The 72,089-nt window shown below is 47.8% G+C and overlaps 1 protein-coding gene across 1 annotated transcript; it reads left to right on the top strand.

Moving 5' to 3' along the window:
• Nucleotides 1-30,527: 30,527 nt before the first annotated feature.
• Nucleotides 30,528-66,040, top strand: LOC126528403 (regucalcin-like). Its single transcript, XM_050176296.3, has 6 exons — nt 30,528-30,715; nt 41,136-41,368; nt 55,113-55,307; nt 57,693-57,905; nt 64,100-64,246; nt 65,625-66,040. Exons 2-6 carry the CDS (start codon nt 41,212-41,214, stop codon nt 65,816-65,818), a joined length of 906 nt encoding a protein of 301 aa, XP_050032253.1. The 5' UTR covers nt 30,528-30,715; nt 41,136-41,211; the 3' UTR covers nt 65,819-66,040.
• The last annotated feature ends 6,049 nt before the right edge of the window (nt 66,041-72,089 follow it).

The following is a 72,089-nucleotide window of genomic DNA, read 5'->3' as shown; positions in this document are numbered from 1 at the left end:
TACTGCTTAATGTCGCAGGGGTTGTATAGCAAGCTCGCAATAGTGGAAATAGACGAAGAGAGGAAGTACAGCTTCGGAAGTGATCATAAGTGTATTAGTCTACATTTGGGAGCCCTACTCAAAAGAGAAATGCAGGGAAGTCAAAAAGAGTACGCAAAATTAAATGACGAACAAATAGCGCAAATAGCGGCCGGCATAGAGGAAGCAATAGAGAAACATCCCATGGAAATGTGGGAATATAATCAGTTAGAAGTGCTCATTAGTACAAAAATAAAAGAAGTAAAAGGAGTAAACCGCTGGAGAGGAAAGAGGAAGCCACGAAGTTGGTGGAATAAGGAAATTAGGGAGGCCATCGAACAACGACGGTTGGCATCTCGGGAACACAGAGAAGCAAAGAGGGCGCAGTTATCTGAAGAGGAAATAGGCCAAAAATGGGAATCTTATAAACAAAAGAAACAACAAGTGCAGGTGCTCGTCCAGGCTAAAATAAAGCAGTCCTCTGATCGCTGGCTGGCTGAAGTTCGCGATGCAACTAATAAAGGGAGGTCAAGAAAATTCTGGAACCATTAAGGTGGCTGAGTAAAGCTAATCACAGAAAGCAGGAACAGATTCACGATGCCGAAGGAAATTGTTTACAGGGAGATGACGCTGGGAACTACATCGGTTCAGTTATAGCAGTCATTTAGGAAAGACGATAGGGTAATCGCCCCAAATGAGGGTGCAACACAGGATAGCATAATAGAAAACAGCTTAGAACTGACCAACCTTAACTGGAAAAAGGCGGAAGCAAATGTTCCAAAATGCACGTCCGCGGGGATAGACGAAATTCCAATCAAGTTAATTAATGAACTTGGCCCAAGAAGCAAGGAAACGCTGACAAAAGCATTGGAGGCAGTCATAACAAATAAGCAAATTCCGCACAGCTGGAAACAGAGTAAAACGAATTTGATTTATAAAGTGTGGGGTTCTCACGCCCATGCTCTTGGGACAAAGGAACGACAACACAGTAGTGCAAACAATCACAAGGGCATTTATTGCACCTTTCATAGATCAACGCCTGCTAGCCGAGTTGGTATCTACAAAACATGCCAATGGGCGCGCGACAGATCGCGAAAGTCCGACTCACCGCGACCGGATAGCGAGCGAATATGTTCGCCCCTTGCTGGATCCCAACGCCTGGTCGTTCGCGCGTACGGTGGCTCCTTCGCACGAGGCCTCACGAGACGGTCTCCCAGAAGCATGGATCGGCGCACGTGCGGCACGTCCGCGCTGCTTGCCGTCGCGAACCAAAGAGGGAGCGCCTTGTCTTTCCCGCACCCAAGTAACCCCTCCGTGAGGCGGTGTTAGGCACTGCGCTTCAACCACTCCGACAGCCGCGGGTGCCAGGCCACGCGGCGAAGCCGCACTGCAGGAGACGGGAGCTATGCGGGAAAACAAGATATCAGGGGACGCATGAGAGTCACGCATCCCCACAAAAGGGAAAGGTGAAAAGAAGAACATAAAATCCTTCCGACCAATTACGATAACATCAGTTATATATAGGCTGGCAATGCAGGCGGTGAAATTAAAAATGCAGTCATGAGTAGAAAGTAATAGCATACTCGGAGAACTTCAGAACGGTTTCAGAAGTGGTAGGCGCTTGGATGATAGCCTGTTCGTGCTTACCCAGTGCATAGAAATAGCTAAGGCGGAAAATAGACCTCTGTATTTAGCCTTCTTGGACATAAGCGGTGCATACGACAACGTGAACAGGGAACTCCTGGGGAACATATTAAAAGATGAAGGTATCGGTCATGAGGTAATTGATTTTCTACAAGAAATAGATCGAGAAAATAATGTTGAAATAACATGGGAAGGGATTAAGAGTACGACAACTGTCGAGGTACACCTCGACAGTTGATTAAGGATTAAGGCAATGTTGTCCTCTATCACCGCTGCTGTTCATGCTTTATATGACAAGTATGGAAAGAAGGTTACAACGAAGCAATCTAGGGTATAACCTGTCGTACAGATTAGGCGGAAAGGTTGTTGAGCAACGACTACCGGGTTTAATGAATGCGGACGATATTGTACTGTTAGCAGAGAGCCAGGAAGGTTTGCAAACTCTGGTTAATTACTGTGGAGAAGAAGGAGACAGTTTAGGTTTCAGTTTTAGTGCAGTAAGTCCGGTGGGATGTTTTTCAACGACACAACTGATCAGGAGCTTACAATACAAGGCCATGAAATACCCCGAGTGGCCGAATACAAGTATCTCGGTGTATGGTTAAACAAAGGGCAGATGTACACGGAAAAGCACGAACAGTCTCTCATAGCAAAAGGTCGAAGAGGTGCCGGGATAATGAAGCATAGGGCATTGTGGGGGTACAACAGGTATGAGGTACTGAGATGTATTTGGAAGGGAGTAATGGTGCCGGGGCTTACTTTCAGGAATGCGGTCCTGTGTTTAAGGGCAGAGGTTCAGTCGAGACTAGAAGTAAATCAGAGAGCTGTGGGAAGATTAGCACTAGGTGTCCACGGGAAAACCACAAACGAAGCAGTACAGGGGGATATGGGCTGGGCATCGTTCGAAGCACGGGAAGCTCAGAGTAAAATCCTATACGAAAAACGCCTGAGGAAATTGGACAATAACAGGTGGGCAGCTAAAGTATTTAAATACCTATACAGAGAGAGCGTTGACTCACAATGGCGGAAAAGAACTAGGAAGCTAACCAGTAAGTATGCCAGACATGAGGACGAAGAAAGACAGAGCATTAAACGACAGGTTAATAACGCGGAAGGTAAAAATTGGATAAATTCAATGGAAAAGAAGCATAGTGTTGAACTATATCGAGAGTGGAAACAGCAGATCAGGAAGGAAGCGTTTTATGATAACTCAAAAGGGAGTGCCCTTCTCTTTGAAGCTAGGTCAGGACGTCTTAGAACGCGGACCTATAAAAAGAAATTTAACGAAGAAGAAGACACATGTACTGTGTGTGGTAAATATGTAGAAACAATGGAACACCTCATACTAAAATGTGATGGTATCAATCCCGATGTCGATGCGGCCACAGTCAAGCTTCCTGAGGCCCTAGGGTTCACAGATAATAATAGTCATGTAAATAAATATGCGGTGGAAATTAGCAAAAGGCGATTGGAGGATTGGTGGCTCAAAAGCAGAAAGGTGACATAAGGTTAAAAGGGTAGGAAGACGTATTTAAAGAAAATCGAGAGTTTTAATAACACACAGCCCAGGTAAATAAAAATAAAAGGAGAAAAAAATAAAAAAGCTGAGCATGGTGGCAACTGCCATCACCCCGTTTCAAAGGGGACGCTCCTACCTTCCATCCATCCATCCACATACGAAAGACAATCCTCGCTCTCCAAGCAAACGATGCGCAGTAAAGAAAAACATTATTTATGTGGCCACTCTATGAAGAAACCACATTTAGCTTCAGCTGTAGTTTTGTTGGACTTTTCAGCGTGCAGCCGAAAGTGCTGCCCGCTTTAAAATTAGGGGGGGGGGGGGGGGGCGGAATGACATACTTGGTCCACCCCACTTCTGACCGGGGGGAGGGGGGGTTGGCAAGTGCCCTCCTTGCCTCCCTGGTGGATACGCCTATGGTCATTGCCTCCTTCCTTGTTGTCGTTCCCAAGTTGGAATACACGCGTTTGATATTTCGGCTGTCTTCAGTTGCTGTACACCTGATATAATATTAGGTTCTTTTTTTTACTTGTTGCGAGAACTATTGGCAACTCCAGAATCCGTCAGTTGTGCTGGTAACACTGTCAAAACGAAGAAGGTTAACTGCGATGTCCAGGTTCACGGTGGCTGATTTGCTTAGTAACTAGCCTCTATAGCTAAGTGCTGCGCTCACTTTTCTCGCTTGTAATGTCGAATCCAGGTGTTTCATCGAAGCCGAAAGGGTCCTTGCTGCTGATCACCTTATTTAGATCGGTCTGAAGGATTTCGGCGACGGAATCGCGCAAATAGTTGCGCTGTGCGTGTAAAGATCCGGTCTGCCCAGCGGCCCTAATCAGATTTTCTTTTTTTTCTTTTTGAAAGACAAGGAGCCTTTCAAGCGAGTCGGAGGTTAAAAAAAGAAAATGTCTGTGTGTAGCGCGCCTCTCCGAAAGGTGCAAGCACTTGTTCGCGACGTTTATTTACTGTTACAGGTGCGATACTTTACTGTTTTCGACCTTCATATGCAACTCCATACTGCGACTCGTGTTGCAGTATACCTAGATCTCGCAATATATAAGCAGTAACGTCTGTCGTGCTTTCAGAAGCTAAATACGGATATTCTTCGCTGATCGAATGAGGCTATGAAACTGTAAAGTTACCTGGTCAGTGTGTCTTGGGATAAAAACAAATGACAGTTCTGTTTGTGAGTCGGGGTGCACCTCACGTAAACACAAGAGAGCAGGCGGGTGACTATAAAACTCTGTGTGCCACATATTAGCAGCAAGGCTGCGCACTTCGAGACTCTCGCTATGAATGAACGAGAAGGAGGGAAACCTAGGTGCTCAATTTTTGTTAATCACGACCATATAAAGCCGACAAACAGTGAAGCCAAGGAAAGGAGAGTGGTAATTAATTATCTGCGGATAAAATTAAAATGCAGAAAACAATGAAAAAAAAGCGCGAATGAACGTGGACGAAAAGATAACTTGTTATCTTCGTCCACTCCAAAGCGTACGCAGCCTCGCCGCTGCCAACATGCCGACTGACAAAGAGGCTTCAGCAACGGCGGCCACGATGGGGGCCACCATTCCAACCGTCATCTTGGTTAAGTCCTGCGATCATGGCACGTTTACGGGTACCGACGACCTTGACGTCGAAGATTGGCTCCGGGCCAACATGATCTTCCACTTGAAAGGTACCACAAGGTTCTTGTTTAAGACCCACGAAGAGAAGCTAACAAGTTGGGAGCAATGCAAGGAGAAATTGGTCTCCAATCTACGCTGTGAAGGTGGTTGGACGGCGAAGCTGTAAACAAGACCTAGAACGATTACCCATTGCGACGCAGCTTGAAATTATTCACCTGGCGACATTCAGATGCACTTTACCTAATTGTTAGCCTAAGGCGTTTCAAGTGTCTGCGACTTCGTGCTCCTACAAAGAGTGCACTAGAGACCAGAAGAATGCAATTAAAACAGACGGGTGCAACTCGGAAGGATGACACTGCTACAACGATCCGGACTGAAATTCCTGTATTGATCCTGCCTACGGATAGAAATTTACTTGAGGTTCGTATGGGCCGTGCCTCTGTAACGGCTTTGATTGATAGCGGCGCGCACATCTCTGTCACGAGTGACCTACTTCGTAGACGCCTCAATAAAGCTCTCACCCCTGCTGCGTCCTGTGTTGTGCGAGTCGCCGACGGGCAAACACTGGTCGTCATGTGAATGTGCGCTGCTCGTGTCAGTGTCGCAAGCTGCCAGATTTCTGTTGTTTTCGCTATTCTGCAAGAATGGCCCCACAACATCATTTTTTGTCTCGGTTTTCCATCAGTGCATTCAGCGTTGATTGACTGATCCGTGGGACTTGTTCAGCTCGAGTTTCCCTGCACTTCTGGCCTTCCTGAAGTTTCCAGCAGACTGTGTTGAGCAGAGCATATTCCGCTTGTCCCCAAAGTCATGGCATGCGCGTCCTTCTTTCACTCACCTTACCTGTGTCTGACGGTGACTAGATCGTCTTTCCTCTTTCGGACGTCCCTTAGGACCATCACGTTGCGCTTCCATACACTGTCGTCAATGTTGCGAACAATTCTATGTGCCTTTCACTTCGAAAGTTCGGACCATACAGCCACGTTCTACCGCAAGACATGGCCTTAGGCACGCTGGAATCTTGCCACGACTATAATCTATCGGCCTTGACTACTGAGACAACGTCGTCTCACAGGGACTTTTCGCTTTCTTCACCAGCTACCTTACCCGAGTTCCCAAACATGATTTCTTCTGATCTTCCGCCTCAGCACGCCGACCAGTTACATCGCTGGCTCGCCTCGTTCAGCGACATTTCTGACTTAAATGGTTACTTTTTAGGCCAGACCACCATTGCAAAACACATAATTGACACTGGCGACGCTCATCCGATTCACCAGGGATCATACTGCGTGCCCTTGGATGAGCGACAAGCGATTGAAACGGAAGTCGAAAAGATATTTTCTCCAGGAATCATCGCGCCATCCTCCCGCTCATTGGCGTCACCTGCAGTCCTAGATAAAAGGAAGGACCATTGGGGGCGAGTTCCACCACTGGAAAAGCTGGCGCTGCCGTCGGCGTGACGTAGCATGGGGGATCACGTGTACACTGCGGCTGCGTCGGCTGTTTCGTAAGCGCCGAAGCGAGCTGAAAAGGAAAGTTTAAAGTCCCACCTGCGCTGCGGTTCTGATTAAATGGGGAGGTTTTCGCGCTTCGAGTGTCTGCTTAACAACGCTTGAAAGCCCTATAATAGGTAGTGGCTGCCTTTCAAGCCACAAAACTGCTCAGTGCCGCAGTGCCGGACGTACGGAACGAAGCCCGGCGTCAGCCCTCACACGAACCTGCAGGACGAGAAGCTCCACGAAGCTTCGATTACGAAACTTAGAACCGGCAAGCAGCCATCTGCTACAACTCGGATGTGCTGCAAGTACTCCCGCGAGGAAGATTTCTGCTACGACGTCGGGGCTGCGATTTTCGCGGTGAGTAGCAAAAAGCGCGCACCGAGACTTTCACTCACGCGCGCTGCCCGGCTATGTCATGAAGCGTTGGTCTATGAACTTGTTGGTGCCAGACACAGGCAAGTTACCTGGAATGAAAAGGGAACGGTAAGAAGCACACTAAATAAAAGGCATGGTATATGCTCATCTTTGTGTTAGCACCAAACAATGAATGCATATTGGATTAAGAAAAAAGAAGCACCGGGAAATTGCTCGCTGGGAAGACCGATAAACATACACTGCGACGCAACTTGAGAAATAATTATATTGAAACGTCCAATAATTCAGAAGAAAAAAAAAGATTGAATCGTCGCGACGGAACATCACAAGTCACCGTATGCGTCGAAGACCCTAGTTACAATGAAATCATTTTCGAACAGCTCTGATAGCCCACGCAACGACAGTTTCTTGTGTACTATCAGATGCTCATATGCTGCGGTCTAAAGCTCACGGCACGAAGCGAAACATTGTGCGCGAACATGCATGCAGACGCGCAGTCGGTCGCTACGAACCCTTGCGATCGCTGCGTTGAGGCTTCATTCTTTATACCCAATTTCGTTATATATAGACAGCCCACTATAAGAACATATTTCGCATAGTTCGCTTTCAGCGGTTGCGGATCTTTCACACAAGGAGCCGGTTTGGGGGGCTCTCTTGCGACGACAGCGCGCAACTAGTGGGCGTTCACTGTACGTATTCGGTAAAGGGATAGCGTCTGTAAACCATTCTGTGTTATCTGTTTGCCTAAGATTATTGTTCTTGCAGTAAAAAAATGCCATTGTTTCGAGAGTACGTACAGAAATGTCCAGGAGGGCGTCCGCGTGGTGTTTTTATTGAGTGCCGGAAGCCAAAGTTATGGTTACTACTACGCAAGTGGGGCGCTACCGACAGATGGCGACTCCGTAAGTCCTCGCCCCCAATACCTGGCGCTTCTCTGTGTACTACGTGAACAAGATAACTAAAAAAAGTTTTGCCAGAGCTCTACCACGCATCGATGACATTCGACTGCCTTCAAGGTGCGAACTATATTTCTTCCCTCGATTCGCCCTTTCTTACGGCTGCTGGCAGATTGCTGTAGACGACATGGGCCACGAGAAGACTGCCTTCCTAACACCGGACGGCCTATACCAGTTGAAGGTGATGCATTTCAGCTTGTGTAATGCCCTAGCCACGTTGGAACGCATCACGATGGAGGCACTTTTGCATGGACTCAAGTAGTTCATCTGTCGTTGTTGCTAGAATGACGTCATCGTTTTGGCTCTTACGTTTGCAACATACCTCCAGCGTCTTTCATTAGTTCATTCTGTATTTCGAAATGCCGACCTCCCGCTTAATTCGTCTAATTGTCACTTCGGTCACACCCAAATCGCTATCTTTGGCCATCTTGTTGACTCCTCCGGTGTGCGCCCAGACCGAGGCAAAGTTCGGGCTGTGCAGAATTTCCCCATGCCGACGAGCGCCAAGGATGTACGGATCTTTGTGGGCCTGTGTTCGTGCTTCCGTCGCTTCGTGCACAGTTTTGCAGCAGTCGCCCGACATGTCTTACTGCACTTCTGAAAGCCGATGCTTCATTTTTCTGGGGCCCCGAACAAGCAACCACCTGCTCGAAACTTATCTCTCTGTTGATATTTCCATCTATTTTGGCGCACTTCGACCCGTCAGCTCCTAGTGAAGTCCACATTGACGCCAGTGCTCACGGAATCGGCGCCATGTTGTCCCAGCGTCAGCGAGGGCATGACCGTGTGATTGCATAAGCAAGTCGTTTGCCTTCTGCAGCCGAGCGGAACTATTCCATCACCGAGCGGGAGTGCCTTGCGCTTGTCTGGGCAGTCGCGAAAAGTCGCCCTTACTTGTGCGGCTGGCCATCTACAGTCACTACAGACCACCACGAGCTGTGCTGGTTTTCTCCCTTCTGGACCCCTACAAGAAACCTCGGTCGCTGGGCGCTGCGACTTCAGGAATACCCGTATACCGTGGCTATACAAGTCCGATCGTTCACACCAAGATACCGACTGTCCGTCACGTCATCCCGTCGACCCTCCAGATATATCTGCGATCGAGTACTCCTGCTCTCTCGCTAATCTCGCCACCGAGCATAGGTGATCCATAGGGTGTTCTGCGACCGAGCTGGGCCAGAACCCCTACATACGTGACGTTACGGACAAGCTCGCGTCTGCGACTTCCGAACGTCACTGTTCCGTCACGTCACTGAACGTCACGTCAATGTTTCTCCTCCTGGATGGCACTTTAAATCGGCGTGGTGTGCACCCTAGTGGTCCTGAGTTCCTGTTTGTCGTTCCCTGTGCCATCTACATGACACCATTCTCTCTTAGTTACAAGATGTGCCCACTGCATGGTCAACTTGGGGTCTCTCGCACATACGACCATGTCCAGAGCCGCTTCATTTGGCCCGGCCTATACCGAACCGTCAGCTGCTACGTCGCTTCTTGCGAGTTATGCCAGCGCCAGAAAAAGCCACCTCGACTCCCTGCTTGTCGCCTTCAACCTATCGACGTGCCTTCCCAACTTCCACATTTGGACCTTAATTATTGAATCAACTTCTCAGATACTATATTTATGTGTATAGATGAAAAGTATCAATGAGAAAATTGTAGAGCGACATGAAAAACTCCCGATGCAGCTTTCTGTTGCTCAATACGTGCTACATAACAGTGTTTTTCCGATCGCGAAAGAAGCCCGCAAATGCACGCAAAGCTGCCGCGCGACTGGCCGCTCGAGGCACTTTGCGCGTGTACGCGTGCTGCTATCGCGTTCGGAAAAACACTTTTATGTAGCACGCATTGAGCAACAGAAAGCTGTATCGGGAGTTTTTCACAATAGTGACACTTTTCATCAAACTATATTGTTTGAGCAGTTGATTAATTAATTAAGAATAATGAACTAATTAGACGGAAGGAAAAATATGAGTATCTCCAAGCGACTGCAAATAACCTTACATTGGTTCTGTCCAGCTAAGTGGCATTCGCATAATTTTAAACTCTGGCTCAAGTTAGCTGGGACACCATTTATAACGTATACCGGAGCAGATATTTGCTACAGAATGAGGCATTCGTCTACTGTAGCAAAAGTTTGGGAATGACTCGGCACATCGTAATTGAAGGCCAAGACATTCATCCAACTAGACGCGCAACAGGCCCCCTCCCCTTCCAGGAGTGCTGGGATTCAAAACAAATGATGATGATGATGTATGGGGTTTTATGGCGCAAGGGCCAGGTATGGCCAAAGAGCGCCATGTCTATGGTAATGAGTTTGCGGTGTAATTATGATTACGATGAAGTTGGTGTGACATGGCTGTAAAAGGGCCTTAAAATATACTCTCTAAAGTGCGTAAAATCTGTATAATAAAATTATGGCGATGACGTATGACTTGTACTATGAACATTTAGATGCATTTAAAAAGAATGATACGATAGATAAAATATATCAAATTATAAGAAATACTAGAGCACTACTGCCTCCTTAGAGCCCTTGAAACACAAGGGCCTGGAGGCATGTGCTATGCAAAACAATTATCGCAGTGGCATCCTCTGGAGAAAGGAGGCGCTACGAATGCATGGGATTAATAACATGTAAGATCACATCTCTGAGGAAACCTAGGACTGTGTCTGTATTAAAAAGCGGTTCTGGACCAAGAATCATTGCAGGATGAAGAGGAATGTGCTTTCGGTATGCTAATGAAAAATGTCTCTTTCTCTCAGATTCGGCTTCCCGTCACTCCAGGAGGACGTGGAGTACGGTCAGCCTCTCCCCGCATCTACCACAGGTTGGAGGCTCGCTTCCGGTGAGTAGAAAATTATGGGTGCCAAACGTGTGTCCTATTCTGAGACGGCAGAATAGGACATCTGTTCGGCGCGATTTTGTAGTAGAGGGCCAGAATCCTAACTGTGGTTTTATCAGGTGGAGCTTATTATCCGTTTCCGCGTCCCACATGCGTTGCCAGTGGTCTCGCAATCTCCTTCGCAAGAAAGGTCTCAGATCTGTGACAGGCACCGCAGCGGTAGGGTTAACAGCTTGCGATGCGATTGACGTGGCCATCTCGTCCGCCAGAACGTTACCCTCGATACTCCTATGGCCAGGCACCCAGCATATAATGATATGCTGGTTAGATCTGTACGCTTTACACAAGACGGAATATAGTTCATTAAGTACTGGATTTTTGTGTGTATAGAGTGACATCAGGGCCTTCACGACACTTAGGGAGTCTGTATATATCGCTGACTTTTGGAGTTTTGATTTTGTTATATGCTTCACGGCAGACAGTAATGCGTAGGCCTCGGCCGTAAATATACTTGTTTCCGGGTGTAGTACATCGGATTCTGAGAAGGATGGGCCGGCAACAGCATACGACACCCCGGCATTAGACTTCGAAGCGTCTGTGTAGAAGTGCGCAGGAGTGCTTGTGCTGGAGTTCTAGGAAATGAGTTCGTATTTCGATCTCTGGTGCGTGTTTTGTTATTTCTAAAAAGGATATGTCACATTCTATGACCTGCCACTCCCAAGGCGGTAACAACTTGGTTGGATGCATTAGGCGAAGCTCGATGAGTGGGACATGTATCTCATCACTAAGCTCCCTCACTCTAAGCGAGAAAGGCTTTCTTACAGAGGGACGATTATAGAATAGTGTAGTGCAGGTCACATTGTTAACAGTGTTAAAACATGGATGTTGATGATTGGAGTCTATTTTTAGGAAATATGTAAGGCTTGTGTAAGTTCTCTGTAGATGGAGCGACCATTCATTTGATTCCGCGTATAAGCTTTCAATCGGGCTTGTTCTGAAAGCACCAGTGGCTAAACGGATACTTAGATGGTGGATAGGATCTAGGATCTTTAGTGCGCTCGGAGCGGCAGAGTTATATACGACGGCACCATAGTCCAATCGTGATCGAATTAGGCTCTTATAAACATTCATCAGACACTTCCTGTCGCTATCCCATGTTGAGTGGGATAGAATTTTAAGTAAGTTCATTGTCCTTAGCCATTTTTCTTTAAGATATTTAATGTGCTGTATAAAAATAAGCTTGGAGTCTAGTATAATACCTAAAAATTTGTGTTCTTTGTTTATAGGTATTTGATGTCCACACAGTTGAACACAAGGATCTGGAATCAGGCCTCTCCTTCTAGTAAAAAGAACACAAGAGCTTTTGTGGGGGTTGATCTTAAATCCGTTTTCGTCTGCCCACTTGGAAACCTTGTTCAAGCCCTGCTGTACCTGTCTCTCGCATACTGTGAGGTTGCAGGATTTAAAGCCTATTTGTATATCGTCGACGTATACGGAATAAAAAATGGCCGGTGGCAGTGAAGCACGTAGTGTGTTCATCTTAACAATAAAGAGAGTGCAGCTGAGCACGCCTCCCTGGGGTACACCAGTTTCCTGCGTAAAAGGACGTGACAGTGCATTACCGACTTTTACTCGGAAGGTATGGTTGGACAAATAGCTCTCTATTAGGACGAGCATATTGCCACGGATACCAATTCCCGACAAGTCTCTCAAGATTCCGTAGCGCCACGTAGTGTCGTACGCCTTCTCCATATCGAGGAATACGGATAGGAAATATTGTTTATGTAGAAAGGCGTCGCGAATGTTTCCCTCAATGCGCACAAGGTGATCGGTTGTGGACCGCCCTTGTCTAAAGCCACACTGGAAGGGATCAAGCATATTGTTGAGTTCAAGGAAATGTACAAGTCTGCGGTTAACCATTTTTTCAAAAAGCTTACAAAGACAATTTGTAAGAGCTATCGGGCGGTAACTTGCCGCCAAGGAAGGGTCTTTACGCTGCTTAAGAACAGGGACCACAATCGCTTCTTTCCATGTGGATGGGAGGTATCCCGCAGCCCAAATAGTGTTGAAAAGTGAGAGAAGTGTAAGTTGTGTGTCAGTATGTAAGTTTCTGAGCATGCCATACATGACTCGGTCAGGTCCCGGTGCAGTGCTTTTGCATGTGTTCAATGCAGCTCTCAACTCGGCAATACTGAAAGGCTGGTTATACGGTTCATTCTGTCTGGATTTTCGTAAGATTGGCTTACGTTCTTCTATTTCTTTAAGTTTAAAAAAGGATTGGGAATAGTTGGTTGAGCTCGACACGCGCTCAAAGTGCTCCCCAAGTGAGTCTGCCTGAGCTTGCAGGGTATCGCCTTCTGTGTTTACCAAAGGGAGTGAATATGTTTGCCGCCCTCTTATTCTATTAACCCTGTTCCAGACTTTGGCCTCATCTGTATACGAGTTGATACCTGATAAAAAGTTCTGCCAACTCTCTCTTCTGGCCTGTCGGCGGGTTCACCTGCCTTGGGATTTTGCTTTTTTAGAATTGATAAGATTCTCCGCAGTGGGGGAGGCGCGTAGCAACCCCCACGCTTTGTTTTGTTTCTGTTGTAATCGCACCGCTGGCACGAATTGTTGGGGTCTCGGTGCTGGCGCCCGTTATTGCGAATGGGTCGCAAGCCCCAAGGGTAGCGTTGGCCTGGCGGCCTGGGGCACTGGAAGCATCTGAAGGTCCCGGCAAAGCATGAGAAGACTGGTAACAGAACAACTTGTTTATTCTAACATAGCAAAAGAGCGGCCGGTCAGGTCGACCGAAGTGGAGAGACGGGAGAGCACGTAACTCAACAGTACAAATCGGAGCCTCTCTCCTGGCGTCCGGGGGCAGCTGCTCTTATACCCTCGGCGTCGCGGTCCAAAAGGGAAGGTCACGGGAAGAAGGTCACGGGATGAAGGTCACGGGACGGCGGAGCATGAGCCCACGACGGCGCGCACGGTCGAGCCGAGAGACCTGCTGAACCGAGTGCAGTGACGCATCGCCAACCCTCACTTGGGGAGCTCCGCTCCCCGGCTGCCGCGCTTTGACAAGCGTGGGCACACACACACACACGCACACACGAAGACACGTGGCACTGAAACACGCCTGGACACGCTTGGCGGGTAGGCGTTGCGGCGGCGTTGAACGGGCCAAAATGTCCGCCGCTTTGAACAAAGCCCCGGCGTCCGTTGCATCCGCGCCGGCATTACCGCGCGTTGTAGGCGAAACGTAACAGACCGCCCCGCCGGGGGAAGGAGATCCCGATGGTCAGGGGACTGCATCCGCTGTCCGGAGGGATGTCGCTCGATGATACTCATAACCGAAGTCGGGCGTCCTTTGGCGTTTCTTGAGCGCAGCGCACAGAGAAGGCCTTGTTCTCACGTTCAGGTTCACACAGGACACTGCAAAGTGACTTCGGGAGAGTTGACATTTTTGTTCTCGTTTCCGGCAAGCGTTAGAACTACGCCGAAAGTCAACCGCTCAGTCAGCAAGCACGGCACAACCCTCACTAAGCCCTGCCAGGCTCTTTCCCCTTTTATACTGCTGCCTAGTTCCTTACAGTAGTTTAGCAGCACTCAGAACGCGTCCACAAATCGGAAAATTGCACTAGAAAGCACATCATCACTTTGAAACACTATACAAAAGCAATAGGTTAAAAAAATCCTGCCTCAGGAAGAAAAACATCAGTAACAAGCAATTTTGAGGCTGATTCCCACGTTAGGGGCTTCGACTTAAGCCATCGGCGTTACCGTTGAGACTCCCCTTTTTGTAACGCACCTCAAAGGAATATTGTTGCAAAGCGAGGCTCCAGCGCAGGAGGCGGCCATTTTTGGGAGAGATGGTCTGCAGCCATTGGAGAGGGCAGTGATCCGTCTCAATGATAAACCTCGAGCCAGCTAGGTAACATGACAATTTCTGAACGGCCCACACGATACACGCACACTCTTTCTCGGTGGCGCTATACGCCTGCTCACGACTCGTCAGCTTACGACTAGCATACAGGACGGGGTGTTCTACTTCTCCATTTTCCCGTTGGCACAGTACAACGCCCATGCCTCGCTCACTAGCATCACACTGAACAACGAACCCTTTTGTGTAGTCGGGCGATCGTAGCACAGGCTGGCTTGTTAGGGCGCTCTTTAGGGCGCTAAAAGCTCTTCCCTTTGTCTCATCCCAGACGACTGTTTGCGGCTCTGTCTTTCTTAGAGCATCCGTCAAGGGAGCCGCGATATCAGAGTACCTGGGGATGTACCTCTGATAGTAGCCGGCGACACCTAAGAACGACCGAATATCGGTCTTCGTGCGCGGTTGCGGGAAGTCTCGCACAGCGGCCACTTTTATTTCAGAGGGGCGGCGACGACCCCGACCAATCACGTGTCCGAGGTAGACAACCTCGGCCTGTGCTAACTGGCACTTGGGAGCCTTGACTGTCAAGCCCGCATCGCGCAGGCGGGTTAGCACTGCCCGCAAGTGCGCCATATGTTCAGGCCAGGATGCGGAGAATATCGCTACGTCGTCTAGATACGGTAAAGCGAATTCTTGCTGTCCCCGCAACACTTTATCCATGAGGCTTGAAAAGCAGTATGGCGCGTTCTTCAAACCAAAACTCAAAACTTTAGGACGGAATGTCCCCATTGGTGAAATGAACGCCGCATACCTACTAGCCTCTTCTGTAAGTGGAACCTGCCAATAACCCCTGACAAGATCTAGGGTGGAAATAAACTGAGCGCTACTCACTCTCTCAAGGCGCTCCTCGATGTTAGGGATCGGATAAATTTGATCCTTAGTGATGGAATTAAGCCTGCGGTAGTCGACGCAAGGACGAGGTTCCTTGCCCGGTACCTCAACTAAAATCAAAGGGGAGGTATAATCACTCTCACCCGCTTCAATAACACCGAGCTGTAGCATTTTCTTTACCTCAGCCTCCATAATATCGCTCTGGCGGGGTGACACCCGGTACGCCTTGGATCGTACTGGCTCTGGGGAGGTAAGTTCTATGTCATGAGTAAGGACAGAAGTCCTACCAGGCCTCTCAGAGAACAGACCTTGAAACTCTTGTAAGAGCTGGTGTAGTTCGGTTTTCTGCTCAGGCGACAGCGATGCTTTACTTATTAAGTCACTAATGACTTGATCGGTGTCTTTCCTGTTTGTCACTGAGCCTAGTCCCGGAAGCTCGACCGGAAGCTCTTCTAACTTTCCCGCATCGGGAATTTCCTCTCCAGTATCTGGTGCCTTTAACGCTACAGGCTCAATTTTATCCCGTTCGGGCGTGCTCTGAATACCAGCTTGCTGCGCCTCTGACCCTTTTTCATCGTTCAACAACGTCGGCCCCGCAACTACCGCCTTTGCAGCGAGCTCCCGAACCTTCGATCTGGTTAAGGCCTGAACGCTAGCCTCACCAAACAAAAGCCCCTTCTCGCGCAGGAGGTGATCGGACCTGTTTGAAAATAGGTACGGGTACTGGGGGGGCAGCATAGATGACACTGCGGCCTCCGTCTCAAGTGCTCCGAAAGGTCCTTCAATAAGCACTTTTGCTACCGGCAGACACACGCTATGAGCTTCCACTGCTTGCTTGATCCATGCGCACTCGCCCGTGAACATATCGGGTTCTACGTAAGAGGGGTGAACTACATCCATTGTAGCTGCGGAATCGCGAAGCACTCGGCACTCTTTCCCGTTCACGAGGAGGTCTCGCATGTAAGGCTCGAGAAGCTTCATGTTCTCGTCAGTGCTGCATATAGACAAAAACACGACTTGTGTTTTTGTTTCTGGACACTGCGCCGAAAAGTGTCCCGGCTTCTGGCACGTATAACACACGCGCACTTGCCTCATCTCGAACCGCTTTCCGCGTTCGGCTTCGGCTGCCGCCGTCTCCTCACGTTCGGTCGGACACTGCGCCGAAAAGTGACCCGGCTTCTGGCACGTATAACACACGCGCGCTTGCCTCGTCTCGAACCGCTTTCTCATGGGCGTGAACTTCGGCCTCTCAAACTTAGAGCCAAATTCACCCTTTTGACCGTCCTTAGCTCCACGAGCCCGACGCGTCACAAACTCCTCGGCTAGCTCAGCGGCTCGAGCCACCGTACTAACGTCTGGCCTATCCAAGACCCAGTACCGCACGTTCTCAGGTAACCGACTATAAAACTGTTCTAGCCCGAAACACTGCAGAACTTTCTCGTGGTCACCAAACGCTTTCTCTTCTTTGAGCCACTCCTGCATGTTTGACATAAGCCTGTACGCAAACTCTGTATATGACTCACTTCTGCCTTTCTCATTTTCCCGAAACTTCCGACGGAACGCCTCCGCTGACAGCCGGTACTTTTTTAGCAGACTCGATTTCACTTTGTCGAAATCCTCTGCCTCCTCTCTCTCCAAGCGAGCGACTACGTCGGCCGCCTCGCCGGGTAGCAAAGTGAGCAAGCGCTGTGGCCACGTTTCCCGAGAGAACCCCTGCTTCTCGCACGTTCGCTCAAAGTTAACCAGGAACAAACCAATGTCCTCTCCAAGCTTAAACGGCCGCATCAGGTCAGTCATTTTGAACAATACTCGTTCTCCTGCACCGTGTGCCTGACTTCCATTACGAGCGCGTTCCATCTCTAACTCGAGACGCTTCATTTCCAAAGCGTGTTGACGGTCGCGCTCTTCTTTTTCTTTCTCTTTTTGTTCTTTTAGTTCGCGCTCCTGTTTCTCTTTTTGCTCTTTAAGTTCGCGCTCCTGTTTCTCTTTTTGTTCTTTAAGTTCGCGCTCCTGTCTTTTTGCCGTCTCCCTCTCCTCAATGGTCTCAAGGCATTCCGACAGCTCGTCATCCTCAGCTTCTAACTCAAGAATAGCCCTTAGCAGTTCTGGTTTTCTGAGTTTGTCTGAGACATCCAGACCCAACTCTCTTGCAAGCTCCAGCAATTTCGGTTTGCGCAACGACTTCAAATCCATGGCTGCTCTGAATGCTGCTTTCTCTACTGCCTACTATTGTCTTGCCGCAAACTAACCCGGTAGCAACGACAACCACAATTACCAGCTCTGTTTCTAACACTAACAAAAGCCTGGCAAAACTCAGAAGAAGAAAGTCCCGCACTCACCAAACCTTGCAGCCAAGACTTCAGCGCAGTCGTTCCGCTGCAGGCAACCAGTCGTCACACAGGGCTCGTTGCACTGCTCCCGGATGGTCGTTGTGCTGCTCAGCATACAGTCAACCGCATCTCTTCGCTGCTGGCCTCCGTTGTCGCGATCTCACCGCTGGCAACCAGATGTTGTAATCGCACCGCTGGCACGAGTTGTTGGGGTCTCGGTGCTGGCGCCCGTTATTGCGAATGGGTCGCAAGCCCCAAGGGTAGCGTTGGCCTGGCGGCCTGGGGCACTGGAAGCATCTGAAGGTCCCGGCAAAGCATGAGAAGACTGGTAACAGAACAACTTGTTTATTCTAACATAGCAAAAGAGCGGCCGGTCAGGTCGACCGAAGTGGAGAGACGGGAGAGCACGTAACTCAACAGTACAAATCGGAGCCTCTCTCCTGGCGTCCGGGGGCAGCTGCTCTTATACCCTCGGCGTCGCGGTCCAAAAGGGAAGGTCACGGGAAGAAGGTCACGGGATGAAGGTCACGGGACGGCGGAGCATGAGCCCACGACGGCGCGCACGGTCGAGCCGAGAGACCTGCTGAACCGAGTGCAGTGACGCATCGCCAACCCTCACTTGGGGAGCTCCGCTCCCCGGCTGCCGCGCTTTGACAAGCGTGGGCACACACACACACACGCACACACGAAGACACGTGGCACTGAAACACGCCTGGACACGCTTGGCGGGTAGGCGTTGCGGCGGCGTTGAACGGGCCAAAATGTCCGCCGCTTTGAACAAAGCCCCGGCGTCCGTTGCATCCGCGCCGGCATTACCGCGCGTTGTAGGCGAAACGTAACATTTCTTACGAGCGATCCTACAATCGTCGTTCCACCACGGGACACGCCGTTTGCATGCCAAGCCATTTACTTGCGATATACATTTAGTTGCGGCATCTATTATGAAGGCTGTAAAATATTCCACAGCAGCATCAATTCCTAACGAGGACATGTCATCCCATGAAATACTACTGAGAGTTCGGAATTTCTCCCAGTCAGCTGTATCAATCTTCCACTTAGGAGCCTGTGATGTATATTCGTTCTTTTTAGGTGTTCGTAGCAGTATGGGGATGTGGTCGCTTCCGTAAGGATTGTTTGTAACTTCCCATGCGAGTTCAGGCAGTAGTGACGGGGATATTAGGCTAAGATCTATTGAAGAAAAGGTTTTGTTGGCAAGACAGTAATATGTGGGTTCTTTCTTATTCAGAATGCACGCACCAGAAGAGAAAAGGAATTGTTCAACAAGTCGTCCTCGCGCATCTATACGAGGGTCGCCCCTCGTATCGCCAAGAACAATATAAGGCTCTGGCAATTCCTCTATGAAGGACTGAAATTTATGTTTAGTTAAATTGTAGTGTGGGGGTATGTAGAGCGAGCAAATAGTGATGAGTTTGTTTAGCAGAACAACTCGCACCGCCACTGCCTCAAGGGGCGTTCGTAGCTGTAGGGGTTGACAGGCTATACATTTATGAGTGACAATCGCAACACCACCCGATGATGCGACGGCATCATCGCCATCTTTGCGAAACGTAACATACGTTCGGAGAAAGTCTGTGTGTTTGGATTTTAAGTGTGTTTCCTGTAAACACAGCACTTTTGGATTATGTTTGTGGATGAGTTCTAGCAAATCATCAAGGTTTCTAAGGAGACCTCTGATGTTCCATTGAATGATTTGTGTATCCATATTTAAAGTAAATTGGTGCTGTGTTTACGGAAATGGAAGGAATGCCTTAGATTACAGAGCCCTTTCGAGGCCCTGTAATAGGGGTTTTGCTCTTTCTGAAGCGTTCGAGCGAGTGTCGACGCTCCTTTGGCGCTTGGTGCGCCTTGAGGGTAGGTGTAGTGTCCATTGCCTCTAGTGAGGCGCCGGACACGTGCTCTTGCGAGCGAGAAGTTACCAGCGAGGTTCCCACCTTGGAGGGCAAGACCCCTGCGCCCACCAGCCCGGAGGTCGATGGGGCTCCCTGAGGGATTTGGCTGCGCCGGCTGTTGCCAGCGCTGGAAGGGGCCGGGGAGGTTGGGGCAGCCTCAGCTGCGCCCACCTTCGGGGTCGATGGCCCCGTCTGCTGTGTTGGCGTAGCAGCGTCAGCTGCAGCCGCCGGGGGGGGGGGGGGGCGGATGGCGTCACTGCCGCCTCACTGGGTGTGGGTCGGACAGCCACCGGAGACCGTTGTGGCGCTGCCCCCTGACGCGCCACATCCGCAGAGGTGTGCTTTGGCAGGAAGGATACCCGCCTGCGTGCTTCTTTGAAACTTATGTTTTCTTTTACTTTGATCGTTACAATGTCTTTCTCTTTTTTCCAAGATGGGCACGACCCCGAGTACGCGGTGTGCTCCCCATCACAGTTCACACAGTGGAGAGTGTTTTCACACGATTCAGCGGAGTGCTCATGAGCAATGCATTTTGCACAGGTTCGATGAGCTGTGGCCAAATCGCTGGCATTTAAAACATCTCAGAGGGTTTGGGACATATGGTCTGACCCGGAGCTTCACATATCCTGTCTCAATACTCTCAGGGAGCACACTTGAACCAAAGGTAAGAATTAGATGTTTCGTTTTGATCTCTTTTCCATCGCGCCTTAGCAGAATTCTCTTAACATTGATTACGTTTTGATCGCTCCAGCCTTCTAATAGTTCAACGTCCGTAAGCTCCATCAGGTCATCATCCGAAACTACACCACGGGTGGTGTTCATCGTGCGGTGCGGGGTAACTGTGACTGGGACATCTCCAAATGATAGGTTAGGCAGTTTCTCGTGTTGTTTTTTGTCGCGGAGCTCCAAAAGGAGATCACCGCTAGCCATCTTTGATGCTTTATAACCTGGTCCAAATACCTGAGTTAGGGTTTTTGAAACAACAAAAGGTGAGATTGTTCGTGCTTGTTTTCCTTGTTTTTCAGAATGGATTACATGAAATCGCGGGAAGGTTTCTTTTTTGCGTCCAAAAAATTCAAAGATTTCTTCGGTGCGCCCCCTTTTCAGGGAGTGATCAGATAGTGGAGGGAAAGAACTAGCCATAAGTGGGAGCGTATTTTTCGGCAGTAGCGCCAGTCACCCACCATGGAGCCCAACAAGGGGACGCTGCAGGGCCTGTAAAACAGGGCCTACAAACGCCAGCTGTACGCTACCACTATAACCAAATATGACATAACCCAGGTTGGCTACTCACACAAGGTTAACCCTTGCTGCCAGGAAGATCGGAAGTAATAAAGAAATGAGAAGGAGACAGGAAAGATGAAAAGCCAGAGAAAGACGAAGGCTGGAGGGAGAAAGAGACAGGAAAAGGCAACTACCGATTTCCCCCGGGTGGGTCAGTCCGGGGGTGCCGTCTATGTGAAGCAGAGGCCAAAGGGGTGTGTTGCCTCCGCCGGGGGGCCTTAAAGGTCCAAACACCCAGCATCAGCTCAACCCCCAGGATCCCCCTTTCCCCAGACACGGCTAAGCCGCGCACGGCTACACGCGGGAGGGTCCAACCCTCGTGTGCTCGGGTACGTGGTGTCGCAACAAACCAAACGCCTGCTGAAGCAGACGCCCCTGCGGGGTCAAAACAAATGGAAGCACTTAGAAGTTTAGAGCAAATGCTAAAGGTCTTTAGCGTACAGTTAAAGAAAACGCTAATATTCAAAGCGTCCGACGAAATGCATTGGCGCGCCAGTTACATTGCCAGAACAAGGTTTTCGCAGCACCTGCTGCGCATTGACACGACTAACAGACGCGACAAAATTTTCGAAAGTTATTCGGCAATGACTGTTATTGAACTAGTTGGAACACCGACGGCAGAGGGAAGCGTCAACATACCTAGTGGTCTGATATTTTTTTTTTTGGGGGGGGGGGGCGGGGGACTCAGAAAATTTTTGTAAAAGCATGCGCCTTGGCTAGCTGTCACCTCGAAAGCGTTTTCCTCACTTCTTGCTGGCTCGCATAACTGAAGCTGGACCTCTTCTTCATTAGTGAATTGCATGGGACGTGTCGTTGAGAGAGAGAGAGAGAACGTTTTCAATGTAAGATGTAAAAAAAAGTAGAGAGGTCGGCCGGAAGAGCTTTGTCTCTGGCCTGCTGCCGTACGTAAAACAGCAGAGGAAAAGAAAAGAGAGAGAATGTGTGCAGATGACGATGATAATTCAGCAGAATCGAAAGCTGGGCGAGCCGGCGCCTATTCGTATTCATACTTTGTGTGATACGAACCGACTAGACGACACGAGCTCATCGTCCGGGTACTACAATGCTCGTGTCGTTATAGTCGATGATGCTCAAATGACGATGAACGTACGCTCGTGCCATCTCGTCCTTTGCTTTGTCCGTGCGTTTTGTGCGCAACCCAAAGTATGAACGCGAACGACGCACACGTGCGATGTGCGCATATTTCATGCGCACGGCAATTCCCTAATGCGCACGGGCCGGACATGCGGTTCTTGTCTGGAAGTCAGGCCGCTCTCTGCCAAGAGTGTCAAGAGCGCTGTCGTTGCTCTCAGTCCACTTCAAGCGTTGCTCCACGTCCCCGCAATCTTCCGGCGACTCTGCATTGAACATCTACCCCATTGCCTGGTGTTCCGTCCCTCCGAGCGTGTTAGGGAAGAGAGGCGGGGTAGGCGAGTCCTTGAGCGCGAAGGTGAAATGACATCCCTCGCGTCGGCCACGTCACGTGGAATGCACCGGTTGTCGTCAAGATTCCCGAATCTAAGCAGCATTCTGTCAGACCTTGTGAGAGCGGGAGGGAAGGGGGAAGCAGCTGGGAAACGCCCAGCATTGAGGGCTCTTCTCTCGGCTGCCGCACGACAGTTTGTCAGCTGGGTGTCCGCCCCGAGCGAAACAGTTACAGTATCCACGGCTGCCGATTTCCAGCGCGCATCAGGTGGCGACACACAACGGCGCACCCAGGCGCAGTCTTTCACTTGTAACGCTCACACACGTGCGCGGTCGCTCGTCGATCGGCTGGCATATCGCGGAATGTAAGGATTTCGAAAGAAACTTTCGCAACTCGCAATACTGATGAACCCTGCCTCGGTTGGTCGCTCATCTTTATTGCCAAAGCGAAGTCTTGGCACCCGCACGTCCACGAGGAGAAGAAAAAGTAAAACAACGGCGCTTTCTCTTGCTTCACTTTCCGTGTTCCGCCCATTCCAGTCGCGAATGCATCGTTCGTCGTGCTGTCGTCATCAGCTGTCCGCCAGCCCGAGACTCATTAAACGTCGCAGTGAATCTCCGATTGGGCATACATTGTATTACAATGAGTCACAGTGCTTCCAGCGTTTCGGGATACTCTGCGCGCAGTCGAATCAGATGCTATTTCGGGCCAAGCTTACCGTCTTCGTTTCCCCGTACCATCAGTTCGGTGCAGTGGCGCCGAGGCTGGAATCGTTCGGGCATGCTCGTCCCAGTTCAGCTACGTGCCACAGATCAGTGTCGGTGAACTTTACCGCCTTCTTATGTACGTACGCCTTTAAAGGAGTACCGGAGACGTAGAAGTAATCAGCAGAAAAATTGGTGGCGCCATCTCGTGTCGCAGTCTTCGACCATAGCTCACAAATCTATTATCGTATTGGAGGCTATGTGTGCTCCTCGGTGACTGGTTTTAGGACATCGGCAACAGGCGCAAGAATGCGTGTAAGGAACATTTTAAAAATGTTTCTTCAATGGCAACAACATCAAACGCAAAACTCTGATGCTTCGTGGATGAACAAACAGCTGCTAGGTGTCGCCACCTGCGCCGCTGCTGCCATCCACATCTTTGGACTTCCGGTATTCCGTAAATGAAATGCGTACATGAACACGCCAGAAATGCTACATTATGTAAAATACTAGGGACTAAGATGTATGTGGCCGCACTTGTGACGCCATCTTGCGACTCTTCACTTTAACTGTTCAGTTCAACAACTGAAACCACCCGCCCACCGACGCTGTAGACCACTCCTGTCGTGATCTCTGCAGTAAACACATTGAACAAATCGCCCAGTGTTTGTAAACTCCCAGCCCCTATGTGGTAATTCGAGGTACAGGACAGTAAGAAAGAAAGAGTCAACGAAAGAGTGATTGAAAGAAACAAGAGCGCACACAAATATAATGGTGGTTACCAGTGGCATTGTTCCACAGCTACGCTTAGCTGTTGCTGACAGCAGCACTACGTCATCGGTCTGTTTTCATCTCGTTCAGTAAAGGCCGACCCACACGACGGACCAAGTCTGCGGGCCGATCGGTCACGTGATGCGACGTCACTGCCCGCCGTGGTCCGGTCCGGCGCAGAGCACATCCACACGGCGGACCGCCATAGCAGACGGCCGAGCAGACCAACCAGCTACAGTCTCGGCCAGAGTGCTATCATTGTTTTCATGCCGGCTCGAGTCCCACAAAGCCGGGAACTGCTCAACGAGGGATACAAAATAAAAAAAACCTCCTCGTCACTCCAAGAGGACACGGTGTTTAAAAAGTATATGTGCTGCACGCACGTGTAGGCGGAACGGCGGACATGAAACGACTGGCTTGACTGGCTTTTGCTGAGCCGAAAACTAGATTGGGGGCGCTATTCTGGACATTCCGCCATTTTCTTCGGTGCGTGACGTAGGCGCGACGCAAACAAAATGGCGCTGGTGGCCCCGTTTTGCTTACGTAACGTGACGCCAACTTGACGTTTCGCCTATAAAACTGAAATGAAGGCACTGAATGTAGCGTTATCGGTAAAGCAAAACAGTTTTCCTCCGCAGTAAAAATAAAGCAGCTATCTCAAAGCGTATGATTATTCCGTCGAAAACGCTTCTCGCTTCCGTCGTCTGCTGCGTACAAGCCGTCGTCTGCTTCAATAGCCAGAATGCGTGTCCCCGGAAAATGGAATGAGTCATCGCATGTTGGCGCCAACGCGCTTGTTTTCTTGCTTGAGACAACATACGTGACCTACCAGTGGTGATGCGTGCACGTTCTAGGCCACGTTATCACTATCTCGTGAAACGCAAGTGACTCAGCTCGACTCGGCTGGCTGAGGAACGGTCGAGTATCACCGATAGCGTTGCGCGCGCCTGAGATATCCACTAGCGTGACGCAAGCGCCGGCGCTGCCATCTCTTGTTCATCTCGCTGGTTACTCGCACCGCGGGAGGAAACTTCAAGGCGCCGCCTTGCGTACATTTCTTTTTATAAATTAGAAAGAGGCCGTTGTCATGACTTTTGATTGTGCGAAAAGGCATCAATCTTGATTACAATACAAATGCAGCAGTGAAAAGTGGACAACATTGCCGAAAGCTTACTATGTTCAACCAATATTACTTCGTATAAACGCGTTCTTTTAAAAAATGATGGCCCCAAGCACAAATGCCAACACCACCCGAGAGCGATGCAAATACTATGAGCACGCGTTATGAAGAAAAGATTTTCGTGGCGCCAAACGACGGGGGAAATGTGGCGATACGCATTCCTCTCGGCTGCCATTGCATATGGCTGCTCATTAGCATAATTCGCGCGGCTCGTCGCAGCAAAAGTTATGGCGGAAAATCTCAGCAATGGCGGCCCAGCGCAACGTCACGCATCGTCAAAATGACGTTTACGAAACAGCCCTTCCTGTGACGCTCCTCACGAGATATTCCTTCAGCCAATCAGCAAGCTGGCATGGCGCATATCTTGGATCGCCACCACATATTCGCGCAATTGCACATGCATTGCACTGGTTGTGCATGCTACCGCTCACAATCTTTTTGAAGCGCTAACATCGCAATATAGCTGCGAAGGACCCAAAAAATGTATTAGTCCATAAAATTTACAGCTCCACGTCCCGTTTCGTCATCTTGATGTAAACGCAAAATTGCATTTTGCAATACTTCCGCTTCTCGGCACAAATTTCAAAACACGTGACCTCTCGACAGTCAATCAGAGAGCAAACATGGCGGATAATGGCGGCCGTGCAGCCGCCATGCGTGTCCAGGGGCCGAATCTTATAACGGTTCGGTTGGGGAACCGTTCCTTTGGCCTCACCTGATTGGCCAACATTTTGATTACATCACAGGTCGTCAGAGGCAGCGGGGCGGTATCGCAATTTTTGAATACGTCACGCATCTGTCAATCATCTTCAAAGCGAACCGGTCGTAGGAACCGGCGAAGGGGTAGTCCGCTTTGGGTTCCGAAGCTGTGGCTCGGCTGTTGGCTTGTGACCCTGGCCGCGCGCGCCGGTCGCGCGACCCCGGACACACGCGGGCGTCGCGCGCGCGTGCGTTGGTTGCTTCGGAGGCTATTACTTGCCTTCGTCGTCAGCTTGGCGTTGCTCATTCGGTGTCGACCACGGCTGGAAGTGCGATACGCGTTCGAAGAAGTGACGGATAATGAGTTGCACCGCCTTTGCTGGCTTTCTAAGTAGACCTTTTGCAGGCTACGCTATCAAATGGAGGAGACTCGGGTGCAAGCGTACGAGTGGCCATTCCACGCAGAGGAAGGAATATTGCGCGCTGGAGGTTCATCGCCACCGGCCTGCAGCTCCCAGAGGTCGGTCGGACGTGAAGCATTCATCGGAATGACCTAGATCTTTGCTGCCGACACTGTCCACAAAGTTGCTCTCGCAATTACTGTGTTGGCCGGTTGAAGGGCTTGGTCAGCTTTCCCGTGACCTCAGCTTCAAAGTCAATGCCAAGGAGATATTTGCATGGTGAGATCGAATTCCCAGTGCTATCGCCAGTGTGAATAGCTCGCAGATCGCCGTTCAGCAGTCAGAAGGGTTAAACCTAGGCTGGTTCAGCGCTTCCTTCGTTCGGCTGATAGAACTATACAGTCAGGACGGGAACGTATTGTGGAGCTCTCTTATTTGGCTGCCCTTCTTTCTCTAGTTCGGGAGTGCCATACTTTGTTTCTCAATTTCACGGCACAGCGCGCACCGTCAGCACCACACTCTTCGATTTGACTTCGCGTAGGCAATGCAGGGCCCGTATAACCTAATGTTCGATTTAAGTTCCATTGCTTTTGTCACGCGACGCGCCGTGGCGCAGATCGCACGGATAGCGGCAGCGCGGCGGCGAGCGAGTCATGTCCGAGCCGATGACAACGGGCGAAAAAAGAAGGAAAATTGATATAGTCGGCTAGTAAAGGTGTCCCTAAGAACCAGTTCACGGTTTTGTCACGCTAGCTACTTCAGAAGTGCTGGCAGTGCGTTCCTGTTGCATGCATCGTGCGAGCTCCTGGTAGCAGACGACATAGCGCTGCGCTCTGCCAGCTCATTTACGCTTACGATACCGCCTGTGGGCTGAGAATGAAAAAGAATGACAATAATCAATTACTTCGGCATTGCGTAAACGCCCGGCACCACAAGTTTATACTTCAGAACTTGGCGTATAATATTTAATTTATATTTTACATTTATTTAGCAAGCAGAAACATTCTGCAATTCCTCGATTAGCTCGTCATATAATTACGTACACTTCAGAGGCGGCACCCTCTCATCTATTGGTCGCGTCCTCCCCTTCTTCCACCGCCGGCTTGGGAGTGGCACATCTAGCGACGTAAGCGGCGAAGCGAACGGTTCGTATTCCGAACCGTTATAAGATTCGGCCCTGGCAGAATAGCGCCCCGGATGTGCTGAAGACACTCTGTTGCCGGACAACATTCGTTGGCTACGCCAAAATCGCTGCGGTTTGCATGCGGTCCACCGCCAGAACTGAATCGGGAAAAGCCTCGGCGATTTGTTGGACCGCGAGGGCCGCGGTGTTGCGCGGGCCAACGGCGGTACGCACGAACTGGTGACGTCCTATCACGTGATGCGCGGACCGCGGTCCAAAAGAGCAATTTGGTCCGTCGTGTGGATCGGCCTTAAGGACACGCATGCAGAACGAAAACATTTCATCGCGTCGTGATAAAAGAAAGCGTTACAAAACATATCGCTACATCAGCGCGGCTGCTGCCCTTTCTTGTCTCACTTTATCTTCAGTATTCCGTGAAAGGGATAGGGTAAATATAGCGTTAGTGCATAAAATGGCTTAAACGGTCTAGTAGGAAGCTTCAGCTTCGCACAAATGCCTGTAATCAAAAGCTTTTGCCAGAGTACACTGGAAAACGCAGACGCGACAAGTAGCCGCTGGTTGGGACATCGTGTGACTCTATGCTTAACCAAAGCGCGCTCTCAATTAGCGTTGAACTGAACCGCCATCTTCCGTTTATTTGTCGGCGTCAATTTGCCGGCACCAGGATTTTTTTTTTCTTCCTTTATTATTCTTTTATTTTCATACAAGAGAGTTGAACAACGCAATAAGGTTTGTAGCACGCTACGCTACCGGTTGAAGAGTCGCAGGATGTTTTCATCAGCGGCGTCCATTCCGGATACTTATCCCAGTGTTCTGCTGCGAGTCTGCGGTCAGTTCTGTATAGCTGGTGTTAGGCTACTGTGCACCAGGTAGCGGGATTGAATCCAAGCAACGGCGGCCGCATTTCGATTAGGACGAAATGCGAAAACACTCGCGTACTCCACTATGGCATGCCTCATAATCAGAAAGTGGTTTCGGCACATAATACTCCATAGTTAAATTTTTTAACTTCTACATATCGGTGCGCAACCATGGCGATGACAACAATGCGGAAAAAGCCAGCGAGCCTCACACTGCAACTGTAGCGTCATCGTCGTCGACTGCACTTTGAGATGTGTAGCTTCGCTGAAGCAACTTGTGATGTGAGGAGCTTATCCCACAATTTCCTGTATATGGTTCAGCACGGCTTAAGCAGACATCTAGCGCCGATTTCTACCTGTGAATCTTAAGAGGTATTTAGCCTTCACTATTTTGCTTCTGCAGATGGCAGCTTAACAAGACGTCTTGGTTTATTATATCCAGAAACTAAAAGAGCGCGAGAGAATACTTTCGGCTTTCTCTTCTAATTTCCTAAGTACAATGAACCAATTAGACCAGCAACAGATGCTGTCAAGCTGTCTTTCTAATATAGTGGGCCTCTTTTCATGGTACTCTTCCTTAACTCCAGGAGCTTCGGTTGAGCACCACGGCTGCTGTCCGTATTGCCCGTGTCTCTCTCTACTTTCTTTAGTTTCTACAGTATGGTGGCGGCTCTTCCGTGTCTCTCGTGCCCGCTCGATGAGGTGTAGTTTGCTATTTTCTACGATATTCGTTTCGTGCAGAGTTCCGACGTGCCGCCCAGCACGCACGCACGCACGCACGCACGCACGCGCACACACACACACACACACACGCACGCACACACGCACACACGCACACACGCACACACGCGCGCGCACACACACACACACACACGCACACACGCACACACGCACACACACACACACACACATCTGTACTGAAAAGAAAAAAATATATATTTGAATGTTATCGCGTTCCACTCTTAAAGGCGAAGCTTAAGCGTCCTCCTTTTTTTTTTACTTTGGTGTCTGCAATGATGTTACTTGTGCAAAACGTTTTGTGTTGTGGATTTGAAAGCTGTCTACTTAGGTTGTTACGTGCCCCAATGGAACACACATAAGGTAATGCGCTGCTCATTTCTTACTTTAAAGATATTTTAATACCAATGTGTTTTTTGTCATGTACATTTACCGTAGACTTGTATCTTGTTCGTTTGCGTTTCTGTATGCTTTGATTACTTGCTCTGTGCCCCCCCCCACCCCCTCTTCTTTTCGCCTTCTCCAACGGCGTTGAGATGTGTTGTAAATAAATAAATAAATAAATAAATAAATAAATAAATAAATAAATAAAATTGCGAGTTCGGCCACTTGCCGAACTCGCAATTGCCGAGCCACTTGCCTAGTTTGGCCGGTCTTCTTTTTTTCTTTTATCCACATTAAACCTTGCCGCGCGGAGTATTAATGCCAACATATGTAAATTCATTCTGCTTGCCGTTTACGGACACGTGTGAATGGCACCTCGAATGAGACGCGCGGTGTTGTCGTTCGGATGAATTGGAGGAAGCTTTAGCTCGGGCCCAACTCCGACGCGGCCTATTCAAATACATGTAAAACGCAAAAACGTTTTTCTGAGATGACCCCTGAACCGATTTTAATGAATTTTGTTCCATTTGAGAGAGAAAAGTAAGTGGCTGAGAAAAGTAAGTGCAGTGACTGTCGGAAGCGGAATTTCGATTTAGGGCTTGAGTTTTGTTACAATAATTTTCAAAAATTCGGGTTTCAGTAACATAGAATCTCGAAGTTTACAAATTCATAGCGCTGCATCAAGAACAGATATCGCGGTTATGCGAACGGCATTTATTAGATAATTGAAAGTGGACAAATTCTATATGTCATTTTACATCCTACCTGGATTTGTTACGTTCGTTACAAGGCTTCTGCCAAAGCTGTATTTCAATGTTACTAAATTTTTTTAAAGATTCATATGTAACATATCAATCTTGCCCGCTTTAGGTGTACTATTAGGTTCAATTCACAGAATTTTATTATCATTTTTTCCTGCATAGTTACGGAGTTGTAAACTTGATAGCTTCGTATATCGAAAATTTTTGGTTTCCGTCAATTTTTAATAAAAAAAATTGGCGACCTTAATAAAAAGTTCGGAACCAACAATCACTAGATCTTCAGTGTTTCTTTTAAATGCAACAAACCTCGTCGAATTTGGTGCAGGGGTTGCCGAGAAAAAATGAATTCTCTTTTTACATGTATTTACACAGGAGCACCCGAGTTAAAGCTTCCTCTTAAAGTATGGGCACTAGATCGCACGCCCCACAGCGCTTCGGCGTCGCTGCACGGAACTACAGAGCGCGACACGTCGCGGGCCATAATTAGCCGCGCGAGGCGTTCACTTCGTGCGAGCGAGCGAGCGTCCTTGGCGCTGACTGCGAGCGGCCAACGTCGCGCTGAAGCATCGAAAGAAGCGGAAGAGGGTGCGTGCAATGTAAGAGGAAATGGAGAATAAAAAAAGACATTGAGCGGCAATCAAGTGTCCGCAGACACGCGCACCCACCGGCACATAGAGACGAGAGGCCGAGGCCTCCGCGTGTTTGGGTAAGGGACGGCCGGTCACGTGACTGTACGCCTGCGACGTTCTTTAGTGTGCACAGCGGGATTCCGTGTAGTGGCACGGAGCAGGTTTCCTTTCTTTCTTTTTTTTTAGTTCGTTTCAGGTTTCGCGGGCAAAAGTCTGCTCTGAAAGAGGTGGCAGAGAAACGGTGTCTCCCGTTCCAGGCAAGGTGAGCCAGACGGAGTTATCCTCGTTTTCTGATAGCGACTCCGAGATTAGGTTTTTTGAGCTTCCCGCTGCTTTGTCATCGCTCACATTCTTCATCGAAATAGCATCGTTTGACCCGTAACGTTTGATAAACCAGTTCGTATCTCAACCTGCCTGGTTAGAATGAAAAAAAAAAAAAAAATACGCTACCGGCGCCTTGCCCTTTAGCAGACACCAGCTGCTGCGTAGACGTGGATTTGATTTTCCAGTTGGTCAGCAACTGAAGTCCATCGTTTTATCGAACAATGGGGAGCGAAATATTGCAATCTCCGTGCGAAATCTGTGCGCGAACGTAGCAGCGGTGAACGTTAAATCAGGTTTCAAGCATCTGGAATAGAAAGCAGGTGTATTTGTGGCATTTCGATCTCGTGCATTTCGCCCGGACTTTTTTTTTTTAATTGCATTCTGCTTCTTCGTTGACAACTACCCGCTTAATGGTTGCCGGGCCTTGCGTTACACAGCCTGCGAAGATGGGCGGGAATCAGCGGCTTGGGATAAAAATTGAAAGAGCACGGCCGTCCCAAATCGGTCCTATTGCGAGCCCGCAGAATATGGCCCGTTCCTACACATGACGAAAAAGTGTCGCTCATTTCTAAATGATTTTTATCTCATGCAAGTGCGCAACATTCCTGTTGAAAAGCCCGCATGCCTCACTAGGATATCAACTAGTTACATGTCATGACGTAGGTCCCCGTGTATTCTGGTCCTACAGGATCACTTTAGATTACGGCGTATGAAGCTTCTGCAGCATACAGAGGGTTTTTTTTTTTTTTTTTCTTATGTCGTAGACAGCATTTGAATCTAGGGTAGTCGGCTGTTTCCGGACGCTCAAACGTAGGCGATATGCGCGTTGCCTGGAGACCAAAATGAGTAAAATGCCGACAAAAGGAGGACTAAGTTGCTTGACGAATGAAAGTGGGCACCGTGTTGTGTTTTGCATTCGTATTGGCCACAGGGGTGGCAGCTAAATGCAGTACTGATGACGCTTTGCTCTGAGACTCCCTTTCAGTTGCACAAACTGATCGCGATACTTCTCCGGCAAAAAACGACGTGCCAAAAATATCGTCCTCGTGACTAGCGCAGCGATGTACCGGTTACAACGTTTACGGTCACCAAGGCTTACGCGACAAAAACAGGAAGTGCATGATTAAGGAAGTGCGACGAAGGGTCTGTTATTTATTTCTGTCTGCGAAAAGTTCACCAACCCGTGCGATAGGCTTTTCTTTTTCGTTTATTTTGTCGGATACATGCTCACAACTTGAAACTTTCGGAGTCTTACTTCCCTCGTTCGGACATGTTAAATTATATTGAAATTACAGCATTAAATTTTTATATGTGAGATATATGTGGTGCTGGTGTATGATTTATTTTCTAGAAAAGTGTCAATAAGAACATTTTAAATCATTGTAGGCACTTTTACGTATTCTGCGCGCTTTCTTTGCGGCCTGGAAAAAAATTATGTAGCAGCTATTGCGCAACAGAAAGCAGGATCGGGAGTTTTTCAGGATGGTTTCCAATTTTCTCATTGAGGCCTTTTCTCTGAATATATCATTCGAGAAATTCATTCATTAATAATAACTAATTATGCGATTAGGCGAAATACAATTAATTGTCTGACTTCCTTGCTCCAAGCGACGGCAAACAACGTTATATTGGTTCTGTCCAGCTACGTAGCACTTGCATGTTTTTAAAATTTCGGCACAAGTTACGTACACCCGGTATGCCGTGTTTCGCACCGATTTGCTCATTATTCCGTGTACATTTAAGCCGTTTGCCTCAAAAAATGTGTCGTATATGAACTGTCTATTAACTTTTTTTTTGCATTTCCTTTGACAGTCAATTCTGTTTGACTCGGAAATTTGCTGATACTTGCGTTATATTGGTTCTGTCCAGCTACGTAGCACTTGCATGTTTTTAAAATTTCGGCACAAGTTACGTACACCCGGTATGCCGTGTTTCGCACCGATTTGCTCATTATTCCGTGTACATTTAAGCCGTTTGCCTCAAAAAATGTGTCGTATATGAACTGTCTATTAACTTTTTTTTTGCATTTCCTTTGACAGTCAATTCTGTTTGACTCGGAAATTTGCTGATACTTGCGTTATATTGGTTCTGTCCAGCTACGTAGCACTTGCATGTTTTTTAAAATTTCGGCACAAGTTACGTACACCCGGTATGCCGTGTTTCGCACCGATTTGCTCATTATTCCGTGTACATTTAAGCCGTTTGCCTCAAAAAATGTGTCGTATATGAACTGTCTATTAACTTTTTTTTTTGCATTTCCTTTGACAGTCAATTCTGTTTGACTCGGAAATTTGCTGATACTTGCTGTATGCCTTGTACAGGGGCCCCGAATCTCTTTTTCAAGCGAGAATGTTTCCGCTTTTTGTTCGGGCCTTCCTCCATTCTTATGGAAAATAAATTGAAAAGTTCAATCGAAATTGAAATTTATATCGGTACAATGTTAATTAAATGGTGCTTTCATGTTAGCGTAATGGACGAGGGGATGAGTCCGCATGTTGAGCCTGGGACAACTACAGATAGATGTGAAGCCTCGTTCCATATAGCACAAGTCAGCGCAACGTTTATAAGCAAGCCAGATTGTGCGTCTAACGCTGACACGCACATGAGTGACAGCGTTAGTGTGCGTGAGAGTGTACGCGAGCGGTAAATGGAATAATGCTCATGTACTCGGATTTAACTGTACGTTAAAGAACTATATGCAGGTGGGGGAAGTTCACCCGGAGTCCCCCACTACGGCCTGTCTCACGTAATGCCGGGGTTGCTCCGGTATGCTTGACTCCATAATTTGATTTCATTTAGTTACGAGCTTAACTTCCGCGGCGCCAGGTTTTCTTCCAGCAGCGATATCGTATATGAAACTCCGTGTCCAGCAGTAGCCGCAGCTGCAGTTACAGGGCGTGGCACACTAGGCATGTGCGCCCCCCCCCCCCCCCTCACTCCACGCATCGAAATTTCTGTGTTGGTATGTGGTCTTTCCAGCTCTCCTCCCACCTTCCCCCCCTCCCCGAAGCCCTGAAAATATTTATGCCTACGCCACTGCCCGGCTGTGTCTGAACGCGGCAGTAACTACCGTCTGGATCGCTGAGCCTTGGTAGACGGCATTATCACGAGCGTGTTTTCCTTTTAGAGCGCCAGCTCTTGGCGCACGTTCCCGATTCGAACGCCGGCGCTCCCGGCATGACCGAGTGAACGAGCACAGCGCAAGACGAGAGCGAACGCGGAGCGCAGCGGTAGATGAAAAAAAATGTGGCGAGGGAGAAGAGCCGCGAGGAGGAAAGCGCAGAGGAGGGTGCAGCAGGACCACGAGGCGGAAAGCGGAGGAGGTGATGGCGAAAGCGCGAGAAGAAAAGCGTAGTGCCGCGAACGGGGGAGGGGGGGGGAGGGTTGCGGCGATGGCTACGAGATGGCGCCTGATTAGCGCGCGTCGTCTGGCTTTGTCGGCGACGGCCTCTGTGGATCGCGCCCACGCGTCACCCACGCGCTGGCTCCACGCACTGCCTCTCGCGATTTCCACGTTAGCGAGGTAGTCGCGCCACACTTCGCTCCGTTTGCAACGTGCCGCACGAGACCGATTGTACGCGCCAGCCAATGTATCGCGAAATGAAAACACGTATAGAGCTGCGCTCAAATTTCGCATTAGGGAGTATCGTAATCGTCTTTGAATTTTTATGTTATTTTATTTTTTCGTGAAAGAGAACATTTTTAATATGACCTGTGGTGGATGTCATCATCTTAGTCCGTGAGATGTATCGCTCGAAGATGCGGACGTTACTTGCACGAGAAATCAAAATGTATTTGAATAAATAAAAAAAAATATTGTTAATTTTTTTTAGTTACTTCTTTTACGGCACGTATGGCAATTTACGAAGTGCAGCCGGTGAGTTCTCAAGGCCCATGCGCTAGAAATTAATTTTCAGATTAACACCAGTCTCGAGATAATAATTTTCAAAGAGGGCGACGAAATGCATTAGTGGCACCGTCAATTTCGTGCTTTGATGCATATAACTGCCGTGCTAGGTTAGTCACGGTTCGTTCCAATCGTATAATTTTGTCTTCTACGTCACCTACCCTACCCTCGATGTGCGACAGTCCATCCAGTTTGGCGTACTACCTCGTACGCATAAATGAAATGCATAAAAGCAGAAGCGCATTTTTACCGCAAGTATGGGGACGCATACTTCGAAACTCGTGCCATCCCCAGAATTCGTTCCAAGTCGATATGACCGGTAAACTCGCCGGCTAAAATTCGTAAATTGTAATATGTGGCGTAAAGCAATTAGCGAGAAACTCTCACCAGTGAAAATTTGCTAATTATTCGATTAAGCTTTTTTTTTTTAATTTCTACTGTAAGTAATGCCCGTTACGCCTCTTTGAGTGGTGCTTTTCAAGGATTCGGGCAATTTATATATAAAAAGAAGCTGAACCGTTTTAAAAAAGCGCCCTACACGCTTCCATGCTCCTGACACGCTCCACCCGCGGGCGAAAGGCGAGCGCTATCTGGAGCATCGAAAGTCCCGCCTTGCGATAGGCAGCGTTCCGATAGAAGATAACGCGGCTTGGCTTTTCACTTCGGAAGCTCTCTGCCTAACGCCGGCGCTCAAGTGGCTCGCTCCGAGTGGCATACGCATGGAGATAAATGTTGGAAGAACGTCTTACAGTGATAAGCACACGCTCCGCTTCGGACGCGCAGCTCCTCAAAAAGAAAAGAAAAGAAAGCTTATTTCTCGAGGAGTGCGGATCACATGCACGGAACGCGTGGAACTCGAGCAGCGAGAGTGTTCATATTTACCGCTTTCATACATTAATGAATATATACCCTGTTTCTGAGAGATTTATCATTCGTTCGTCATTTCGCTTCTTTTTAACTTATTTCTGTTATACTACGGAGCGAAAGATAACGCAGGCGGGATGATAAACATACGGAGGACTTGTTTCGTTGTATCGTGCAGCAAGCAACATGGGCTGTCATAGAGTGACGCAGAAATCGTGCACCTACGAAACAAAAACAAAAACCGAACACGACAACTGGATCGACCGCGACACGAAGAGAAAGAAAAATATGTGTTAAGGAATCAAAGTACAATGTGGACAGCTAAGACAGCCCAAGAAACTACATGTATGCGATCAAAATATAAATGAGTGAAGCAACCACGCGTCCAAATGCCTTCGCGGAATCAAGTGTTGAGACGTCAGTCGATAACTGTAGTCAGTGGGTGTGCGTGGAAAATACGAGAAGATAAACATTTCGGTGTTCTTGGTTGTTTGGGGGTTTTAGTGATTATTAATATTTCAGTATTCTTTCATTTTCTTTTTCGTACTATGCGGAGAAATAAAGTAGCCGATCCACTGCTTGCCCCGATGTTTTCACTGCAGCCGATTTATACCACAACATATATCCTGCATGCGGGTAAATATCTCACTTAGGTCTTGTCACCTTGTTTACGCGAACAGACTCTACCTGCACGACAAATTACATAGTGATGCTAGCTAATAAAAGAAAATCACCAATTAACTTTAATTGAACACCTGTGAGAACATGTCTCAATTAAAGAATTGGAGCCGCGAAGTAATTAAGTCATGTCCACCTACCCAGAGTTTCAAGACATACGTTCTCAAACGTGTCGTAAGATCTATTGGCATTGCAACCACCCTCGTCATCAATATATATAACGTGGGTCCGTTTGCCAAGTGCGGCCAATTTTCTTCCACTTCCATAGCCCTTCATTTATTATTTCTACATTTTAATTAAAACAGATAGATCACCTTGTGATTTCTTTAGTATCATTGTCTGTACGTTGGCTTCATATGATTTTGATATGTGACCTTATCAGCAGTTCTAATGGCGAAAGGATCTCCCCCCTTTTTTTTTTTGCATTGGCCACTTCCTGAGCTCCCGCTCGCACGGGGCTCATTGTTTTCCCCCAATCGAGCGATAAGTTGATCGGCCACGGCATTTTGAACATCCAGCCTGCGCCCGGCTTGTTTTTCTTCGAGTAAAAGGTTATCGGTCGCAGTATTTCGAGAAGTCACGCACGCGCAGACACTTGCAACTTCCTGAGTGCATCTGAACTATAGAACTTGCCGCACCCCTGGACAACGACAAACCCCCCTTCGCGAACTTTGCGACTCCTCGTGGCATGCCGGCGCGCTCGTTACTTCGGCAGCAGCTGCGGCGGGCCGAGAGGACGCGCCTATCATTCTCCACATTCGCCACTTTCCAGGCTGGGGAAATTTCGCCGTTACATTAACAGCTCTGTTTCTCTGTGTCAACCTCTCGCTGCCCTGCTGCTGCCAGTGTGAGATTCTTACTTTTTAGCGTGTGTTTTTTTTTTTTTTTTTTACAGTCTTAAGCACAAGCTCGCACGGTTTCGTTCGAGCATGCCTCGTGACAGCGAAAGCGCTTGTCTTGCCACGAGGGGTTGCCCGAGGCAGCTCACGTGTCGTGCATTCAGTGCAAGCATCCGTACCACATGAGGAAGTGCTCGGGTGTTAATTTGACCCCGTTTAGGGCTACATGGAAATGTCAGACGCGCACAACAACCGCTAGACGGAGCGATGGAATCCTTAAGCACATGCTCGCACGGTTTCGTTCGCTTGACAAGGATACAAATGCCCAACTAAGCGAGCAGAGGTGATTGAAAGGAAGTATGACGCTGAGGACGGGACGCAAAGTCGCTAGGTCGTAAATGAACTGGAGTGGCGAAATGGACGCCAAGATCTAGATACATGGACTGCCAAAAACGGGACAGGGAAGACCTCCTAGAATGAGTAAATGAGGTCGTACGGCAAATTAAGGTACCTGAATTAGCCGCTTACACAATCATGGCATTGCGCATGATATCTGGAAAAAGCCCTGTAGTTATTGTACGCTTCTTGCGGCAGTCTTTGACCGAGGCTGTTGGCTTTCCGCGAGCAATGCTCTCGAGTCCTAGTTGAATTCTGTGTTTATCAGAGAAAATTTCACTCAGTCCAGTGAAGAACTGCTCTTGTCAGCTAAACGATGAGCCAGAGAAAAGCACTACACATATGTGTAGTACAATAACGGAAAAATTCTTCTGCGAAAATATGGCCAGCCTATTGTGGCCATAAAAAACCGGGGTGAACTAGAAAGTATTTGAATGCAGTGGTCCGTAATATTAAGAGTCTTCTTCATCAGAATGAGCAGCTTTGGCATAATCCCATCTGGCCTGCATCTGCTTTCTGCGCAGTTTTCCTCGCCTCTCACACACTGCATTTGAACACGCAATCATCTCGGGGAGAGTATAATGAATTTAGCACTCTTTGAGAACCCTTCAACTTTCAGTTGTCATTTTGAATGATGACTGAAACGTGGTACTGTGATGACACGGAAATCATACATCTTGATGATTACAACTATTTTTTTCAGCAGGAAGAACAAGCGAGGTGGCAGAACATGTCTGTGTTTGAGCTTAAGTCGCAACTGTGCGTGTATTTATGAACTGTAAATATTGAATGAAAATCACGAAGTGGTTCCCATAAAATGTAAAAAATTTCTGTATGGTTTGCTACAGACCTCTTGACACCATTTGAACCATGTTCTTTACATTTCTGGACAATCTTTTTTCCTTTGTCAACCCGTAAACCATAGTACTTGGAGGTGGCCTAAACACTGATATGCTCTCGAGCAATTCCAAAAAGAATATGTCCGTTTTGCTCGAATCGCACACGATGTCTGCCGTTATGCCTGCTCCTACGCGCATTACCGTAACTTGTGCGTCCATGATCGATCTATCTTTATTACAAACATGACACATGGCTGTGTAGAGGCTGGCACGATTATAGTAGCTATTAGTGGTCACTCACCTACTTGTTTTGTTGCTGACAGGCATTTGAAATCACCTGAAGAATGAGTGCCAGACATTATCGTTCGACATATTTCTGCATGAAGACTTGTGTCCAGGAGCTGAAAGAGCATCAACAAAGTGAGACGAGGTATTATCCTCCGCAGCACCTAACGAAGCCTATAATTTGTTTATAGATACATTCTGTTCCCTATATCACAAACACTTCCTATACAAAAAAATAAAGCATCATAACGAAAAAGTGCGCGAGAAACAGGGATGGACACCGGAACTGCTAAGCATGGCACGTAGTAAAGAGAAACTTTACTATGTGTTCCTGAAAAATCGAGATCCTGATGCACTGAGAGAACCTAAACGCTATAGGAAGGACCTTAACAAAGCGTTAAAGCGCACTCAGCGTAACTGTAATTTGCATATTTGTTTGACAGCGCAGTAGACTCGAAACGCGCATGCACGGAAGAAGCTTAATTCTATACTGTCTCGTAGAGACATGAATTTCACTGTCGAGGAGGTGACGCTCGCCGACGAAACCTGCTATGGAAAAGCACCAGCTGATCAGTTCGATGAGTACCACACTTCCCTGGTGGACAATAGTCACCAGGGCGATGCTGTGCGCTATTTATCGCTACCACTTGTAAAATCGAGCTACCTCACTCCGACGAAGGAAACTGAAGTACGTAATGCGTTCGACGAGCCAAGAATGAGCGAGTCTGAAGATATCGAAGGCATAAAACCACAACCAGTTCGCTCTGTTCTTGACCTCAGCATTCCGTATCCAACATACATTTATATCCTTCTCTTGGATCGCCTCAAAAAATGCGAGGGTGACTGTTATATATATAGAGAGGGCAGCTATAAAAACACGTTAGTGAACTGCGGACCGGTATACATTTTGCCAATACATTCAAAACCATTGTAAAGAAATGATTGCCAAACGAATGTCTAACTTCTGAAATGACGATTTTGTTATAACCGCATCGTAGTGTGTTTTCAGGTCTGGTTGGCCAGCGGAAACTGCCCTATTATATCAAAGAATTACTGTTTAGCAGAGCCAAACAGAAATAAACTATCATTAGGCACCCTTGTAAACTTTTCCAAGGCATTTGATAGGATTAACAGTAAAACGCTGCCAGAAATATTAAGTTGCTGTGGAATCCTTTGCATTGCCTTAGATTTAATTAATATCCTCCTGGCCAATCGTCATCAACAGATATCTAGGAAAGAAACATTGTTCATCAAAACAGATTTATTATGGTGGAGCACGGGGACGTATTCTGGGCCCCGCGTTGTTCATAACTTATAATAATGACATAGTAAGATATGACAACACTGACAATGACAATGTATGACAATGATATGACAATGTTTTATACGTCAATGATACTAGATGACTCTTTATTAGTACAAATGAAAATCACTTTGCGCAAACAGCCACCGTATATTTAGGAAAACTACCTGGTCACATAAAACCGCTCACTGATTAACTGCTTTAAAACCCAGGCGGTGCTTCCTAGGCCCGAACAGACATTTACCGTGCCTTCTTCGTTGCTGCTCATTAATACGGAAATTATTTTTCTCCTCTTTTGCTAATATCATTCGCGAATTCCGCGAACACATGTCAGGGGCGATAGTTCTTCCGTGGACAGATGGTATGGGATGACCATTGCGCAAACTTCCAAGCTACCCAAAGTCCAAGTCCGCTAAGCACGAGTTTATGGGGATCATATCCCGGCCGCGGCTGCCGTATTTCGATGGGGGCGAAATGCAAGAGCACTCGCGTATCGTGCAACTGATGCACGTCAAAGAAGCCCAGATGGTCACAATGAATTCTGACGCCTAGCGGCGTGGCGCATAATAAGATCGCGGTTTTGGCTCCTAAAACCCAGTTTTAGAAAGAAAAAAAAAAGAGCCAGATAAATTTGTTCAAGCTTACTGAGCAGCCCACAACGACGACTGCGGAAAGTTGGGCACTCTCTCGAAGGAATACTTTATCAGCTTCGATTGATTCAGTCTTCCTCTTCACTGTCCGATATAAGCACCTGCGTCACACTGTGCTGCGATGGCCAATGAAGGCGCGATCTTCCGAAATGATCAGTACCCAAAGCGGTCAGTCCTCAAGACTGGTTAGCCCTGTCGGAAACGGTGTGTCCTTGTACGTCATAACGGGGAGCAATCGCAAAAAAAAAGCATTCAGTGTTTCTTTTTTCGTGACCACAGTCACCACGCAGTTTTAGTGGCCATCGCAGCGTCACGCCAACTTTCGGGCCGTAACAGGTGCGTTAAATGCAATTGTGGCTTCCGTGCGCATCCATGTATGCGCGATGCGCTCGTATTACTGAAACGTCCTCTAAAGTGCTGTGAACATGCTGCGCGGGTCTCACTAGATCTCCACGCTCGTTCACCGTTGCTGCCGCTATCGATACCGCTATCGCGGCTAAAAGCGTGGCGCTGTTCTGCGTAGGCATTTCCCTGCATACAGTCCTCTCACCGTGTGCTGTCTCCCACCTTATCGATTCGCGGTATCTCGCCCCTCAGGTGCGCCGACCCGCTTCTCCGACGAGAGACTCCCAGTAGCAGGTGGACATCGCCCGGACGTGTTCGAGCCTGAGCGATGAAGGTGGAAGTGGCCAGCAAGCGGAAGAACATCCTGGGCGAGGGCCCTCACTGGGACGAGCGGAGCGGGACGCTTCTCTTCGACGATGCCCGCGGTCCCGAAGTGGTCCGCTACGATCCGCAGTCCAGGACCGAGACGGAGATCCTCAAGCTCGGTGGGGGGCTCTTCTTTCGCTTTTTTTTTTTCTTAGATAGCATTTACTTGCGTTCCAGAACTCGGCGACTTCGATAAGGTGGCGTCGTTTGCCTAGGAAAAAAATTACTTCGACAGCAGTTGATGATAGAGTAGCAATTCGATGAATTCAAAACTATGTACAGAGGCCCAGAATATGCGCGCCTGGTGCACTGTATCTTTCTCGAGGACTACAGGAAATTGCCGGTTTAGTGCAGTTACCCGAGAATCGCGTAACTGTAACCCGCAATATTGTCTTACGTATAAACACTTCAGTACTCTTACAGCATGCCTCCACTCAGCGCTCCACGTCGACTCGTGATCATGATAACGATTACGGTTTATTGGCATCCCCTTTGAGCCCGCGCCGTGACAAATAGTCATCGAGCCTGCTTGCGATATTCGGGTATACTGTACGTGCTTTTCATTCTGGCATTCTTTTGCATTAAGCTCTTTAATGTTTTTGTCTCTTTCTCAACACTTTTCCATTTACCGTGTACCGCTACCTATGCCTTGAACGGTCCCGCTCGTATCAGTATTTTTCCTGCTTTTTTTCCACCAATACTCTAAATGTATCTTCCTTATCTCGCCTGCTGACCGGTCGATGCTTGCGCCCACTTCCAAGCGCTTCTCGAAGGTGTACATTACGTACCGGTCTCACTGAGCGAATTCCTTCGCATTCCATTAGGATATGCTAGGTGGTCTTCGGATTTTCGCTGCAGCATACGCGTATAGCTCAACTTGTTGCGAATATTTGCTCCGGTATGTTTTTGTCCTTAGGCAACCAGCTCGAGCCTCATATAGGAAGACTTTTCCCTTCGTGTTATCATGCAGATTTACCCTTCTACTTTCATCTCATTCTTGTAAATCTCCATGGTCCTTTTTGTTTCCATTCTTTGCATCCAGTTCACTGTCTCTGTCCCTCTCACTTTCTTTGACTCCTAGTTTTCTACTTACGCTTTCAATTACCTCGTACGTGGTTGCCAAGTTTCTTGACCTCTTCCTCTATTCTGCGTCCACGCATTTCAGGTACAGATACATGTGCACTTTAACCGCGCATTTATTTTCGTCCTGTTCCTGAGTCTTTCTTCATAACTAATCTTGCTCTGCGCTTCTTTGACTTCAAACGAGGCCCAACCCACGTCATCTTGCACATTCTCATTTGTGGTTTTGCCGTGGGCTCCCAAAGCCAGCTGGCCTACCGATCTTTGGTTAACTTCGAGCCCCGACGAGATATACGATATTAAGCACGGAATCGCATTTGCGAACTTTGTAGCCCTGGCACCATTACTCCTTTCCAGATTCCACGCACCACCTCGTATTTATTGCGGCCCCAAGGTTATCTCTGTTTCAGTTGTGCTGCATTCCGCTGCCCCTTTAATTTCAGATTATCTTGGCGGTACCCAAGTCGGTACTAATTGATGGCAATGCTACCACTCGACAAAAGCGGCCACTGCTCTACACAGGCGCTCCACAACAATAGTTGAGAAGCGCAGTGCCTTCTTTATCAGAGGAGCGGCGCTGTGATTAACTCAGTGGAGTGGGGAAGGAGTTTCGAGTCGAGGATTGTCGAGAATGCAGGGGATAAACTCACGCAGCAGGCAATGAAACAAACCAGCCGCGGGGCCGCTGTGGCTATAGTGTTCGGTTGCCGAGGAGGAGGCAATGGGCTCGATTGCCCGCCATGACAGTCGCATGCAAATGCAAGAAAAAAAATGTATGTTAATTTAGGGTCTCCCTTAAAGTACCTAAAAGTGGTGGGAATTAGTCCTCCACCACAGAATCTCTCATAGCTTTGGAGTTATAGTTTCCTTGGGAAACTAAGCCTCACGAATCAGCCAATCAACAATGAAATGTAAGCTACCGCGATGTGTCACAGACACGTACACCTGAACAGCAGATACTCGACAAACAAAAAGGTGTACGTAGCTACATTTCATGCTCTACTGACCTATACATTGCACAGAAATGAGGCTTGAACAGGTGAAGGCGCGATGCGTGGTATTGCTGACAAAAAGGAATCGGCGCGTCCGCCTCCCATGCCCATACCGGCCAATAAGAGCAAGTTTCACGCACCCGTCAGACATTGCCACGAAGGAAAGTTACCATTACCGAAGGAATTCCTCTTTGCCGAGGAAGAAGAGCTCCTCCTATAGTCCCACTCGGCGAGGAAAAGAGCAGCAAAATAATGACCGTACAGGGTTTCACAACACGGGAAGTGCTATTGTTGGTACGCGAACGCACGTGGCTGAGATGCGGGCAAGCGGTTCTGACCTTGGTGCGAAGCCTCCGTTTCACAAATAGCAGGCAATGCTACGAAGGCTAGAGACACTTCCATAACGGTTCGCATCTGCGACCTAAAAGCAGTACGTCGCATATGGAAGGAATAGGTTAGGTACGCGCCGTGTAATTCGAGGTAAAATCATGTCTCGCGCTTCCATGTCATAAAACGCGAGGTGTTTATTGCATGAAAGTCGCCGGAGACCTAAACCTATGCCACCGTAAGAGCGGAGTAACATGCTTTCGCGGTCACCAGCCTAATCGCATCACTTGTGCCGCGACCAAAACATAGCACGTGACCGACAAGAAGCAGAAATTTGCGCAAGGAGTACATGTTTTGACGAGAACTTGTGTCCACAAGTAGCAGCTGGATTACGTATAATAGTTATCTCGTAGAAAACGTTGCAGATCAACAAGTACAGCGCCTCGAAGCGCGCGTTGCGTCCAAGCAACCTGTCTCGGTTGCGAAAAGGAGCTACATCGCTGATCTGTCGAGTGAATCCCTAAACTCGGAGCCAGCAGGCATGCGTCTAAATCAGTGTCTCGGATAGAGCGTAATGTTAATGCAATGTCGGAAGCAACGACGTGACTAAAACATATATGCGCGATAACAATTCGATTCAGCTTATTTTCAGTACGCATACTTATGTCCAACCGTTTTTCTTCGGGCGAGGATATCCGTTCACAGAAAAAACAGTTGCTTGCACTCCGGTCTTTCTCACTGGCAACACAGCACCGCAACGAACTTGGGTTACGCCATTCATGCGCGACTAGCACGGATGTCGTCGCTCGAACAGTGGCTGCTGTTGCCATTGCTACGCGGTCCTTTGAAACACTACACTGGACGTTGTCAGCATGTTCTCAAAATAACATAGAAGTCGCATTTCACGTACTGAAGAACACAAGACAGGGTGACGCAGCACGAAAACACAGCCAGAACGTGAGCCGAGATCACGAGCCAGTGAGCAGCTTCGAGGTATACCTAAGCCTTTTTCCGGACTTGAAAACGTGGCTCTTGCAATCATCGTTGTCAGCAAAGTGATCACAGCTAATGTACTTGAAGCTGAGATACAGTGAGCTTCAGGCATGCCTATAACACTTTCTGGAAGGAGTGAGTGAGTGAATAAACTTTATTGTAGGTCCGGCGAGGACGCGAACTCGTCGCGCACCCGGCTAGTCCCACGTCGGGACCGGCAGGTCTAGCCCACCGGCCCGGTCGCGGGCACGCCGGACGGCCAGGATTTGCTTTTCTAGAGCGGGGCTACGCAAAAGCGAGTCCCACTCCTCCTTGATGAACTTGGGGTATGTCGACCCGCACTCCCAGAGCATGTGAGGTAGAGTGGAGGTCTGGCCGCAGGACGGGCAGGCGTCGTCGCGATACACGTCGGGGTAAGCCTCGTGGAGAGCGGACAGACACGGATATGTGCTGGTCTGTAGGAGCCTAAGTGAAACGGCTTGCGCCCTATTCAACTTGGGGTGAGGGGGTGGAAGACCCTTCTGGACATGTAGAAATATTTAATAATCTCATTGTGAGTAGCGGGAGCGTCCCTGTGACCGTAGAGAGGAGGGGAGTCAGTGCTCCTTATAGAGGAAGCGCGGTCGGTGAGGTCACGCGCAGGAGCACCCTCGACCGATCCTACGTGAGCGGGAAACCAGTGAATTGAATGGTTTGTGAGAGCATGTGGACTCGAGCCGCTAAGAAGACGAACAGCTTCCTTGGCGATGCAACCCTTTTGAAAAGCCCTAACTGCCGTTTTGGAATCACTATAAATTTCGGACCCACGACCGTCTAGCAGGGCGAGGGCGATGGCGACTTGCTCGGCGACTCCGGGGTCTGAAGTGCGAATTGAGGCGCTATTGGAAATGTTGCCGCCCGAGTCGACCACAACGACGGCAAAGGTCTTCCCGTCACTGTACTCCGCAGCGTCTACGAAGCTTGCGCTAATGTCGTGTCGCTTGATCTGTTTGAGGATGGCGGCTGCTCTGGCCTTGCGTCTGCCCTCGTTGTGGACGGGATGGACGTTTCGGGGCACAGGGGCGACTTCGAACTTGTCTCGAATGCACCTAGGGATCGGGGTACTGACCATCGGGAATCCCGCAGGGTGGTAACCCAGCTCTTCGAGGATGCGTTTACCTGCTGCTGTGGTGCCCAGGCGAGTGAGTTGCGCGCGTTCTTGGGCTTCGGCAATCTCCTCGGCGGTGTTATGTACCCCCAGCTTCAAGAGATCCTCGGTATGGGTCCTGATGGGTAGCCCGAGAGCCCTCTTGACTATTTTGCGGATAAGAACGTTGAGCTTGTCTCGCTCCGCTCTGAGCCAGTTGTGCATAGAAATCGTGTACGTGAGGTGGCAGAGTACGAAGGCATTGATCAGCCTGAGAAGATTGCTTTCCTTCATGCCTCGATGCCGGTTTGCGATTCTGCGAACGAGACGGAAAGCGGGAATACGGGAAACAAATTGACGAAACGCTGTCATGGAACGACACTTCACAGACGTAAACAAACCGTCAGCCATGAGCACTCCCCGCTCCGCCGAACGTGCCCGGTCGCTGGCGAGGCGCACAGCCTCATGGGAAGCGCGACATGACCAACCTGTGTCGGCGGAGGGGAGTTTTTTAAAACTCCCTGTCGGAGTTTCACGGGAGAACAAGATTTTTAAGCGGAGTAAAATCGCGTCATGTCGCCTTAATACTCCCGCAGCTAACCAGCGGAGTGAAACGAGGGAATGGCGCTGTTTTGCTCCCATACATCGGAGTAAATATTTGAGGAGGCGAGGTTTTAGGGCACATCACCTCTTAAGAACTCCCAGGTGGGTTTATTTTCGTTTACAGTGATATGTGCCCCTTCTATAGCCGCACTATACTTACATAGCTTCCGCAGCATTGCCTGCTATTTTTGAAACTAAGTATATGGTTGCTTGTCGGTCTTATTTTATAGCACTGACCTTACTAGAATAATAAGTTCGCTTGAGGGTAAAGGAGGACTTGAGAGGAGGTTAGGCGAAATGATGCTTTGTCTTTCGACAAAAGGCCGTTTCTGCAGCTGAAGAAGTTATTCTCACTTAACTTGAGCAGCGCTGAACAGACAAACGGCCGCATTCTATAGCGTCAAACTGAAATCTCATTTGCTTGAAGGCCGAAGTTTCTCTTGTTTGAATTTCGCTTCCGAACGCGTCGTCCCGGTCCCTGCATCGCAAGCACGCTAACAGTGGTTTCAACCGCCGATTTCGAGACTTTTCGCGCTTCTCACATACACACTGCGCTATCTAAGTTATAGTACAATTGCAATTTCGTTTTTTACATAGTTCGCTTTGCTATTGTCTCGGCAACGAGACGCGTGGGCGGTTCGTTCGTATTAGTATATCGGAAGTACAGAATTTGAATGTGCTTTCGTGTGTTCGGGTTGTTTTCGTCGAAAAAAGTTATCAAAATTTCATACGCTGAGATACTGTGCAGCTGGAAGAGTTGGTAATTCATAGAAAATTTGCAAAAAGCGTTGTACGAATGAGACATCGACAAAAAAAAAAAAGGTGCCATAATCACGGCGCCCTGTTTGTAATGGCTGTTTCTTTTCGTATGTCTTACGTAACGCGCTTTTGCTAGTTTAGTATAGGTTTAGTCTTCGTTTCCTTTAGAATGTATTCTAATCTTCGTTTATCGCGTAACTATTAACTAATCGAGAGCAGACATAGATATGGTGACGTCACGAGAAACTACAGAGCGAGAACTTCAAGACTGTATTTCATTTCTTTCGGGAAAATTTCTGGCCTATTATACGAAGGTTCCGCTTGCGGGAATGTTGACGGTTCTGGTGTTACAGAAGTGTTGCTTACCGATCCAGCTTAACCTGTAGTGTTCCCTTTTAGTGCCCTTCTTATTTCTGTCACCCCGGTGTTGGGTCGCGGATGTCGTATTGTAGATCGTACAGCATGCAACGCCACAGCTGTTACGGGAGGAAGTGCTCTTTTTTTATCCATCGCATTTCCTGGATGTGGAGGTCGCAGACACCGGAAAGGCAGTCTGCTCCACGGTAATAATAAAAAAAATGGCAAATCTCCCTACTGAATTTCTCATGGTGACTGATGGTGATGATACGAATGTTATCTTTTTCAAGTAATACTGAGCAGTGGGAGGCCGTGTTGCTCAGCTCTGACCTTGACGTGCAGGTCAAGGTCATCAAAGAGCTGAAGAAGCCGTTAGGGCCCAGTAGCTTGTGGCTGCCTAGCAACAAGGTCATCCGTCAATACCTTGCTTTCAAATAAAGTCTTTACTCACTCACTCTCTTCAAGTACTGTAACCTAAAGACACGCCCCTAATGAAGAAATAACCGTAAAGCTGTGTACATCCAATAATCCTTTCAGGGCGTTTCTTTTTAACGTGAGCAAAATTTTCCGAAATCGCCTTCGGCATATGCGACAAAGCTACGCAATAAACTGGGTTAATCGAAGACACGAATATTACTGACACCGGAAATCGAAATACGTAATTGACTAAGTACCAAAATCTAGCTACTCGACTTTCTAACTGTTACCTTAGCACGCATGTTGCAACATACGAATTGAAACCACCAATTTCACAAGTCACGCCCACTTGTAGCGAATTTTCATGCTAGCTCCAGTTTCGAGATAAGCGGTGTGTCAAACTTGCGGTAAAGATGCAACCTTGTTCCACTTACCCTTTTAGGAAAACACCCTTTTATTCACTGAAGCGCAGAATTTACTGGAATGCCTGCGCATCTCGTCGAAAACTTTGGGAATGAAATTCAGGAAACTCGTTTCATGATCAGAACTATTCCAAGTGGATACGACTTTCGGAGACACCAGCTAAAATTCATTTACTATTGCAATAGGTGCCATATAGTATTTAGTTCAAAACTTAATTCCTAAAATTTTGTTCATTACGAAATTATCCGTTTTCATTTCTGGTGCAATACATCCCAAGAAATAGAATAGTGCTATATGCCACGAGCGATTAAAAAAAAAAAAATACCACGCAAAAGAAAGGGGAAAGAAGAAGAGGTGCCGAGCAGTGCAGACGTATCCACGTCGGCTCCCGCGTTCTTAAATATTTTTGGGCGTCTTTCCAAGAAGAAGCCTGGATATATATACCTCATCGGAACCGCCAAGTTTCAAGGAATCCACCGATGCCAGAGTTTTATCGGTGGGTGGACTTTTCGTCATATTCTGAGGCTCTTGCTCTACGATCACGCCGACGAGGGAGCTAGCCCTAACGGGCACAGCCTGCTCTCGGCGCGGCGGTGCAAGCAGGCCTGCCTGTAGAGGCAGTCCCACGCTCGCGTTTTCCCGTCTCTGTGCGCGACTGAAGCGACGACACGTGCGTTCATCGAAAGCGACGCAATGCCCGAAGTCGTAACTGTGGAAGGCATGGACGTAACCCAAGAAGATCTCAACGGTGCGGGGTGGATCACTGCCCTCAGCAACCGTAAAAAGCAGGAGACGAAGAGGCCGCCATTACGAGATGGCCAACGTGGTACCGTGAACAAGACGGCTGGCTACCGCACTGCCAAGGGACCGGCTAAAAGTCTGTTGTCGCAAGTAACGGTAGCTTCGCGACTTCCGAAGCTCCCGAAGGAACAGATCAAGGTTATCGTGCGCCCCAAGGGAGGCCTCGACGTATCAAAAGCCGACGTGGTACTGCTCGCTCAAGCACTGGCCATGGCGGCGGCCCTGCCTGAACATCAAACGAAAGAAGACACCGTGTGCCCAAACAAGGTACAGAATATTTTAATCATCGCCACTCCGCACGCCTCTAATGCGAGGGCCTATGCGAGACTAAATAAGATCCATACCAAGTACGGCGCCTACGAAGTCTCGGCGTACGTCGCCGCCCCCGAAGATACGTGCAAAGGCGTAATAAGGCACATCGACCCCTGTCACGATGAAGGCACGCTTAGAAACATGATTGTGAATGAAAGAAATCCCACGGCACTAGAAGCCAGACGAATCAAGGACTCGCACGTAGTCGTGATTTTATTCAGAGGCATGCGCGTGCCCAACCACGTGATCTGCGGCACAGCCTTGTTGCCATGTTCTTTATACCGACGCCAAGTCGACGTTTGCCATGCTTGCGGCCACGTAGGCCACCGTGCCGACGTTTGCATCAGCAGCGAGGAAGAGAGAAGCAAATGCCGCGGTTGCGGAAAAGCAAAAGCGGACGACGAAGCAGAACATCAATGCACCCCCAAGTGCGAAGCGTGCGGCGGGCCCCACGTCACCGGAGACCGAACGTGCAAAAAGCGCTATCAAATCCCATACATCGTACGATGCCGACGCCGAAGACGCCGACAAAGAGCAAGGAAGGCACAACTGGACGAAGAATCTGACGTCACCGAAGTAATTGGCGACATCTCGTCGGCTGCACCAGCTGCGCGGAGCGGTTCCATCCTAGGTACCCGATCTCTATCCGGAGAGCGCTCACGCTCGAGAAGAAGAGAACCCAAACCGAGGCAAGGCTCCTCCAGATCGAGATCCCGGTCTCGCTCCCAGTCCGTCAAGCGGGCCACGTGGGCTGACAAGGTCAAGGGAGCGACACAGCCGTCTGGGAAGAAGAACGCATCAAGCAAAGAAACCACAGGTGAGGCACAGCCAGAGCATAGGATCGATCCCCGTATCCAAGCGCTCGAAGCAGAAAATAGGGAACTTAGACGCGAGCTCGCAGAGCTTAAGGAATCTTTTAACAGCATGAAAGGACAACTTATAAACCGGCATGAGGTTAACAACAGTAACCCAGGCCCGTTAGCCGGGCAGTCGAAACGCAAGGCGCCCAACCCGGAACCTTTTAGCGACACAGAGGAGGAAGAAGAGGGTGACATAACCGAGGTCAACGAGACCCCGTCCGCCGCCTCGGCTTCCCCCGTCAAAAACGAGGGTAAACTGGAAAAGACCCTGAGTAGGATTATGGAAATGCTCTCCGCCATAGAGTCGAGAGTAACGCTATTAGAAAGACCTAGGGCTCAGCCCAAAAGTAGACAAACAATACCTACTGAACCGCTCCCGACCGGATCAAATACCGACGGGGGCGCCAAAGGTTTCTAAAATTTCACAGTAAACAAGATGGCTATCACAAATAACAATACCGTTAAAATTTGGCAGTGGAACTGCGCTAGCTTCCAGAGGCGCAAGGCTCCGTTAGGTCAGCTCGTCAGATCGGTGACAGACAAGCCACAAGTCATTCTACTGCAGGAGACGCTCGCGGAGAAGGAGATTACTCTGTCGGGGTATCGTGCAGTAGCGTACAAAGGAGAAACGGGGAGAGGCATCGCCGCCTTAGTTAAAAAGAGCGTTTCTTTTGTGGAGCACACGGTTCCAAAATATCGTAGCGGACTAGAAGCACAGCTGATCGAGCTCGTGCCCAGTAGATCGAGCAACGCGAATATCTTTTTTCTTAACGTCTACAGTTCGCCTGCAGATAAGAACAGGGACTTTAATGCACTATTCCATTCCGCAATCAGGACAGCCAGAGACGCGCCCCTCTTAATTGCGGGGGACTTCAACGCTCCGAACACGGAATGGGGATACGGGTTTAACAGCAAGAAGGGCACTAACTTAGCCGCATGTGCAGCCTATTTTAACCTCACGCTTGTTACAGATCCTAGGTTTCCCACTAGAAGGGGTAATTCGGTCAGTCGAGACACAACGCCAGACCTCACATTCTTCCGAAATATCGAGGGCACGTGGGATATTCTCCAAGAGGACTTGGGTAGTGACCACTACGTTCTCGATATCGCGGTGCGGGTCAAACCCAAACCTCCGGTCAAATACGAATACGTCGATTGGGATCTTTTCCGGAAAATTCGAGCCGAAACCGCCCCCTCAAGCGAATCCTACAAAGAACTAATTACCAATCTTAAACAGGCCGTCAAAAACGCGACCAAAGAAATTAGCACAGAACTGGAGGTCCCCAAAATGGACTCGCGGTTAGCGCATCTCCTGGAGGCTAAACACGCTCTTAGAGAGAGGTGGAAAATACAGAAATTAAATCGCCGACTGCGAGCAAAACTAACATCACTAAACAAGGAAATAGAGTGCTATTCCAAGCAACTGGCCCTGCAACAGTGGGACGAAACGTGCAACGAAACGGACGGTCGCATGAGAAGAGGTAGTAAGTGGAATCTGCTTAAAAGCCTCCTAAACGATAAACAGTCCCGAAATGCGCTAAATCTCGCCGTCGATAGGGTCATACATAAACAGGTCACCTCGGGCCTCACAAACGATGTAATTGTCGACGACCTGGCGCGAACTTACCTACCCGTCAAGGAAGGAGATTCGCAAGGCATAAGCGCGAGAGCGATGTACACGGGGCTACACAGGCCAGAATTAGACGAACCTTTCACGATTTCAGAAATCAGAGACGTACTCTTCAACCTAAATGGAAGATCGGCCCCGGGGCCAGACGGGGTCACCAACAAGCTCCTCCGGAACCTGGACGACAAGGCCATCGAAATCCTAACGGCAGAGATAAACGAGGTGTGGAGCTCTGGGCAGGTCCCGTCGGAATGGCGCACCGCAAAGGTGGTGCTCATCCCCAAACCGGGGAAACCTCCGCACATAAATAACCTGCGTCCCATCTCTCTAACGTCGTGCATTTGCAAAGTGGCAGAACATGCAGTGCACAATCGAATCGTCGAACACGTAGAAAACCACGAACTATTTAGGCATAATCTAATAGGTTTTAGAAAGGGACTCTCCACACAGGACGCAATGCTCCTCCTGAAAAGATCTATATTCGATAACGAGACGCGGGACGTACGAGGTATCATTGCACTCGACCTCGCTAAGGCCTTTGATAGGGTGGCTCATGAACACATCTTGACCGAAATTTCCAATCTCAACCTAGGGCGGAAATTCTTTAATTTCACTCTCTCGTTTCTATCGGAAAGGAAAGCGTTCCTTCGACTGGGCACGATCTCGGGCGGTCCTTACGAACTGGGCAACTGCGGAACCCCTCAGGGCTCGGTCCTATCCCCGCTGCTATTTAATATCGCCATGCATAAACTGTCCGAAAAGCTGGCCGCACTCCCAAAGATAGGACACGCAATCTATGCAGACGATATTACAATCTGGTCCCCGGGGGGATCTCTGGCCGATCTAGAGCAATCTCTCCAGGCGGCCATAGATGTAACGGAAGAATTTCTTACAAGCACGGGCCTCAAGCTGTCACCGACCAAATCCGAACTCCTCCTCTACAGACAGTCGAGGCAGGGCGTTAGGAACCTCGAGCCTCTGGAAACGCTGCCAGTCAAAATTACAACACAAGAAGGGCACCCCATTCCGAGGGTGAACTCCATCAAAATTTTAGGACTTCTAATCAACGCCAAAGGCTGTAATGCAGAAGCTCTAAACAAGCTGGGTGCGCAGGCGAAAAACATATTAAGACTCATAAGTAGAATCGCAAACAAAAGGGGGGGACTCAAGGAGGACAACCTACTCAGGGTCTTCCAAGCTTTCTTCATCAGTCACATTACTTACACGGCACCGTACCTAAAATGGAGCAAAATTGAAAAGAACAAACTCGACACGCTCATCAGGTCCGGCATCAAAAGAATACTCGGTATCCCACAATCCGCTAGCACAGTAAAACTACTTCAACTCGGAATTCACAATACCACAGACGAATTAATTGAAGCGCAGTTTATTGCACAGATCTCCAGGCTTTCGTCAACTAAGCCGGGAATCAAAATTCTCGATGAAGCTGGTCAACTCCCTATACAGGCACCGCTCGACAGACACCCCCTGTCTAAATTAGCCCGTCAAGGTATAAAGGTTGAGCCCGTGCCGAGGAACATCCACCCAATATATAACGAAGGTCGCAGAAGAGCGCGGGCTAGAACCATCCTTCGACGAATCGATCCTTACGGGGCAGACGCATTCTTCGTCGACGCCGCCAAATATGGCAGCGAAGACAGGTTTGCAATTACGGTCGTTGACGCGCGCGGGACACTTATCAGCGCCGCATCAATTTACGCTAAACACGCGAATGAGGCGGAGGAAACCGCGATAGCCTTGGCTCTTCAAGCCGCAAAAGGCCCGGCGACCATTTTCTCCGACTCGCGCACGGCGGTTAGGGCTTTCTCGTCCGCTCTAGTTTGTAAACACGCAGCCGACATCGTCAACAGATCCTTTCGTATTACTACGCGAGAAGACATTGGAGGTCATACATTAGCATGGTTCCCGGCGCACGTGAACGATGTAACTAACCAAGCGGGTTGCAACCCTAACGAGCGGGCCAACTGCCTGGCGCGTGAATTCACGAACCGCGCCCGAGATAACGGTCCGGCTCTCCCACAGGATTGCCCCTTCAAAGATAATCTTACGACCTTTCATGAAATTACATCACATTACAGACAAAGCAGGAGAAAATTCCCTCCCCCCAGCCCGAAACTGAACAGGGCTCAAGCTGTTACTTTCAGACTTTTACAGACGAGATCCTACCTAACCCCTAGAGCGCTGAGTTGGATAGACCCGAACTTCCCGCAATCGTGCTCCAAATGCGGTCACGCGTGCTGCTCCTTCGACCACATGCTCTGGCTGTGCCCGTACAACGCGGGCTCCGACTTTCATAACAAGTCCAAGTGGGACGCCTTGCTGAAGAGCTCGGATTTCACAAACCAACTACAGGCCGTCCAGAGGGCCCGCGACGTCGCGGAGAGTCACCACCTCCCTGTCCCGTCGTGGGCGGAGCCAACAACTTGATCGGGGAGCCTTCGGTCTCCCAATCGAGTTCCTCAGGACACTTAATAAAGTTCTTGTCACTGTCACGCAAAAGAAAAAGAAACGCACCGAAGAATGATACGGTATTCTAAACAAAAACAAAGCGTATGCTTTCATTTTAAAAAAAATGGAATTTTACGTGTCAGAACCATGATATGACTATAAGGCAAGCTGTAGGGGTCGACTCCTCATTACTGTTGACGACCTGGGTACCTTTAACGTGCACGTAAGTTAAAGTATACGGGCGTTATGTTGCATTACGCCATGCGACCGCCATGGCCGAGATCTTACCAGCGCGAGCTTCCATAAAAGCCCACATGACTGTGCAATGTTATGGTACAAGGCGTATGGGTCTTGCAAATAGGAATTGTACATTACGCAGAGGGCCGCAACAAGTACAGAACAATGCAAAATACATAATAGAGTTCGTGAAAAAAAGATGTAAGGCTGGAGGCTTTCTTTCTAGGTTCCAATGATGGCAGGTCGATGGTATTCTTAATGGATTAAATACTTGACGCAATGAAAACTGTTTCGGGGTGAATATAACTGCTTTATTTTTGTTGGGCATCCGATTCGTTCACTATGCATGAATTGTGAGGGGTCTTCTTATATAAAAGAAGCATATTATAATTTCGATGTATGATATAGGTACGCAAGCAATTTGGTGTCTTCGGGTAGAACCTTTGGGCTGTACTTATCTGGTCGCTTGCCTGCTCGCAGACCACGAGATTGGCAACCTGATCCCGTACGCCGAGGACAACCGGAAGCTGATGGTGTGCATGGGCAACGGCGTTTACAAGGTGGACCTCGACACCAAACAAAAGACGCTGCTGGCCGAGATGCTGGACAAGGACTCCGCCGTCCCTACGCGCATCAATGACGGAAAGTGCGACGCTCTGGGACGTCTCTGGGCCGGTGAGTGTGAGCGCTGTACGGACCATTTGGCTGTTTGCAAATGGAGGCCCTGATAATGGTATTATCATTGTAGTCGTTGTCGTCATCATCATCAGCCTATATTAATGTCCGCTGCAGGACGACGATCTCCAATTACCGATGTCTTGCGCTAGCTCATTCCAAGTTGTAGGTCCACATTTCCTAACTTCATCACACCGTCTAATTCACTGCCGTCCTCGACTGCGCTTTCCTTCCATTGGCACTTATTCTGTAACTCTGAAGCTATGTAACCTGTAACTCTCAAAACTTGGTAACATTCCTTCCTGCAAATATCACAAGAGGGAATGTGGGCGCTAGCGCCTACAGGAACTCAAGCAATGGTGGTTGTCAGCACGGGAATGATGGGCGGCAATACATTGATTTGCGTAAACTGCGTGCTTCTGGCTTCGAACGACTGTGCAACTTTGCAAGTCGGTCAGTTGCAAGAAAATGTTGTGAGGTGGGGATCAGACAGCAAACGGAAATAGACGATATTCTAATTGACATTAAGAGAAATAAGTGCAGCTGGGTAGGTCATGCAAAGTGTAGGTTAGATAACCGGTGGACCATTAGGGTTACAGAATGGGTGCCAAGGTAAGGGAAGCACAGCTAAGGAAGGCAGAAAATTAGGTAGGGTGATGAAGTTATGAAATTCACAGGCGCAAGTTGGAATAAGCTAGCGCAAGACAGGCGTAATTGGAGATTGGAGATCGCAGGCAGAGGCCTTCGTCCTGCAGTGGACATACGAATAGTCAGATGATGATGATGCCTATAGAAGACTTCTGGTCTTGACCACTCGTTGTGAGGCACGATGTAGTCGCGTAACAAAAGGTCGGATGAGCCGGAGTGAGTGCCAAAAGGTAGTGATGTCCCTCTCCCACGTGACCACCTTTAGTGTCATCACATCACGACATAGAAGAGACTAAGCCGAAACTCAGCTTAGAAAAACTATTACGTTAAAATGTTTAGGAACTCTTAGTTTTGGCAGTATTTCCCTTCTAAGGTTTCGACGTTCCGGACCATCGCTCAACGCAAAAAATGAAGCGTCGAGAATATCGTTGGCGCGTTGGGAGGCGGCCCTGCTCCGCCGCGTCCTCGCTGATCAACTGTGGGCTGTCCGGCACGCCGAGGAAGCCGCCCGAGTCAAGGACTCAAGGCCGTCACCTAGGCTGGGGTGCCAAAACCCCTGCCAAAATTCCTGCCAAAATCGCCGGACGTTTACAATAAAGTTTTCACTCACTCGAATATATCGTGTCAGTAAACTTTTGAAACTAAATGCCATTCCAGGCGTGGTGCTTTCTCAGAACTCATTCCGTTGTCTAATGCGTACTCTCATTCTCAATATCACCAGTTGTGGCTACACCTGAAAGATACATTTCTGGTTTATACCGAAGTCGTTCTGCGTAAAAAGCATACCTGTTAACGTTTTTTTTTTTTACTTTCATTTTTGGCCGCAAGATCACTCGATGCCTGATGTTGAAGGTTCTACTTGTGTACTTGCTGCTCACAGCTGTTAAGGGATAGCGGTGGCTGACACTGCAAAGATGAATCAAATAAGAATAAATGCGAACAAGCCCTATTGTATTCACTTCTGTGAACTTAATTTTCTTGCTCAAAAGCAACCAGTCGAATGGAAAGTAAATGTCGTACCCCCCGTAGATAAGCTATGCGTGTGTGAAGGAAAAAAGAAAAGCGCGCGCATTGTCTTGCTCCGTCCTCCGCAAAGGTGAGCCAACGGACTTCGATCCCCCCAAGGCCCCGATCCCCTCGCCTCAGCTTCCAATCAAGACCTCACTCAACTTCACTCACTGAGACTTCATCTGAGTTACTATAGTGGCTACCAGTGATCAAATCGTTTGTTTCAACATCATTATCGAGGAGAACGTAGTTGTGTGGCTTACTTGGTACGGGTTCGTCCAAGACGAACTCATCGAGGTCGAGCCCTCAAATTCAGCCTCCCTTCGTCAAATCTGTCAGTGGAACGCGCATCTCACACGTCTCGCACAGAAATGAAAGAGCGATAACAATGATATTTCGGTGAAAGAGATCACGGGCGAAAACTAATGCAGATACCTGACAATCCATAAAGATCAGTGGCGCCACACTGACGTCACCGACGCCATGTTTCAGGCGCGATATTGAACAGAAAAAACAAAGGGCTTGGGGTATGGTTTGACTTAGGCTTTCTCTGTAATTAATCAACCTCTTCCCGCCAAAGACGTACAGATACAGCTTCGAAAGACCATAGTACTAGTCTGAATAGTCTGTTTCTAATTACCGTTTTATTTAGAGGTCACGTGATTTTGATTGCGCGGAACGCAATTTGCAGCTCGCCCATGGGGCCGCGTTCATATTGTCATATTCCAGGTTCGATGCCCATGGAAGTCGACCTCGAGGGTATGGTCCAGGGGAAGAACAACTTCTGGTCTTACTCCAAGGGACAACTGAAGCACAAACTCGACAAGATTTCCCTCTCCAACGGAATCACGTGGACGGCCGACAACAAGACGATGTTCTACAACGACTCCGTGCCCGGGAAGGTCTTCGCTTTCGACTTCGACCTCGCGTCCGGTGATATAAGTGAGCGTGCCTTCTTGAGCGTGGCTTACGACAACCGACTTGATTCTATGGAACTGAGTAGGTTATACGGAGGGCTTATACATAGAACGCGCAGGTCCACACCATCAAAAGCAAAGTTCGCTCTTAAAGATCAGAACCGCGTGTAAAGAATTTTTGCATTTAAAACATGGCGAGTTACGTTCTGGGACAATTATAATGGGAAATTTGCTGCGAGATTGAATATCCGACTCTATACATGCGCTGTAATTAATGTTCACTTTTTCTCTTTTCTACTTCTTAAGCTTTGTAATTAGTAAACATGAGAGTTACCTATTGTACTGTAATATATCATGTACATTGTAGGGTGCACGAGTGCGATGCCTTGGCATTTTCAATTTTTTCTTATCACATTCTGTTAATGCGTGAGCTTTGGGAGTTTCAAAGTTGAAAAAAGTGTGTGTTTGAAGTTTGGGAAGCCGGTCAAGTGGTATATATATATATATATATATATATATATATATATATATATATATATATATATATATATATATATATATATATATATATATATATATATATATATATATATATATATATATATACATATATATATATATATATATATATATATGTATATATATATATATATATATATATTAGTGCGACTGCTCCAGTGTAACCGGCGGTCTGCTCCGAACTACCGCCAGTTGCACTTCTCTACTCCAAGAGAAAGGGCGTGCGTCGAGAAAGGTCCTGAACAATACTTTGAAATGTGGTGAACGCAGTTTCAACCATGGATCCGGGACCTCAGAGGTGCGAGGTAATGTTAGCGCATGTCTCTCGCATCTAAAACTCAATCATCACAATCATCGCTAAATATATATATATTTTTAATGGGATATGCATTTTCCTGAGGGTTACGATTTGACTGTAATATGTCTGCTGTCTGTCTGTTGTTTATTGCATATAAACGAAAAAGCTAAGCTGTAGTGACTGTTGAAAGCCGATGTTTTATTTAGTTTGTCTGTATTTATCAAAATTGTTCACAATGCAATATTTTAGAACTCGGAAATATGAAAGTTACAACTCTGTAACTCAGTAGCGATAAATGACATCACAATTCTGTAAATTGCACGTAACGATGCATATAAAGCGGCGTCACAGTTGAGCCCGAGATAAAGCTTCTTTTTATGAGCATTTCGAAATAAAATATTATAGAAGGGAAAGGAAATGGACGCTAAATTCTACTAAACGCAAAACACTATAATTTTGCCGTTACTCTAACGGCATGGTTCCTTCGTCTTGGGTACGATTTCTAACCTACCCGTTAAGACAGTTACCCATTCTAAGTACTTAGGTGCTATTGGTTTTAGCGATCTCGACTGGTGTAGGCATCCAACTAAGGCGATCTCGCCGGGTAAGGAGTCTTTGGTTACATCAAGACGTCAACTACGAAACGTACCAAAGCACGTGAAACTACTAACTCACCAGAGACTAACGCGACCCGAACTAAAAATACGTACGCATAGAGCCTTCACCAAATTTACCTCAGTAACGCACATGAAGCCTTTCATAATCGCGCCATCCCTTTGATCATCTCTTCTGTCTCCTATAGCACCAGCCTAACTTCATTCAAAGGCATTCTCGCACGAGGTTGCTTTGGTATTGCGTGTGTGATTTGCATAGTGATAAGCTATAGCACTAAAATGGCGACTGAAAACCCTTTCCCGTTGACGTTTTAGTGCTATAGCTATGGCTTATCATCAATACACTGATGTTATCACAATGCACTTAATCGCCTCCTACACGGCTCGCCACCGTCTATTAGATTCTCTCGTACGAGCAATTCATTAAGCATAAATCGTTCTCGCGCCCACGCTGCTACTTTTGCATCTTTTTTTTATTGAACAGCCAAAGACTGGAATGACTCTGCTTATATGCGATATCGCGGTCGTCACACCTCTTCATCTCCCTTCGCATCAGAAGATTTCCCGCATCGTACATTTTAGCAAACAGCAATGCACATTTTTTTCTAACCCTACCCGTTGTGGAATACCTCTAGAGTGGTCTTTACGGTAATAAACTGACAGCGGAAGCTTTTACAAGGCTATTGAGGCTGATGTATGTTTCTCTTTTTGCGGTTTCTGTTTACCAATGCGTTGCATGAGCCTAGTGCCCGCAATGACTGGGCGTTTCGCAACTGCAGCAAATATACGAAACGGCCCGTACTTTATCCTGCCCCGTGCCTTACGTTTCGGGAAAGAGACCTTTCATTTGTGAATGCAATATAATAGCGACAAAGTTCAGTAATTTTTTCTCGCCCATTGGATGCGCAGGAAGCAAACGAGATATGTGAATATGCTCTGAAAAAAAAAAGTTTACGCCCTTGCATGTGGTTCTATTTTGCCCCCAAACAAGAATCGTCATCTGTCTTGCCCGCATTTCCTTTCTTTAGCGCTGCAAGCCCGGTACTCCCTACTCACGAACGGCTTGCGCGTTGTCAGGTGACACAGCACTCTCGACAGGAAAGTAGCGAGCGCCGAGTTTTCAATAGAGGAAACGCAAGAAATGTAGATGACGATTATTGTTTGGGTGTAAACTTTTTTTTAGAGTGTAGTTGTGATCCTTTTATTTCCAGATTTCTTGGGGGGAGGGGGGGGCAAGAAAGAACAATTCCTTTTCCCTAAAAGTACCCATATGTGAGGCATAAGGAACGGAAACGGACGTATACACGTACTCTTTAAATATTTACACCATTTGGGGTTTATCTTTTCCCATAACGATAATCGTCCTAAATCTCCCCCGCGTTTCGTTTCTTTAATGCTGAGAGCCCGGTACTTCCAAGTCACGAATGGTTTGCGCGTTACCTGCATGACACAACATTCTTGACAGGAAAGCAACGAGCACTGAGCTTTCGAGAAAGGAAACACAAGCAAGGCAGATGACGATTGTTATTGTGGGACAAATATACACCTGAAAGGGGGGCAACTGTTTTAAGAGCGAAAGCACGCCTTTGTATCAGCCGCTCTCACTTTGAGGCAGCTTGTAGAACGCTTGCATTTGCGAAAATGAATATTGGTATTCGCGAGCCCCAGTGGATGCCGCCGTGCGAGTTCTTTAGATGCGTTCTCTGTCGTGGGAAATTGTGCTTGTGCAGAGCATTGTTTTCTGAATCATAATGATGACACGCTGGTAGAATTTTTGTTTAACAGCTGCACATGACGTCAAAATGCAGCTTTATCTTTCTTGAGCGCCCCTGTTCCAGATCCGCTATGGTGGCGTAGCGGCCATGGCTTGCGCTACTAAACACTAGGTGACGGGTTCAAATCTCAGCCGCGAGAGCCGCATTTCGATGTGGCAAAAAGAAATTGAACGCACTCGTACTGTGCATTTGGTACACGCTAAAGATACCCAAGTATTCGAAATTATTAAGGGGCCCCTCTACGGCGTGCCGCATAATCAGATCGTGGTTTCAGCAACTAAAATCTAATTTTTTTTAGTCCCGTTCTAATTCACGAGCTCAGTATCGAAAAGCCAAAATGGACAACCGCTTGCAATATAATCAAAGGGCACTAATGAATAAGAGTAAATTAGATTTAGCTGTGTGGTACCATTTCAACTATCTACTTTCGTATATTAGGAAAGAAAAGGTTTCGTTACTAGCGAATAAAATTAAAACTAAGGGTTTCTTATCTCGAATATCGCGCGCAAATCGCACTGCCGATACGTCAGTGTTGCGTCACTCATGACAAACTATGTTCGTGAGTTTTGGTAATTTCGGAGCTGAAAAAAAAAAAGCCCTCAGAACTTGAGGTCTGCTCTTTGGCTACTTTAAACTACAATGTGTGAGCATTCCTTCCAAAACACAATTAGCATGACGCGAGTAAAATGCTGTCAGTTGATGAAGTCAAGGGAAGTTAGCTTAACAAAACCGGATGCTTTCGCCACATCTATTTCCTTGCAGCGCCTTTTCTGACAAAAACCAACTTTGACTTCATGCTTACTTTATACTTTATATATACTTGCTTATATACTTGTCTTCTATACTTCCTCCTCCTCCTCCTCCTCCTCCTCCTCCTCCTCCTCATCATCATCATCATCATCATCATCATCATCATCGTCGTCGTCGTCGTCGTTGTCGTCGTCGTCGTCGTCGTCCTGGCTACGCGCACTGCAGGGCAAAGGACTCTCCCATACTTCTCCAACTACCCCGGGCATGTGCTAGTTCTGGCCATGTTTCTGCAAGCTTCTTTATCTCATCCACACACCTAACTTTCTGCCGCCCCCTGCTACGATTCCCTTCTCTTGCAATCCAGTCCGTAACCCTTAATGACCATCGGTTATCCTCCCTCCTCATTACATGCTCTGCCCATGCCCATTTCTTTTTCTTGATTTCAACTAAGATGCCATTAACTCGCGTTTGTTCCCTCACCCACTCTGCTCTCTTCTTATCCCCCCCCCCTTAACGTTACACCCATCATTCTTCTCTCCATAGCTCGTTGTGTCGTCCTCAATTTAAGTAGAACCCTTTTCGTAAGCCCCAGGTTTCTGCCCCGTAGGTGAGTGCTGGTACGACACAGCTGTTATACACTTTTCTCTTGAGGGATAATGGCAACCTGCTGTTCATGATCTGAGAATGCCTGCCAAACGCACCCCAGCCCATTCTTATTTTTCTGATTATTTCAGTCTCATGATCCGGATCCGCAGTCACTATCTGCCCCAAGTAGATGTATTCTCTTACCATTTCCAGTGCCTCGCTACCTATCGTAAACTGCTGTTCTCTTCCGAGACTGTTAAACATTACTTTTCTGCAGATTAATTTTTAGACCTACCCTTCTGCTTTGCCTGTCCAGGTCCGTGAGCATTCATTTCAATTGGTCCCCCGAATTACTAAGCAAGGCAATATCATCAGCGAATCGCAAGTTACTAACGTATTCTCCATTAACTCTTATCCCGGATTCTTCCAAATCCAGGTCTCTGAATACCTCCTGTACTTATATGCTGTATTTTTATACTTACTTATACTTCATAATTGTTTTAAGTATTCGTTTTTTTTCCAAGCACTGTTGAAATTTGGAACAACCTAGCTGGTTCCTTGCGGGAAAAACCTAATGAAGAGTTTTTGAAAGAATTGTCTAACCACATTTTGTAATTACGTTTCAAATTCATTGTATGTTGTTTTGATCTAATCTCTGGTGTATCCACTCCTGCTATGTCTCATGTATTGAGACAGCAGTATCTGTAAATAAATAAATAAATACTTACACGTCCTGTATACTTAGGACACTATCGAAAAGATCCGACGCAATGGATGACTGGCTGGCTGAACCGATACAGTGCTGCTAATGCGACCGGGTTAAGGGAGCTTACCACGGCCCTTGTGGTCACCGTGCAGAATACTAATTAATTGATCGATTATTGGGCTTCATGCCACAAAGGCCAGTTCTGGTCAAATAGCGCGCCAAACGTATGGTGCAATGAGTTAACAATTGTTCGTGAAGTCAAGGCTGTAAGATGGCTTTACAGGGCAATCGAGAGTCGACGCCGTCACACCCTCACAGCTGTTTCCAAGTGGCCTCTCCCCATCGTCCCTATACTCACGGACAGGCGGACGATATCCAATAAATGCTTTCTTCTCTCTGTCGTCTCATGATCAGCCTTATTCTTGTGTCTACTACAGGACGAAGGCGCCTCTTCCTGCGACGTCCAATTACTCCCATCTTGCACTAGCTGATTCCAAGTTATGCCTACAGATTTTTTCACTCCATCTGTCCCTCCCCATCTGGCGTCTTCGACTGCGCCTACCTTTCCTAGGGAACAATGCATTTTGTAACACTGATAGAGCACCGGTTACCTGCTCTATACGCATTACGTGACCTGCCCAGCTCCATTCGTTTTTTTCCCTGTTACTGTCAACTAGGATATTGGTTTACCCTATTTACACCACACCGATGTCTTCCTGTCTTGTACAGCGTTAGGCCTAAGATTCTGCGTTGTATCGCTCGTTGCGCATTCCTTAACCCTTGGCTTATCTGCTTAATCCATTGAATGTCTTCTTTAGACCTGTTTATGTGCCTTTAAGGACGTAACTCAATGATGCCTGAACTTACACCAAAGGCGAATAGGCAGAACTATGGGATTTCCATGAGGCAGTTCTTGACATGACTGGACGTTGAAAGAGTTGGTCAGCCTTCGAAAGTGATTGGTCCGTGCAGGTAACCGGCGTGTGCTGGCCGAGTTCAAGGTGACCCCCGGCTACCAGCAGCTGGGCTTTCCCGACGGCATGACCATAGACGTAAACGACAAGATCTGGATGGCCTGTTTTGCAGCAGGCGCTGTGGTGCAGATCGACCCCGAGACCGGTACGTGTACAAGGAGGCCTACGGACGGCTTCGGCAGGCTTAGTCTTCTCCAATTAAAGAATACATATCCCGGCACTTCTTTTTTAAGTTCTTATTGTTTCTTTCGGTGCGAACAGATCTTTCTTTTAAATCGCCCATAAGAGATAATGCTAACCCGCCGTGGTTGCTCAGTGGCTCTGGTGTTAGGCTGCTGAGCACAAGGTCACGGGATCGAATCCCGGCCACGGCGGCCGCATTTCGATGGGGACGAAATGCGAAGACACCCGTGTACTTAGATTTAGGTGCACGTTAAAGAACCCCAGGTGGTCAAAATTTTCGGAGTCCTCCACTACGGCGTGCCTCATAATCAGAAAGTGGTTGTGGCCCGTAAAACCCCGTAATTTTCGTTTTTTAGAGATGATGCTATATCGTTGTTTCAGGTGTATTTGTGGAAGGCGCAAAATTTACTTGCGTGAAAAATTTTAATCTCCAGGCAGCGAATTGAAAATACTCACATATACGCTTTTTGTTCACTCACTATAAAGCACAGGCTCCATTTGGGAGATTGAAACCTAGTCAGAGCGAAGTCATATTTGATTAAAGCTGGCAAATCTTAAGACTCCCATTGTTTTCAAGATATATGACCTTAAAAGGTGCTACAAAATGCACTGGCATTCCATTTACCTTTTTGCCTAAAAGCGTTCGCAGAGCATTTCTAGACGATCTTAACTGGAATGACAATGCAATTTGTAGCAGATTTTGGGGACGGACATTTCGAAAATCGTGTTAGCTACGCGTGATTTCTGCGAATAATACATGGTTTCACTACTGCTCGTTTTCAATTTTGCGGTTGCAACATGTACTCCAAATTGAATAATTAGTTAGTTTATGAACGCTTTAATTTTCCAACTGGGCACTGCGATTTGTCGTGCGGGTTATGTATGCCTTTCCGTGCAATGCATTCGAACTTCCCAAATTGCTCTACGTGCATAACACGGTTAAAGAAAAGTTCCAGCTAAAAAAAAGTGCCTCGAGGGAATATCGGGGCACGCGAATCTTATTCACCGGCCCGCAAGATGAAGGAACGTGAAAACTGGCACAACGTAGACTGAAGTCATGGCCGCCCTCTCATGAGAAAGTCAATTGCGACCTCGTTTCCAGACTCAAATGCTGGTTTCGGCAAGTTCTAAATTAAGATGGACCGTTTAGATGCGTGACTTTAAAAGGTCACGTTTATGTGACCGATTTCCGAACCGCAATGAGTTTTTTTACGGCTTTTGATAACGCCATATTACGCATGTTCGAGTTGCACGCACACAAGTATATTTGGCTGATAATGCCTGCATTCGACAATGACACCATGTCTTCTTCCCCACCATTCGTCCTTGCCTACTTTTAGCCAAAGTCCTCACCAAGATCAGTTTTCCGGCCAAGTACACTACGTCATGCTGCTTCGGAGGGAAGAACTACGACACTCTCTACGTCACTTCCGCTAGCTTCCCCCCCGACGCCACGAGGCCCGAAGACGGACTGCTCTTCCAAGTGACCGAGCTTGGCGTGAAAGGAAAAGCGGCATTCGAATTCGCTGGCTAATGCCCCGGACGCCGTGGGAAAACCGATTTAGCACAGCTTATATGTAAACCGGGATATCGACGGCCATGGATGGATGGATGGATGGTTTGTATAAGCGTACCCTTGGAAAGGGTGCGCTGGCTTTGCGCCACCATGACATATTTTTCTTATTTCGTCGAATGTCTTACCGTTCTTACTTTTCTTAACAAACAATAAATACTCTGCAACAAAATTTTTTCAGTACTTATTGGGAACTTCGTTTTTGTGCCCCTGCATCGTTTGTGGTCTCCATACTTTCCTGTCACCAAGCCTGCAACCACCTCTTACTAATCTCTATTGCGGGCATGTTTACTTTCCCCCTGCTCTGAGCTCGCTGAACCCGAGCGCTTCAAGAAGGCCAGAGGAGTCTAAACTTACAGCGCAGCCGATATCTTCACATTCGAATAAAACATGTTGCATCGCTCCCCTAGCTTTACCACAGCGAGCAAATGACTCTTCCTTGTTGTACCACGCTTTATGACTATTCGTTCTAAGGCATCTTGATCGCCCTTCGAAAGGTAGAGCTTCCCTTTAAGTTACCATAATAGCCGGTTTATTTTGGATTGCCGCCACCAAGGAGATTGTTTCAACCTCATTGCCTTTGCATTTAACGCTCTTTTTTGCCAAGCTGCTTAATATACCGACCGCGTACTTTCTGGTAAGCTCCTCAGTACTTTTCTTCTACTACGAGTCCATATTTTTTTCCTGTAGAAATACCTGAACAGTCTCCCGGCCCATTTACTTTCTTCCATATTCCTCAGTCGTTCTTCATGATCAATTTTATTGCGACTTTTCCTCACTTCAAAACTTGTCCAGCCCATACATCTCACCTGTACGGCTTCATTTGTAGTCTTCCCGTGAGCTCCCAGTGCGAGGCGTCCGACTGCCATTTGGCTGCCACTGAGGCCTGGTTGTAGCTCTAATTTCAAGCAAACGATGCATTTCCAAACTTCCGTCTTGAAACCATTAGCTCTTTCCATCTACTCCAAAGCACCTAGTACCTATAGTATCACCATAGAGTTCTGTGTTTCATTATGGCCGCATTTCTTAACCGCTTTGCTATTTTTTTTTCGTATGTTTCCTTATGTTTGTGGCCCTCATTTATCCATAACCCGAAGTATTTTTATTCTCCTACCTGAGGTATTTCCTGGCCCTGTATTGGTCCTGTCTGTTTAGTGTTTTCATTAAATACAATAGGACCGAATTTTCAACCTTAAATTTCACTCCTAACATCTCACCTTCCTGTCCACTCCTATTAGCCAGATGTTGCCAGATAAACAGAGTTGAGTCTCTTATTATACGATAAGTGTTATGCCTGCTTTGGTCTCTTACTACTGTGTACGTCGCGGCTATAATGTATTTTTTCCTATATTGCCGAGTCAAGCTATAAGCGGTTTCGCAATTACATTGTATCCACCTAAAGGAGTACTGACATACTTCTTTACTTCTTTTAAATGAAACTCCAAGCAATTACGCGCCCTTGTAAAACAAATACCGGCACGCATCAGGTCACTCTAAGTAATTTACTATATTTGCAGTTTAATACTTCATTCTACGAATCTGTTTGAGTGCTAAGATGGTGGACACACGGTGACATGTCGTCGTTATACACTGAGTGCTATTTTGGACCAGGACAAATTCTGCCACAGTGTCGGATGTGACATCTGGTCAGCTCTGATTGGCGCTTCCGGACGCCCACATTTTGTCGAGCGGAAGGCACCAAATTGCCAGGGAAATTAGAGAGGCGTTCCACATAAAAAATATGTGGGAGAACCCTACGTCAGTGAGCCGTCTATTTTGTTGACGGGAAAGGGATACGCGTATCTGTACAGCACGCGTTGCGGGATCCTCTGAATGAAAATTGAGCTGTTGTTAGATTGCATGTTTTTTTTAGTTAAGACTGAAGGGCGTGGCTAAGGAAGTAATTCATTGGTGTGATTCGCGTGACAGGTCAGCAGATGGCATGCGCTGCAGCTGGTGGTAGTTAAGAAAAATTGACAGTCACTAAAGTATCCTTACGTGATTTCAATGCGGAAGCATTGTGACTTCTCTAAATTACCACTATTAAGGACTTCGTAAGTACTACAACGTGTTTGCCGCTCCGTTCTTCACTTTCCTTTCCCTGCGTTCATTAATCACCAGATCGCAACCATTCAGACCTCATCGCCATGCAGCTACGCGTTCATACAGTGATTGCTTTATTATGGCCTTCATGACGTGACAAGCGACGTGACGTAATGCGTGAGCGTCTCGGAACCAATTTCACCTCCGATTATCACGTGACCCTGATCGGTGACGTGATACATTGTCACGTGTACTGTACAACTCTACCTAAGTCCATTTTGCTCCAATTTGTACCACCCTTAATACACCTTACTGCACTTTAATCAACCTTGACCCGCTTTAACTCACCTTCATTCACGTTAATTTACCTTAATTCACCTTACCCCACCTTAAGTCACCTTACTCTGACGTCACAGCCAGCTGCCACGTGACATGTGCAATGACGTTACGTACTGGGTCGTGGCGTCGTGGAACAGTCTCGCGCCCCGGAGGTCCGGGTTCGATTCGCACCCGGACCCAAATGTACCAAATTTTCTTTTCAAAGCCCCATCAATTTACTTTGTTTACAGGAACCTCGCTGAGAAATTTGACGTCAGTCCGAGAATTCTCGACGTGTTTTTACTTCTTGAGCCGTCAGTCGTTTTTTGGTGCCATCGCTTAATCACGCCGGATTTTCTGCCTCATCGGACGGGTAATGCGTTCACATGAAAAATGCTTAGGAATTAACCATCATCCGTGTACGTAAAAAAAAGGAATAGGATTAATAAGGGGGTGAAACTGAAATGAGTCGCATATTGATACATCAATTTAACGTCATTGCTTATGTCTATTTATTCATTTAAATCGCCTCAGTCGCCGAGGCATTATAGAGGGAATGTGGATTACAGAACCAGAAGGCAGTATTGCAGAAACTACAGAAATTAGGCAAGCGTACGACACAGGTTACAAAATACTATGGCTACATAAAAAATAATACAATACGGTATGCGAATAAATGGTTACATTACCTGGTGTTAGTGAGATAGAAAAAACAAAACAAAATGAATCACGTTATGGCTACTAAAAGTAGACACAAAATTTTGCTTTCAGCGACAATTAACGAACGTGACCAAAGAATTCAAAAATAAACTAGCGTAGTTGGCAACGAAAGCAACATCAATGGGAACGTGGTTCCAATCAGTAGAAGCTTGTGAAATGAACGAATGTAGAAGGTTTTGGTGCGACAGAAAGCATACCCCACTTTGTACTGATGATCCGAACGAGAAGAGTGATAGGAAGTTGCTGCGATAAGCTCGCTTCGTAAGTATTGCTGATGGTATATTTTGTGATAGAGGCACTTAAAGCCAAAAAAGTAAAAGAAAACTCTTCCAGAGTGACAGCAGTACTCCTACAGACTGAATGGAGATAACTGCACAAGACAAAACGACTGACATTATTTTGAATTAATTTTCTACCTGTACCTTTCGTTCTCCGCCGGAAGGAGATGAGAGTTTAATATGACTAATAATGTAAATATGAGACGCTAATACGACGGCAATATGACTCTCACATATAGCAGGGTGCACGCGTGAGCTACTTGGTCACGTGGTTAAAGGAGCACTGACGGAAGTTTTTCAACTCGTTCCTTTTCTTTTCATTTATTTCGCATTAAATACAGTTGCCTGACTTCGACAAACCCTAGAAAATACGCCGGCCAACCTCAGAGCGCCCTAACTATTTCAACGCAACAGCTTTTCTAAAAACCAGTTTCGGTTTAGTTTCCAGGGAGGTGCACGCGTAGTAACGTCATGACGCAGAAGGCGGTCACGCGGGAGAGGGGAATCGTGACGCTTTGGCACTCGCTCCGGCTCTCAGTCGATTTTCTGCTACGTGCAGCTATTGATTGCGCAACCCGACGTAACGTTATACACGCCACCGTACCAACCGTAGCGATGTTCTTCTGCCACGTGATCACCTTCTGCGTCTCCACGCCACGACCATGCCACGACGCATACGCACCCTGGAAAACAAAACCTGAAGCTGGCTCGTAGAAAAAGCTGTTATAGTAAATTAGTTAAGAGGCTCCGGGCCTTGCTAGTATATGAGAGTGGCCATGAAGGCTTTTTGCTTCTTCATCTCGAAACGGGAGAGTTGTAGAGCGAACGAGGACACGAGAAGGCGCGTATAAAGGATGCACCCACGTAGCGCTATTAGACAACCCGCTTTATTTTCGACACCGAGCCATAGAACTTACCTCAGGCGCGGCCCGACGCAGATCACGTGGGAGCAACACGTTCTAACGCAGAAAGGAAAAGAAATAAATTTTAAAAAATGCAGTACCAGCACACGTAGCGAGAAACCAGTGCTACTATACCGCTAGCGCAGGAAATCCAACTCTCGAGGCGACGGCGCTATCGATGGCTTGCTCACGCACGATTCACCAAGTGCGCAAATACGCTCTGCTTCTGCGATGAAGCGGGTAACCTTGTCCTTATGACTACCGAGAATGGCAGTTTCTTCGAACAGTGGGTGGTAACCACAATTCTGAGAACGGAGTGCGAGAAATCTGTGCGGTGGCAGCTTCTTCACCGTGTTGTTGGGTCCTCTTAAACCGTCGTTTAAACATCTGCTGGTCCGGTCAACGTTGTGTTTTCCCGCAGGACAACGGGATGCGGTAAATTACGAGTGACTTGCAACCCACGAACTTAATTCTATACATTTATTTCGCACTCGAATTTTGTTGCTCTTGACGGATATGTCTTCTTACAAAGCATTCCTGGCTGGTTGGGTGCTGAAAAGATAACCCTTACGTTGTCAACTACAAGCGCCACGTGTGTGTATTCTTTGTGCCTTGTCGTGTCCTTGTTTCCTGTCCGCGTTCGCTCGCTTGCTAGTGATTTTCTAGGGTTTCGACGTGCGACACTTGGTCGCGGGATCAAACCCCGGCCGCGGGGGCCACATCTCGACGGGGGAGGTGTCCAAAAACGACCGGGTGCCGTGTGCATTGGGTGCACATTAAAGAGCCAGAGGTGGTCAAAATTAATCCGACGTCCTGAACCATGGCGTGCCTCTTAATCAGATCGTGGTTCTGGCAAGAATTTAACGTACGACACCTTCATGTAAATAAAAGAAGTCAGAAATGCCATGCAACTATTCTATTGAAAATAGTTCGAGCACGGGATGACGGCTGAAAAACACTGGACGTGGTTATTTTACAGTATAACTGCGTTGGTCAAGCGAGCGGGCAGAATCGGCTGTTGTTCCGGTTAGGCGGGCAGCGTTTTCGCATACACGCTAATGCGAGCATTTCCGTGTTTCGTCACCTCATCTGAATGAAGGCCCACCGCGGCCGGGGATCCAGCCCGCGACCTGCGCTCACCAATGGAACGTCATATAGCAGCCGCGGACACAACATCGCCAAGTGCATCTCTGTCCACTTCGCCATGAGTGTCACGCGCCTGCTCTCTTTATGGACAAGCTGAGCTAGAATTTCATCCCTGTGTTTGTATACTCGGGCCCGTAGTGCAATGTCCGGCATTAAGTCCTTTCTCTTGACTCTGTTTCTTTCTCATGATCTACCATTCACAGCCTTCTGCACCTGGTGATGACGCAGCCGGAACGGTGCTCGCACCACTGGCGAAGCGCGAAAAGCAAAGGAATCGGAATGGAATCGTTAGCGCATGACGGCCTTAGGTCTCATTGACTTTCTCGTTACATAGAACGTTACACCTTCGCCGGCACACCGGTGGGAGCTCCTTACAGCAATCTATATACAGAAATCTTATTAAGGCGAAAGCCTTAAGTGGCTGGTACCCCCGATGGCCTTGAAAAAAAAAAAAGCGGGTCGTCCAGTTCAAGGTACAAACTTTACCATCACCGGCAATGGCTCATACGCTCCTAAGCAAGTAAGCAAAAAAAAAAAAAAATACAACAACGCTATGGCTCATCCCTTTCGTAACGCATAGGCTACAAGCACTCATCCGAGTGAAGCGTGTACACTGCATACATTCATTGGAATCACGCATACAACGCGCAGAAACTCGGCGTCTAGTCAAGCGGTACAAACAAAACCACGTGACCTTCTGCATGGCTCCTACCTACGTAAGCAAGCAAAAAAAAAAAGCAATGGCTCATACCCCCGCAAGTATGAGGCTACAAGCGCTCAGCAAAGTGAAGCGAACTGTACGTACAATCATTGAATTCACCCGCA

This window comes from Dermacentor andersoni, chromosome 9, assembly GCF_023375885.2.
Source record: "Dermacentor andersoni chromosome 9, qqDerAnde1_hic_scaffold, whole genome shotgun sequence".
NCBI lineage: Eukaryota > Metazoa > Arthropoda > Arachnida > Ixodida > Ixodidae > Dermacentor > Dermacentor andersoni.
The sequence above is the reverse complement of the archived record's forward strand: the minus strand, read 5'-3'. Positions and strand labels throughout refer to the sequence as shown.

Coding starts and splice junctions, on each gene's coding strand:
- LOC126528403 (XM_050176296.3), top strand. CDS start 41,212: ATGAAGGTGGAAGTGGCCAGCAAGCGGAAGAACATCCTGGGCGAGGGC. Junction 41,369..55,112: donor GACGGAGATCCTCAAGCTCG/GTGGGGGGCTCT, acceptor GCCTGCTCGCAG/ACCACGAGATTGGCAACCTG. Junction 55,308..57,692: donor TCTGGGACGTCTCTGGGCCG/GTGAGTGTGAGC, acceptor GTCATATTCCAG/GTTCGATGCCCATGGAAGTC.